A 56,246-nucleotide genomic window follows, 5' to 3' on the forward strand; every position below is an offset into this window, starting at 1 on the left:
CCACAGCGCCCCGACGGCCGCCGCCCCGCCCCCGGCGCGCGGGGAGCGGGGCGCCGTTGTGCGCCTGCGCGCCTCGCCCCGCCCCCCCAGCTCTTTCCCGCCCCGCCCCCAACGCCGGCGTGCGCGTTTTCCTTGACACGAAGTCCCCAAGGGGCGGGGGAGGGGAGCGAGGGGAGCGGGCGTCACTTCCGCTCGGCCGCCGGCGCCAATCGGCGGCGGCCCCCGCCACCCGCCCCGCCCCCTCGCGGGCCGCCGTCGCGCTCGGGGCTGCGGCGCTGAGACGCCGTAGCGGAGGGGGAGGAGGCGGGAGATGGCGGCGGCTGCTACGACGGCTCCAGCCACGACCGCGGCCGCAGCGAGCGCGGGAGCGCCCCGCACCCCGAGGCGGTCGGAGCCGCCGCCGCAGCCGCCGCGGGCCCGCTCGCAGCAGTGACCGGCCCCTGCCCCGCAGGCCCCGGCCCCCGCTGCTCGCCGCGCCCGGGCCTCGCCCCGCCCCGGCCTCTGTTCCCGCCCCTCGGCGGCGGCGGCGCTTCGCTCCCCCGCGCCGCGGCCGAGCGGCGGCTGGCGGCGACGGCTCGCCCTGCCCGCCGCTCCCGCTGAGGAGGCCACAGCCCCCTCACCTAGCCTGGCGCAGCGGCGGCGCCGAGCGCAGGGTCCCGCCGCTCTGCTCGTGATTATGCTCGGCCGGCTCCGGGCCAGCGGTCAGAGCCCTTCGTCCGGAGGTGCGGGAGCGGGGAAGCGGCGCCCCTGTTGCTGGTCGCCGGCCCGCTGAGTGCCCGCGCCCCGCGCAGGGGGAGAGCCGCAGCCATGTATTTCCTCAGCGGCTGGCCCAAGAGGCTCTCCTGTCCTCTGGAGGCCCTGGAGCGGCCGCTGCACATCCAGACGGATCCCCAGCGAGCTTTCTTCGCCGTGTTGTCCCCGTCTCAGCTGAGCATCTGGTACTGCAGAGTGAGTATCCTTCTGTTAGCCCTCAAACCCTCGTCTCCCAGCCGAAAAACCCTCCCGCCTGTAAAATGTTCCTTCGTGCCTCTTCCAGAAAGCATTGTGAAAGCTGGGACGAAATCTTACAAAGTCCTTCAGTATTTGTGAATCTCTGTTGTGAGACAGGCCTATTAAGCCAAAGTGTTTGCTGATAGCAACATACTCTCAAGGAAATATGTGAAAGCAACCTACTCGGAGTTAGCACCTGTTATTACTGAAAATGAGACTTCCAAGCAACCTTTTTTTTTTAGTTTGACTTTATATAGCATGCTAGGCTATTGCAAAGGGTGTTTGTAAAAACCTTTTTTTCTAAACGTACTTCATGTGTCTCATGGTCGTGTGTCTTGTGTTTTTTTGCACCCAAAATTGGGAATCTAGGAGTCTTCCCCAAACCTAACTGCTTATGTTTGCCATTACTTTCAAGATTCAGGCTTTATTCAAGAGTAATTAGATAACACAGAAGTTCATAAACTTGTCTTGTTATGACCCCCGTTTAAATGTTCTGCAGCCCTGAACATTAGAGTCAGCATGGAATAAAATTGAATTTGGCAGGGTTTTTCATGGAAGTTGCTGCTCTAGCAACATTAAGAGTATGCATATAGCATATTAAATACCTTGATTGAAATGGAAATTTAACCTGCTTCTCCCTTGGAGTTATTTTGGTAACAAAAAGTGTCATTTGTCAACTTGTTTAGGCATGGTCTTATGGAGCAGCTGTGATACTGACTTTAAATTTTGATGCCAGATCTTTTTAAGTGCTGCCTAAATTAGGCCCTAAATCTGTGTTTAAATATCTCTGTCTCCATCTAATTTCTAGAGTTTATCTCAGATTACAGGCAAAAACCAAAAACCTAATTTTAGAAAGTTGATATTCAGAGGTATCAAGTGACAGTCATAGCCTTAAAATCTTGTCTTAAGTTGTATTGAGATTTCATCACCTTACCTGGCTGTGTTGTGCTGCGCTCTGCATGGCTGTTCATTAGTTTCTGGGTGGGGTGCTGTTGCTGTTTTTTAACCTATACAAATATCTAATTAGGGCAGATTAGTCCAGTTGCTATGCTGTGTGAACATCATCATGTGGCCTTTGGTCTCTTAGATTCAAGATACATAGTGTAGACATACTTTTCTAGCTTTTGTCAGTTGTTAAATTACAGCTGTAGTCAGTCAACAGAGCTTAATTAAACATAAATATATAAAAGAGGGCAGGCCTATGGAATACTTCTCAAGATGTGTTGTGTTGTCTAGAATGCAGTTTCCTTTATGGTCCATCACTGAGGATCAGATACATTAACTTTCAGGTTTGGACTTGTTTTCAAATGCTATCTGTTGTATAACTGGCTAGAGGCAAAGCCTGAGCAGAATTCACTTGATGCAGAAGTCTGAGCAAACTTACAGATCATTTAAAACTTTTTTACTACATTTTAATTCCAGTATGTAGTGGGTGCTTTGGAGTAAAATGCTGACTTTGCCAGGTATGATCAGTAATTGACCTTAAACAAAAAAGTATGTTACAGTCCCTTGCCCTCTGCAGACAGTCAACCTTACCTAAACCAGGCAAGACAAAGGTTTCTGTTAATATCATCTTTTCTAAAAGAATCTTTTCTGTCATTTGTATCTATATAGCATTGTATTTTTTTTATTGAAGATGGAACTTAAAATTATGTGTTGGATTTTTCTGAAAGAAACCAAAATTTTTGAAATCTGTAATAAGCTTTCAGTTGTCAAAAGTATCTTTTTTGGAACAAGGCTAAGTGCTAGTCAGGCTTAACTAATTCAATTTCCTGAAGTAAAAAAGCCTTCAGGCTAATGTCGTTGTTAACACTTATTACTATCTGAACTATGTATGAAAAGTTCCATGTCAGAGTGAGATGAGGAGGCTGGTGAGATGGAGTTTTATATTACCTGTTTCAAGCACGGGGCATTTGAAGTATTTTCAAGCTTGCACGCTTACATTTGTTATCATGGATTTTTCGTGTGAAATGGTAGTGTCTAAAGCTCTTTCTAATCTACTGTGTGCCTAAGAACTAGTACTACGAAAATTTATCTTAGTGTGAACTGTTTTTTCAGTTTGGAAACTTAATGAAAGATTAGAGACGGGTAAATGATGTGTGTAAAAACAGCTGGAACTCAGTTGATGTTTTTGAAGCTAAAATGTGTAGACTATTTTACATGTTATTTTGTAGGGAGATATTGGATGTGTATACAAAGATTGTTAGTGATATTTATTACTGTAATGAAACAATAGTAGGTAAAATCAAGGTAGTATTTTGTATTTTGAAAATTAGGAATGTGGGACACAATACCCACTTGTACAGCCGTTGTTTAAGACCTTATGTCTTGCAGTTTTATAATTAAGTAGTTCTAATCTGTTGTAGGATCTCGATTCTTAAATGTTTCTATTGTTAGACTGAAATTTGGAAAGGGAGGGCAACTTAACAGTTGTAATCTTTGGTAACCAAAGAAGCCTTGAACTCCTACAGTTAACTTGAAAATCAGAATGTTGCTGAAAATTGGTTAAACACGCAACACATTTCCCCCGCCCCCTTAGAAGTCGCAGTTGCACAGAGATGCCATTTTATTGCATGAGATGTAGTCAGTGGTTATCTACTGTTTTAAAAATATTTTCTGTTTGTTGGCTTTCACTTTCTGAAAGAAAGCTTAACCTTATTTTCCCTCTCTATTGGTTTTAGCCTTCTTTTATGCAGCCTTCTCATTTGCCTCTATAAAGAAATTATTACAAAACCCCTGGATATAACAACGTAGACTGCTTATCTTACTGTATAAGTTGCTCTTGGGGAAAAAAAATCTGCTTTGTGGTTTTTAATGACATTGTCATGAAACTGAAGATAACTTCTTTGACAGTGTGGTGTTATTCTACAGAATCCTCCAAGTTTGATTTTGAAATTTCTTTCTGAGGCTGCAGTTCTGTTTTTGTGCATTGTCAGTGATATATCCAATTTTAGGGCTTTTTGCCTACTTACCTCCATTATGCTTTTACAGGTACTGCTCTTCGTTATGCCAGCTTGTTTTTTGCATGGCTGTGCTCTAAACTGAATTTGTAAAATTACCTATATTTTTTAAAGAGGAAAACTTTCCATTTTTTTTCCAGCTGGGTCACTTCACAGATCTGTTTCATAAAGTAACAATGTAAGCAGTTAAATTGGCATAACTTGGGTCAAAAAAAAAAAGTCTTAAAATGGATCTGCTTCTGACAGAATAATAAGGAGGAATTACAGCCTAATGGTAGGATATGATAAATGGTGGTATCTGAGGTTCTCTGATATTATAAAATAGAACTCATATATCACAGATTCAGTGGGAAAATGTTCTTTAATAGTATTTCATGAATGTGACAGGTTGAGAAGCCTGATTTATTGATGCTTGTTGCCTTGTTTCTGGTATTGGAGCTTTTGCCTGCTTTGCCTGCATTCTGTAAGTGAGGTGAATGAACTAAAATAATGCTGATGTTTTTCCTTGTCTTATTGACTAAGACATCATGCAGATTTTGCTGTATAGATAACTGTTTCATGAGAGAGACTAAGAACAGTCTACTACGACAAATTTCAGAGAGTCTTACCATCTGAAATTTTAAGTGAAGTGTCCTGGAAAGATGAACAGAATCAACAGATGTTTAAGACTGTAGGAAGTAGAAGACAGTACATACTTCCTTTGTGCAGTGTTCTCTGTTTTGTTACTTTCCCAGTCTGACAGTTGCACAAAAACAAGGGAGAAACATTTTAAAAATAGTAAGTGTTTGAGGAACCAGAAAATGTGCAGTGGTGGTTGGATTGCTAAACCCAAATGTAACTTAGCTTTGTTGAAACTCACAAGTTTACAAGTCGAGGTCATAATTTTCTTCATGTAACTCCCCATAGAGCAGTTTGAGCTGTGTAACGATTTGAAATCTGCTGATTAAGATGCCCTGTAATATCTTCTGTGTAGAAGGACCTCTGTTCCTAGTGATAGGTGAAGATGTGCCTTTGTGGACCAAGTGAACTAAGTTACTAGCTTTCTTGCAAGAAAAGTTACACTGTGTTTCAGTCTTCCTTGCTCTTTTCTGATATTTTTAAAGTGTTTCTTTTGCAGTGTTTTAGGAGAAATTTTGATTTAGATACCTTGGAAGATTCCTTGACATCAAGAGCTAATGCAGCCTGTCAGAGACAGCTTTAGAAAGCCTGTAAATATTTTTATTCTGCTTCTGTTAGGTACTTGGATGTTTGAAATGAGAAATTTCAATTCACAAGAGAAATCTTCTGAAATGTTAAAATGAGGTAATGATGCTGATTGACTAGGGAACTAAAAGTGAGGTTTCATGAGGCAGCTGTGCAATCTGAAGTGTTGTCATCTTTCTTGGGCCCAGCTGTACTTTTGTGACTCATTGTGGACTGGTGTTGACTTTTATCTCGACTCCGGTATTGTTCAGCATGCTAAACAGATAGAAAACTGTTTTGCTTTTTTCCTGCCAGGATAGGAGACTGAACTCATCAGGGGATTAGAGGAGCATTGCAGTTGGCTAACTGAAAGCAATTATTCCTTTGACAACATCAGCTGACAGCAACCACTAAGTTGGTCTGATTATCTCATGAAATATGAGCTTGAGATACTTTAGGGAGTTCTAGATAGTCACCCACAGGATTTGGTAGGCTGAGGGAAGAGGATGTAACTGAAGACGGTGGTGTGATAGATCAGTGGAGTTCCCCTGGAGATCTTGAAGACCAAAGTAGGTGGACCAAGAATAGAGTCTGATGACGCAGTTGTATATATAAATATAGTTCAGCATTTCCTTTCTTAATAGACTGTGGCAGTGACAGGAATATGTACTGTCCTTGAATATTTAATGAAAGCTCCTGGAGGTTATTGGAGTATCTGGTATGACTCTGCCAGTCAAATCCAGTTTTGTAAACTCTTGGGAGCTGAGGGTAGCTTGGCCCAACCACTTATTTTGAGGAAAGTTTCTTAATAACCTAAGAGTTTGCCAGCTTATGATTTATATCCAGCCATTGTTTTTAAACTTTCCTTTTTTTTTTTTTTGACGATCTGATATTGAATCAGACCAGACAAATGAACTTTAATTTTATGGGGAAGCATGCATGTCAGAATCCTAGACTACGGAATAATCTGTATTTATTCTGTGTGCTAAACTAGTTTGTATACAGACAAGTCTCATAACTCTTTTCATGTGCTTTCAGTGTGACAAAAGTAGCATCAATGCAAGTTACCATGTCTTGCCTCCTATCACTGTGTTTTTTCGTTACTTGTTTAACCCCTGAGATGCTAATGAGGAATTTCTTACTGATACCCAAGATGTTGATCTGAGAAGACTTTCTTTTTATATGAGCTACACAAAGACTCTGGGCCTTATGTGACCCAATGACCTACAGATAATTATAATATTAATTTCCTACTTGAGCTTTACCGTTGTCATTGCCTCTGTTGTTTGTGTTAAATCTTAATCAGTTATTAAATAGACAATACTTCAAAAAACAGTAGCAATTTTACTGTTTCTTCTATTGTAATTATATGCTTGTAGTTACATAGTTAAGGAAATAAGAGAAATACCTATTAGACTGATGGGATCATCATGTGAAATGTAAAATTGTCATGTTAATATTTGGTGGGCCTTTAAAGGTTTTTCAGTTTCTTCTGTGCTAATACCAAATAAATGACCCTTGAAAGACCTCTCAATTAATTGCATTAGGAGAAGTTGTGAATTTTAACAGTCCAATCTGTTGCACATGAAGCTATTTGCTAGTATAAGGTTTGTTTATGGTTAGATATTCTATGAATCTACTTTCTATCATGTAGAATTCTGTTTATTTCAAATTTAAGCACTTGTATCATCTCATTGCTAGTAATTCATGAGACTGACAGGCAGCAAAGCTCTGTAGTATGTTTCCTATCTTATTTGCAACATTTTTGAATAGTAGGTTAACTGAAAAATTTCAGCTGGGAGAGACTGTGATTCCCATGCACTAGATGATTCTGATACACTGAGGTTTTTTTTGAATGCTTTCACAGTAGTTTACATGAAACACGGTCTGTCCTGATTTTTTCGTGAGCTGTGTCTGTAGTGTTTGTTTGGCAGCTGCTCTGTTGATTCTAAAGTATTGGCTGCCTTTTAGACTGAATTCAAGGAATAATGTTCTTAAAATTAAACCCTAGTTTTAGGAATTTTTACCTCCATCCTATGTCTGTCTTACTGGCAAAATGGCGTTTGTCATCTGTGTTTACGTACCTTTTCTTTTTTTTCCTGGTCCTTCGTAATAAATTTTCCTCTTCCTTATGCATGTGTGCTTTTCTTACTTTCCTTCATCCAAACTTTACAGTTTATTACTGTATAAATCTATGGAGCTTCATCCTTAAAAGTTTAGCACAGGACACCTAGTGATAAATAAAGTGCAGTGTCACCAATCTTATTTGTACTGACCTTTTCGTTCCAGTTTCTCCATGCCTTGTCTTACTTAGACTGTAAGCTCATCAGTGCAGTGAGTGTTTGGTTTTATGTTGAAACTTTTGTCATTTAAAGCTGAACAGAAAGTCACTGCATTTTTTTTTTTTGAAACAAACTGCCTTCTGGTTCTGGGTGAGATTGAGTGTTGATGTCTAAAATAGTGAGTTGTTAGGGGATGAGACTATTAGGATTTTGACAGGTATCTGTGGCCCTGCAAGTTCCTGTATTGATGTTCCATTAAAAAACCCCCATGTAATACCATGTTGTCAGCTGCTAATACTGTTGTATACTCTTAGCCAATGTACTATTTTAAGAATCTTCTTCCTGGAGATAACAGCTGGGAAAAGATTGCTAGTCTTCCAGATGTTCAGTGTTTGACAGCCATAATTAAATGCAAAAAAACTCTTTGGAAAATAAATTAGTAGTAGTGAATTGGCAGCACTAAGGATGAGAATCCTTTAAGAAAGAAGAAGCCTTAAAGTTGGTGTAATTTACTTGCATTGGAAATTCAAGTTACTCTGGATTCTTATTTAAAATAAAGAGCAGGGAACAAAACATATAGCTCAGATCAGAACATGCTGTCTACATACAGCTAGGCAAAGCATTCAGACTTCTAAATGTTCTTTGGGGAAATAATTGGATTCTGTGCAACTCATTTGATATTTTAAGTATATGTATAGCTTTTTCGCAGTACATACTTAAGAATTTGAGTACGACTTGATATATCAATAACTTAACATATCCTTGCCTAAACTCTTAAGAATGTTATGGTTTTGCCATTCTTATGTAGTATAGAACTACTACTTTGTATTGTATGAAAAATGAGTACTGTTGCCTTAAAGGAACATCTAAAACCTGGAAAGAGACTGTTACTTCCTATTTTTGCTCTGTATCAATTTTCTTAACTTCAATTGTGTAGGTTATCAAGTTTAAAAAAATCAGTTTCACCAATTTCACTAGCAAGCTGAATATATGTGTGTATTTATATATATATGCATGTGCATATAAATACATGTTTTATATAAAATATGTGATGTTATATATTGTATAATATTATGCATTAATAAAATATGATGGTTATACTGAATATAATTTATACACACACATATATGTAAAAATCTCAATAGTAATTCATCTCAGTATGATCCCAAGTTTCAAATGTTTACTAGTACTGTAATTGAGTGAGTTAAGGGTAAACCTTCTGGCTTTGAAAGTCCAAGCTACAATCTGTCATGGCAGAGAATATACTTAACAGGAAAAAAAAAATTAGTTTTGACAACCATTGTCACTATCACCCAAATAACCACTCTTCTCGAGTAGCTGTCCAGGTTCATTACTCATTTTTTGGGTGGCCATAAATGTCATTGTTCCTCTCTTGCCCTTTCTCTTTCTGGATTCAGGGGAATTGAAATTTTTTTAGGGTTCATTCATTTTTACTTGCTCTCTTACTTTTAATGTCTGAAGGTGTAGATGCTCTTAGGTGTCTACTTCTCAAAATTTGTCCAGTAGTTTTCCATTTTATTTCCAGACCCATTTAACTTATTTATTAAGTCTGATATGTACACAGTTTGTCATTAACCTGTAGCAGTCAAACTATGGAATCCAGATTAAGGAAGACTCAGTTTTTCCCAATCGTATGTTCTCCCAGACAGAAACAATGACTTTACCTCTCTCTCTATACCTCGAAATTTATTAATACATCATTTTCTCTTAAGAACTTTAAACATCTCAGTTAAATCAGGCATTTACTCCTATTTGGCTACTGCTCAATCTGTAGTACTCCTGCTATTTAAAGAATGCCTGTTTAGAGCAACATTCACATCTTAGTTTAGGATTCAAGTGTCTATTCAATGTGCATCTGAATCAAGTGTGAGTAGAATGCTTGTGCTTGGAAATGTTAATATCACTTCTACTGAGGTGGTACCACTGAAATGGTGATATCACTTCTACTTTGCTGAGAGAATTAAGATGTACGGCTTGAGTATCTTGATAAATCTCTTCAGGAAAACTACTTGATATGGTTCAGTTTGTTTTGAGACTGTTCAAGTTGCTCGTGATTATCGCTTAAAGTAATTGGGGAAAATGATGTATCCCATCAGGTAGAATTAAGTTAAATAATAACAAAACTCTAGATGAGCATAACAATGCTTGTCCTAGTGTTGATGCAAAGCTGTGGCAACAGAGCTGCATCTTCAAGTATTTCTTAACTGAAAATCCAAAAGAATTCTTACTGTACAACTTTACAGCAACTAATAACAAAATGAAAATGAGTTTTAACATAGGTTGTTGAATTAGGTGTCTTTACATATGAAGCTAGCCAGCTACTGTTTTAGAAATGATGCAATTCTGTTTCAGTATTGGTCATGCAGAATAGATTTGCACTTAGGCATCTGCTGTGAATGTAGTCATAATCTGACATCGATTAAAAAAAGACATTTTTTATGCTAGAAGGGCATTGCTGAGAAGAAGCATAAAGATTTGGGAGTGAAAGCACTGTGGAAAGGGCTCTTGTGAAAAAGGAAGGCAAGGTTGAATGGTAGATAAAAAAGGGAAGGAAATCTAGTGTATTTGTGGAACCAAGAAGTTGTATCCTGTTTCTCTTTTCAATATTATTAACTATGGTGCTGGAGAACTTGTTTACTCTTTGGGGATGGCATCACTACATAGTTTGTAAGATTCTTTCCCTTTTTTCTTTCCTGCATTTTTATTTTTCTGTGAGCATCCATTCCCTCATTCTATTCGTGAGTGTCAGCTTCTGTTATGCCTGACCTTGTATGCCTTGCTCAGAGGCCATATAGTTATACCTAAATGCAAGATTTTCTCTGCAGCAGATTGTGAAATGCCAGATCTACTTTTCGTCTATTTTGGGAAGCTATTGCGAGCTTTAAGTCACAATTTGAGGGAGAGTGTTACTTATTAGTCGCACAGAAAGTCTTCAATTATTTCTTCCTTAAAAAATGGAGATGTTTAATTTTGTTCTATAAATGAATATATACATATATTTTTTACAGCTCTGGTTTTATTTGATAGATCAATTCCTGTGTTTCTGGAATCACCAGTTTCTTCAAAAGCTGTTACTCCACCATTAATCTTAACTGAAAGCTGATTTTAAGCATTGCAAAAAGGAGGGTCAATATTTTGACTGATTTGAGAGAGTATGCATGTTTCAGTTATGCCTAACTAGATTTGCTTGTGATTTTTCAATTGCTGCGTGAAGAAGTGTGAATAGGAAAAGCCATATGGAGTTCATGAAGCTGATGTGTGAAGTTTTTTTTACAGCAGAAACAAATGTAGAGATTTAAGGAAAATTCTGTGTAATAGAACATAAATACCTGCTGTTTCTCTACTGGCTAGAAAAAGGTATTGTACTAATTAGGCCATTCCTTTGCTAAAAACAGGCACTTAACAGCTTATTTCACTTGGGACAAGCAATGAAAACTCTGCCAATATATCCTCCTCTTTACAGAGGGAGTGCAGTTGTACAGTTCTTCGTACTGTTACACATCTTACATGACTCTTGATGATAAATGGGTTTAGATGTAAAATGGTGTTTTCTGTTTCTTTTGGTAGTAGCATAACAAGCTGTTCTTCTAGCTGTATTATGCTCATATGTATTATGCTTTTTATGCTGTTCACACTTCTGTGAGAAACTTGTAAAACTAGCACGTTTGTACGTCAGGATTTTTTTCTCATGTGAAATCATGCTCTTGAATTTCTTTATGTGGAAATAGATTGTATTAGTGAAATATTTATGGTTTAAACATTAGCTAGATTGGGTCCTATTGAATTAGAAATGTCTGCTTTCTAGTGAGAAAAGAGACGTCTTAAACTGCGTAAAGGAAATATGCTTATATTAATGTTAGCTCCTTTAGTCCTCAAACTTTAAGGCACAGAAGTGCCTAAGGCACAGAAGCCAATTCATAGAAGTTTTGTAGTTGCTGTGTACGCAAAACTTCCTGCCAGATTCTAAGGCGTAATAGTGCTTTTCTAATGAAGGACTAGCACAAGAACATTATAGTATGAATACAGTCATCATCTTCTATAAAAATAAGAGAATACAAAACCTGTGCTGGAGTGCATTAATGAGAGTCTAAAAAGGATTTTCTTGCCTGCTGGTGAAAAGCTTAGAGCACAGTAGAAGAGGATTGGTCTCAGAATCGTTAGTGCAGATTACCAGAACTGTACTATCACTAGATGCATGTTTTTTCTGTCTATCTAAGGCAATTAACGTGGATGTAAGCCAAGCAGTGAAATGTTGTGAATTAAAAAGATTCTGTTAAAAGTAATTATTTATTTAATATTAGATACTTGATTTAGAAATAGGTGCAAAAGCTGTTTTGAAGACACCAGCCATGAAAAAGCTGATAAAAAAGGTCTTAGCTTAAAGATTAGCTTGCTTGTTACACATTCCAGTATAAATATTTCACTGTATTTTTGATAATTCAATTTTGTGTGGCTGTAAAATTTAAGTATTAACGTACAGAATGCTGTTCACAGGATGAGAAGTTATACTATGAATTTACTAGGGCTAAGACTGCTTATGTGGTGTTAATTCAACTTCTTTGTATGTTGGGTGAAAGTACTGGATCACTTAGTTTCATACTCTCTCTTTTGAATAACTTTAACGCTGCTTTTTATTAATGGAAACGAAAATAGCTGATTCTAAATGTGATGGTGATATGCACCCACATAGTGTATGGGTAGAATTAAAAGTTTTTGATTCATTGTACCAATGTCTGCCATCTGAGCTAGTAAACAAACAAAAAATGATAGTGAGTTGTCATTGCCTGTGGCTCTAGTGATGCTTTGCCTAAAGGTCTCATGATCCTTTTCAGCAAAAGGAGTGATTGCTACTCAGTCTTTTGCTTCCAGGGACTGGAGGAATGTACGCTTTTCTGCAGAGTTGTAGCAGCAAACTCAGTACTGAAAAATTAGCACTGAAACAGGGAGAGGGTCTGTTGCAAGGATGAGGGGAAAGTTCTTTTACAAGAGGAGAAGAGCTCGACTTGTTTAATTTTGTTGAGTCCTGAGGAGATACAGTTGTCATCTAACTAATATACACATTTCTTGTGAAAGGATAGAGGGTGGCAAAGGTGGGAATACATATCTAAGCTGAAAGCTATTATAGGTCCAAGAGCAAGTGAGTACAAACTAGTCTCAAATATATTTAGGAAGGAACTTAAGAGGATGTTCCTAAGCACTGGAGCAGTGAGGAGTAGCTTTCTATTAGGATTTCTCTATTGCAGCTCTCAACTACTTTCATGAAAGGAAATAAACAACTTGGTGGTTATGATAGCAGTGTCTGGGCTTTGTGACCCAAAAGCTGTCATCCGTTCCTAGAAAGAAAGGTGCTAGTGAGGGCATCTCATAAGATCATATGCGAAGTCTTTTCATCAAACCATATATATGGCTTTGCTGAATAATTTCTGGCAACCTTCGTCTGGAGATACAAAATAGATTTCCTGATTTTTCACTTTCTGTGATGGCCCGTGTGTTTGGTAGGAGCAAACTAGATAGGATATACCAAATTCTTGCTATAGAATATTTCATCCTACTTGATTTGACAGTACTTTTATAATAAAAGTCTATTTGAGATGCTTTTCTTCATCTCAAGTATCAGTCACCCTGTCTCTAACTTGAAACTAGTTGTACACTCTGCGATGACTCCTTACTGGAAGAATGAAGTATTTTCTTTCAATGTCTTGAGTCTGAAAGATTGAGATTAGGAGTGACAGTGCCACAGGTATTCTGCATAATCTCTCTTTAAAAGCTTTGCGTGTAATGCATTGTCAAATATACACTAATAATTCGTTGAAACAGTGGTTTTTTTAATGGAAATGTGTTGTTATTGAAGAAATGCAATTACTTATAGTTGTATCACAAAATCACAAAAATCCCTTTCCTTCTAGACATAACATATAATTATTGTTGTTTTTTCTCCAGCCCAGTGTATTAATTGTAAGCTATAAGGAACATTCAAAATCAGCTTCTCAGTTTGGACCTTATAAACAAGCAGAATGGCGGCCTGACAGCACCATGATAGCTGTTTCAGTAAGTAGGATTTTCTTTATTTATATTGTGGTTAAACTATTGTAAAGAAAATTTTCTGTTACAAGTCTCCATGCAGAGACTTGCAGGCTGTATATACATTTAACTGAAACGTATCTCATGCATATATATATAATACTACCCAGTTTTTTAGGATGACTAAATGAAAATTGCTTAAGCTTTATTTTTTCCCTGAAGAATTGCAGTTCTTTGTTTTAAAACAATGTTCAGATGCACTGGCTAGAGTTGACCAAGCCATCTCATTACTTTAGTAATCTGGTCATGAAGAATAAACACAATCCTTTCTGTAGGGATTTTAAAGACAAGGCATGTGAATGAAAGAAATAGCTGAGGTGGAATTAGGTGACATAAGCATGTTTAGTCTGACAAATTGTAAGGGTTTGCAGGTCTTCCAGAAAGGTGAATCTAAAGAGGATGAAGCTATGGCTTTATTAAGTGTGGGAGTGGTATGTAATGTTGATTTAAAAAAAACCAAACAAATGAAAAAAACAATGAGGCCCTGAGAACATAGAAGCAAAGGTAGTGATCAGTGTCATAGGTGATGCATAGACTTTTACTTCTGTTAAGGGTCTGAAAGGAGTAGACGAAATCTTGTTTTACATATGGGGAAAAAAAATCTTTGGGATGATGGTCAATGGCTAGTGCTGTGCTTACAGCAGCGAGGTGAACAATTTCCACATCAGCATTTAAAAAATGAATCAGCAGAGCAAGATCCCCACAGCAAAGGTATGAGTAGTTGAGATTTTAGGAGTCAGAATGTGGAATGATGCCCTTGGTGACTGTTGGTATGTTTGAGATTAATCTTGATTTATTTAATTTAGGTATATTTCTTTTTGTAGCTTTTTAAATCAAGGCTGTTGTGTGTAAGGTTTTCTTGTGAGAAAGTGCAGAAGAGAAGAATGAAATCATTAAAATTCCTCATCAAAAGTTGGTATGTGGAATTACAAATTGAATAATAACTGCTGTATCTGTTGGTACAGTGACTTTATCTCCTAATATAAACAGTCTTTTGTACTTGAAATGATGCCTGTAGTGCCTTGTATAGTGCCCTTTAACCACACAGACATTGTTATCTTAGTGGAAAATACCTCAGATGATTTGTGAGATAGTTCCTGTCTCTACCATTGTCTTCATGACTCTATGTAAATCATCTAAACTTCCTGTGCTCCAGTTTTCTTATGTGTAATCCTGGAATAGACTTCACTGAGTGGCAGGTTTATAGTGTTCAAAATACCTAAAAGGATCTGATGAAACCACTCCTGTTAATGTCAGATTATATCTTCAGAACATAAATGCTAATACTGAACAGCAAAGGCAAAAAGAAGACTTTTGTAAGATTTATCACAAATAACTAAAGAATTCTTCTATTTTATAATGCAGCATATAATCGTATGTAAACTGTCTAAAGTAGTTCAGAAGAGATTGTTTGTTATATTGAATTAATTTGTGTAATATGTTATCTCTGTGGTGCTGGCATCTATTTGCTCAAGAGACCTTACGTTTCAGCTGAGAATCAGACTAGCTTTAGTTTCCGCTGGTTAAGTTATTTAGTGTTAGTTTACTTAGTGTTATTTAGCTTAGTGTTCTTTATGGCAGGTGATGTTGGAATCTAAATGTCCATATCTTAAAGTCTGAGTTCGTAAACTTAAGTTTCACAAACTAAAATTCAGAATGGTCAAGTGGTTGTCAAAGGACTGAATTTCATGAGGTTACTGATATCCTTCAAGTTTCTCATGCTTACATAGCATCTCCTATGTGTAATTATATATTCAAACATGTTATGTTTGCTTGAACACCACCTTTCTTTAGTTTTTTTGTTATAGAGAGAAAGGCAGCTTTGGAGGCTTAAGGAGGAAGATGGTCTTAAGTGATGCTTTTCTCCCCAAATAAAAGATGTAGTGAACTTTCTTTCCTAGAGAATAAATATTTTCTCCCTTTTTTGTGACTTGGATCTGTGAACTTGAACTAGATCGAAGTGCTTCAATGTAGAAAAGTATATAAGAGATCTGAATCCTTCCGCTGCTTCAGTCAGTCTTTTAATAGTCTACTCTTCTGCATCGATCCCCATAGCTAAATTGGAGTGTTATTAAACATCATAGCATATGAGAAACGATATAGTGAAATTGGCTCTGAGGCAATTGATGGTTACACTTCAATCTGTAAGAAGATGCCATGTTGATGACAATCTGAGATGGGAGTGATCAGGGAACAGGTGACACTGATGCTAACTTTAGTGAGTTTCCTTGTCAGGCAGACATTTCTAAAGCCATGTAGAAACCCAGCTGAATGAATATGATCAGTTTGCAGCAAGTGCATGGTAGAATACTTTTACAATTCACATGACTATTCATGGAATTTGAGGCTCTGCTTAGAAACAAACCTGTGACAATAGCAACTTCTACTTTGGATAGAGTTCAGAAAGGCCTTTGTATCTTAATATCAGTATAAAGATACTTCACAGTATTGTTTTACTTCTCCTTCCAGTATAAGATAACTTACAGGTTCAATATTTAATGATGTAATGGAAAATACCTGTAAAGGTGTTAGAAATGAGTGTATGTTTCTTTACTATGTAGTACCTGAACATTATTTTACTGCATAGGGAAAAGCTTCCACTTATTTTCAGGCTGTCTCAAGATCAACACTATTGTACCTATTTCATTCTTGCACAAGAAACATATTTGCTTTGAATGAGAATTATGTTTTCTTAAATACATTCCTGGACCTTGTTTGAAGCTGAAACACTAAATTTCTTTCATTATAAAGCAATAGGTTTGAGTAGGGGGGAAAAATGTCTCCCCACCCCCCAAACTGCTGAACTAACCTAACAAGAGTGTTTCCCTGTATTGGAAGAAAGGGAAACCAACCCTACAAAGCAACTTGAAACCATTCATTTCACTGCTGCTTGTCTTCATAGTGCTTTGAGTGCATGCCCAACACCTATTAAAATGTTTGGACAGAAACGCTATTGAACTGGATTGCATTTGCCAATTTATCTGAAGGATAAGCTCATGCTTTTAAAAACTAGTATCTCCTAATTTTGGACAACTAACCTTATTGGTCACTTGGCTGTCCTGTATTTATACAAATGCTGGGTGAGCTTCTAGTCCTGACTGGAACATCTGATAACTAAGTGATTGGTATTTGTTCTCCAGTTAGTGTTATAATTTGAAGTCACTATTCCAGAATAACAGAATATGACTTGGGCTTGAATTATGAAAATTTTTCCAGACACAGACAGGTTTTTAAAGGTGTTGTGGTACCTAATGATACTGGGTGATGTTGGGATTTTTTTAAAGCCTACTGGGGTAACTAACACTGAGAGTCAGTGCCTTGCTGCTGTGCACTCTGTGGTGTCTGTCAGTGTTTGAATTTGCTCTGAATGCCTGATATACTTTATTAGATGCCTTTTGTATTAACTCTCTCTTTTAGTGGAAATTAGGTATCTACGTTTTTGACTATCTGAGGTAGCTGTCTATTTTTATGTATTTAAATCAACGTAAATCAGAATAAAATCTCCTCTGGGCACATACATTTAACTGTTTTTCCTGTTTTCTCCCTACTGAGTAATCTGTACAGTGGATTTTAAAGAGTAGTATGGATTTTATCAACAATGAATTTCAAGGGACAGGTTTTTAATATATCTGAAACTGATATGAGTGTATGTTTGTCTGCAATGAATGAGACTCATACAGAAATCACAAGTCTGTATAAATTTTATATACCAAGATAGATTAGATATATATTTTATCAGTGTTTCTGTTTCAGACTGCAAATGGATACATCTTATTTTTTGAAATTCCATCAGCAAGAGACAAGTATCTTTATGAGCCTATGTATCCCAAGTAAGTATTTAAATTTTTCTTTGCTTCCCTACAATATAGAAAGTATGACTAGCCAAGTCTTAAGTGGATTTCATGATTAGAAAAAAACTGTTCTTTCAAAGTAGGTTTTAAGACTTGATGGATATGTGAAGTATCATTCTTCTGAGTTAAAGTCAGTTCAGAGGAGAACTTGAGTCTAATTGGTGTGCTGTGCACTGGTAAGATTCCTTAACTCCCCTTTGTCAGCAGCAAAATCTCTCAACAGCAGCGTTATAATGGCCTTATTTTGTAACTGATATAAGGCAATCTGTTTAATTCATGTATTCAGGCTTTAATAGTTGCTTTTGAGTAGCTCAGTTGAATAAACCATGTTTCTTAAGAACTGATAGGGTGAAATCCTTTTTATAGATTCCTCTCCTCACCCCAACTTTTTGGTAATTTAGAGACTTTTAAGACAAGTTGGGAAGAAATTCTAAATATTTTTGAAAGAATATGAAATATCTTCAGTAAAAAGTATAGGTATTTTAACTGTATCGTGTTATGTTGACATGATCATCTTATTTTCCTTATTGTGAACCAGAGAATACTTTTTATTTTTTTAAATGTGGCTGTACATTGAAGGTATTTCTGATTGGCTTTTAATAGAATTTGGCAAAATTATAAATTGCTTATGAGAGAAATTAAAACCTTAAGGGGTGTGTTCATGTGTGTGTGTCTATGTTTAGGCAGAATCTGTAATCATTGTTTGAATCAAATTTGTCCAGGGCAATAGTAAAACACTTATTTCTCATTGGCTAGAAACTACTTTTTTAAATATATCTGAAACTTGACATTTGAAACCATGATGTGGCTTGTTTCAGGCGAATTCTGAAAAATAAAGCATAATACCAAGAAGCCAGCAAGAATTTCACTGGGCAGTTAAGAATTCATATCCGAGCCCTTGTTTTAGGGATGCAGTTTTTCTTTTTTCAAGTGTTAGCCATTCAAAATTGTATTTGAATATTTTTTGAATTTTTTGTCTGAAATACATGAGATCTCATGTTAAGTAAATTTTTTGTCCTGTAAACCAGAAGCTAAATTATATACCTGCAATATTGTGATAATGCTAGTCAATTTAATTTTAAGTTCTTTTTAGTATTCTTAAAACAAAATAAAGTAGAGTGGATGGAGTGATGTTTCCAAGTGGACAGCTGTGAGTGTTACTGGATAACGTATGATGTCATGTAAGAGCAGAACATTCCTGTTTTAAACCGTAACTGTTAAACCATGAACACTGAAAAATTGAATGCTCATGAAGACCTGGATTTTTTTCAATCACGTAATTCTGTTACAAGTGCTTTTAAGGAAAAATGACTTGGCAGGTATTAAATGATTTCCAAATGCATTTCTGCTTTATTAAGTAGAAGATTATGTGCACATGTGCGTCATTATCATTATGCATCTTTTTGCCTCTGAAATAGCCCTCAAAGCTCTGGAATTAAGTGGAATTTAATTAATTAATTGGAAAGCATAATACAACAATACCAATGACTTGCCTCTTGTGAGACCCGAACAGCATCCTTCAAACTGACTTTTTATGTCTAACTTGCTGCCTTTAAAAAAATAAATAAATAAAAAGAGAGAGAGGGAGCAGAGAAGCATAACCTGCTAAAAACCTGTTGAAGTGAATAACAGGATAGTTTATCTTCAGCTGTACGTAATATACAAGACTAAACAGGAATTGATGGTATGTTACTCTTGTTCTGTTAGGATTGTATTTTTAATTGTTCTTTTATTTGTAAAATCTGAAAATATATGGAAATATGTATAAAATTGCAGTAAGGGTTAAAACAGGCTAACTTGTTTTCAGTTTGCATGTAGGAGGCTTTAAAAATAAACTTTCATCAAACGGTGAGTAATTGGTCCACCTTTATAGAAAATATTGATTGATTTGTGTTGTCAAGCTACAGGCTTATATTATGAAAGATGTCTTTCTGTTAGCTGGGCTTTATGTTGAAGGGTGAGGATTTAGAGATATTTATGTAGCCCAAAAGGATAATAATGCTAATTCAGTGGCTATATAAGAGAAGGTGTTTGTCCCTAGGGTGGTTATGATAGGTTGCTCACAATCTCCTAACACTAGTGCATATGCTTAAGAAGATAAATGATCTCACTGAACTTATTGGCATTGCTTGTTGGCCTATATTTAGCCCTCAAGTTTGCAAACTTGCACAAAATTACTACTATTTGGCTTGTGTTAGATCACAAGAAAGATACAAACCTAATAGGATTTGTCTGTGAATTAATTGGATTAACCTCAAATTATTCTACAAGCTATTATGATTGCATGAAGTTTTTTTTAGGCTGCAGGGCTCTGACTGCAGACAATTTCATTAATTCAGCTTTATAGTTTTTCCTTTAAGGATCAAATATTAAAACAAAACCAAATAAAAACTCCCAAATCCTAGATCTGAAACTTGAACTTTCTTCTGGGATGTGTTTATTTTCCAAAGAGGGAGTACTTGGATTTTATTTCTAGTGGACTGAACAATATTGTAGGAATTTGGTTAACTTTGAGACCACTGAAAATCAGTGAGTGGCCTCATACTTGGTTTAATATTGTGCTTGAAAGGAGTCGTATTACTGTGTTCTCCCACTGTAGCAGCATGTTCTTGGCCTCTTTCTGCATGTTGGCAATAGTGACCGTGCAGCTGTGCCTTGAGTCAAATCAGGCTGCTGATCTGATGGTGAAACTAAACAGGCTCCTTTTCCTTCTCCCTCTTTGCAAGTGTCAAATGAGCAGATTCTTAAGCTTATGAGTGATAGGGGAGGCAAGGAGAGAAAAGAAACAAGTGGCAGGACCTCCCTCTCCTTCCGTGGCATACAAAGGACAGTTCTACGTATTATGGCTGGCTAGTGTCATATTTTAAAGTGGCTTTCTGTGTTATGGAAGAAGTCTTCTAAACTCTTGCTTCTAAAGATGTGAAGCTTTTGGTATATTGCATGGTTTCAACTTCTGAGGGTTTTCTGTCCTTTTATTATCAATATGATACTGGGCAGTGTCTCACAAGCTTTTGGAGACGAGTCAGTATAAGCAATGAAATGGATGGACAACAGGTTTCAATTGTGGGTGTACGCACCTTGTGTGTCTGAGGTAGAAGAGGATTTTTGGCTACAACTCTTCTCTTTGACCACTGCAGCACACCAGAAGATTAAGAGATACTGTAGAATATCTTCACTTTTTTTTGCCTAATGGACACACTTGTGGCAGTGTTTCTAAATGTTCTGACTCTTTCTAGGTTTCAAAAATTCTGAACAGCTTCAAGTTTTGCTTAATGGTGATGCTATGTCCCTGTCTACTAATTTCTTGTAATTTTTTTTGTCTCAGAAAAACAATTAAGCTGCATGGGAGGTTGTGAGAAGTATTAGGAACGCTTTGGCTGATTATAACTATATATGCATTACAGCATGTCTGTTGGAGGTTGGAGGACTTCTCTCCCCTGCTATTGTTTGTGTAGAAACAGGTAGAATTGGAGACTAGGAAAACTGATTTCCTGTTCAAAAAATGCTCATTAGGCATGACTTCCTGCTTTTCACAACAACCTATTGTAATGATCTTTATATTCTGAAATCCATTGTTTTAATGGAAGTGCTGGGCATAAAGATTAACAAAGCTTGCTGCTGGAGCCCACAAAACCTTTTTCATTTGTTTTATCAATATCTGAGGGCATAGCTTTTATGAAACTGAGGCTGCATGAAATACTTTAAGATGACTGAATGAGAAGCTTTTTTTAAATATGTATAAGCATCTTATGTCTTTTGAGGCTTGTGATCAGTTTCAAATGTACTAAAGTAGATAGGGTGAACGTTAAGGAACTGTTCAGTATTATGCACATAAAATGTAAAGTAAGAATAATGTGGTAAAATTAATGCTTGTATCATAAGAACAGTATTCTGCCATCAACTTGGAATATGTTTCCAAAGAAGAAAGGAAGCTTTTGGGATGTCTCCTGGAGCTGCTTGATAACTTTTTTGTCAAATTGTAATATTTTAGGAAAGTTATTAATGGAGGAAATATTTTTGTCTATGTCGTAATTTAGCTAGGAATTGCTAGTCCATTCTTGGAGTTGAGTGCTCAGTGAAAAACCTAACCTATCCTGCTTAATTTGTTAGAATAAAATCAGGGAAAAAAGTAGTAATTGGCTTTCAGATTGAGCCAGAATATTCTGCATTTTTTTTCCAGCTCTTAGAAACTTTGTTCCAGTTCAGAGCAGACTTGGAACAGTTTCACTGTTGGCCACTAGCCCACATTCTGAGATACTTTTCCTTAAGTGAACATAAACAGAGAGTCCTGCTTCAGTTAATTCAGTCTGTTTTTACCACCATATTAAAAACAAAACAAAAAAAGCAAAATTAAAATATGAAGAAATATATGTATGGTGAGATAGCCCCTAACTCTACACAGTATAAAAGTGGTATATATGCATGCAAATTTGTAACTTCATAAGCTGTGGCAAGGTATGACAGTATTTTTCTGGAAATGTTCCCAAAGGAATTTGTACAGATATTCCTCTGTTTCACAGTGATGAGATCTATAGCACCCTTACAGTAGAGGCTTCTCTGTACTGTAAGCACCTATGCAAGGGCAACTGATTAGGTGTACAGTTAATTAACATATTAAAGCATTTTTGTTGGGGATTGTATTTAGACTAAACTTTAACAGTGTGTTTTTTCCAGTAAGTTGTTTTTGGCATTGGTCAGATGTATATGTAAAACGAGATTAGTTATAAAATTTTTGTTAATCATTATGGTGCTTTACTAGCCCATTATGTGGTTTCAGGATATTTAGTATTTCATCAAGAGATCTTTGAAACCGGAATATAATAGTTTGGTAAACAATTTAACTTTTAAAAATGAATAGTTGATTAGTATGCTAGCTAATTATTTCTATCCTCAAACCACATAAAGCTATTGTTATTCAGATGTATACCCTTTGTTAGGAAAAACTGTGCTAAGAATCACTTTTTAAAACTCTTACCCATTCTGGAGCTTTTATAATTGGTTCCGTAGGCTCTCTTTTAGTTAAATTTTTGATTGTCCAGCTGTTGCAATTCTGGGTTTGTAGGGATATATATATATAGAGAGAGAGAGAGAGACAGAGAGAGAGAGATACTAGATATCTATATATCTGGATTATGCATGCCACATTTCTTCTGATGGCTGGTTACAGTATCTGGTGGGAGATGCAGGTTTAGGAGACAGAAGACGCTATCTATGAAAGCACAGCTCATGGAGCAAGTTGTTCTACTTGTGTCAAAATTGTTCATAAAGTATTATTATTGAAGGATTATGCATTTAGAGATGACAATGCAGTCCATTTAAATCTGGCTTACAAAAAAGTAATAGCTGTACAGACAATACACTAACTGAAGTCTTGGCACGAACCCTTGAACAATTAATAATCATTGTCTAATTGTGTTAATACAATAATAATCAATGTTGCTCATTTTCTGCTGTTGCGACTTCAGGGGGAGCAACCCATGTGACTAATTCATGGTATAAATTCATTTGTAAATGTTGTTTGCCCTCTCTTTCTCATGTCATATGCAAAGCTCCTAATAGCACAAACATCAAGCTGCTTTTTGCCAAAAGCACTATTGAAGGAACCATTTCAGCAGCAACAATTGTGAACTTTATAGTGCCAAAGTGGTATAAAAATATTTAGTCTTGTTGATTTCACTTATTTGTTCCAAAGCTACTTCCTAAGCAACTGGTCTGGAGTGGGGTTTTTTTGTGTATTTTTCAGTAAAATGTCACCATTACTTTTCCGGCAGCTGTGATTTGACTTGTGGGAACTGATGCTATTGGCTTGGATTTTTTTATTATATCTGATATTTAGACACATTGACTTTTTTTGGAAACATAACATTTGTTGACCATGAGAGCATCTATGAACTTCTCTAAACTATTATCCAGCCATAACTGTAATCATGGTTTTAAAATTATGTAATATGCAGATATTCTAGGATTTCTTTTGGGTATGGACCCATAACTAATAATTTTATTATGTGTTGCCTTCTGCCCAGCCTTCATGATGTAAGTTTAAGTGCCTTCTTTTGTCTACTGAAACCTTTGTTTGGTATGATACACTATAATCCCACATACTTAAGGTCCTGTTTCCTCTTTTTGTAGGGAAGATCATGTTCAATTTCTCAGGTACTTTAATCTCTGAAAGTAGAAAATACTGTATTCATCACATACCTTTGTGCTGCCACGCTTTTGATAGTAATTAGGCTCTTGGCTACATCCTGATGGTAAAGCCATAAACTGATACCAGAACAATCTGGCAGTTTCAGAAACATCAAACAAAATCATTAAACAGCTTCTTGTATTACTCTGATTACTCCAGGTAGTAAAGTGGAAACTTATATCTATATTTGTTATCTCTACCTCCAAATACAGAGCCCCACCAGTAAACAGGAAAAAAAAGTGAACCTTGTTTTGAAAAACTGGAAACTTCTTTAGAACAGTCAGACTAAAAAAAGTGTTGTGTTGTTCTTGGTCACAAATTAAAGAAGTCCATAAGTACATCCTTTACTGATCAGCTTCTAAAGCAGTACTGTCTGGCTCTTCCAGTGAGAGGTTTGAACCCTATGCCTTTCCCTGGCTGTGGAGCACTGTGGGCCAGGGTGGCTTGCTAGTAACAACAGGAGTTAAATTAAATGAATTTATGTTTATAAATTAAAAAAAATCTTTTATCTTAATTTCTGCCTGTTTAGGGAAACAAACTCTTCTAGGTCGAAAAACACAAATCTGATTGGGTTTGAAGGAAATAACATATATTTCCATAGGAAGAAAAGGATAAACTCAGACATTAGAAGACTTCAGATATGTGTGATACATATTTTCCAGCCAATTTTAATAGAGAAGACATCTGTATGGTACTTTGAAGGACAATTCAGGGAACTCTATAAATGTCGTAATCATTGATGAATTGAAAGAAAGTATTGGAAGTATTCCTGTTTCTGCTGGAATTAACATTCTTTCTAAATATTTCTTGGTTGCTTCTAGCAGTGACTAGGTGTGGTGGTGATGTTTCTGAGCAAATTTTGCGGATCATACCGTATCATTTAACCACTGCTTATGCAGTGGAAGACGTAAGTGCAGCGCTGTGCTGCTGGAACACCCAGCTTGCTTGCGTACTGTGTTCTCCCTGGACCTCCCCAAACAACAAAGTCCAAAAAATGCTTCCCTATTTCTCCTTCACCCATCAGATTCAGGGGAGGCTGGCTGACTATAATTTTGCATAGTGCTTTCGCTTTTTTATAGTTAGGGTACCTAATTTTTTTTTAAATACTGTTCTCAGTTTTCTCATACTTGTGTCTTGCATCTTTGAGCTTATGTTTTTTTCTTTTAACAGAATCAAAGTCCTAGAGAGCCAGTTATTCCCCTTCTAAATAAAACAAATTATGGTTTCATGCGGGAATTTTAGAAATTCACCTTTACATGAGTTTCTCTTTCCTTTTGGGGAAATAAGTGCTAGAACTGAACAGCTGGAGAGGGGTCAATATAGGAAAAGCTTAGAAAATCAGAGTTTTGGAAAGGAAGGCATAGAATTGTATACCATTTTTCTTAAACCTTATTTAAAAGATAATTCATAAGATTCAGTTACGTAGATTTTCAGCCTTTGCAAGGCATTTTCTTAAACCATATAGGGCTCTGTTTTTTGTGAATAAGCACATCATCTATGACATGTGAAACAGAGAACAGAGAATGAACCTTGTGATTAAGAACTCCACCTAAATGGACAGTTTAAGAAAATCTGAAACTTCCCTTAAAAACTTGCATTTTACCATTAAAAATACTCTGACATACCTCTTTTTTTTTCTTGTTTGGGATGTTTTTAGATCAGACATGCAGTGGGAAGTTTTTCTGAATTCTGAGTGTTAAGAAACTTTTTTGAACTTTTAGTTACATCAGCAGATAAGGCTAATATCTTTAAAATTAATGAATAAAATACCTGAACATGGAATTTTGCTGTGTACAGGCCTTCAGTTATTCATGTAAATTAACGCCGGAACTCCGAAAACAAAAGACCAGACAATAGACCTTTGAATCTTTGACTTATAATTTTATCTCCATTCTTTAAACCAGAAACTCATTCACTTCATGAAGGTGTTTTTACATGTGTATTGAAATGCAGGTAGAATTGAAATAGTACTGCTTGTTTCACACATTAAGTTTAGTCTTTGCAGTGTGCTCATTCCTTTCAATTCTTGTGCAAAGCTGAGTTACTTAAAATTTGGATCCAAGTGTAGCAGATGCTGATGTGGCAACACAGACCAAACATCCTTTCCTGTTTCTATCAACAGTACACGTTCTTGGTTGAAAGGTCAAAGTAACTTGTAGCTGACTAATGAAAATGTGGACCATTTGTGAACATGGTGTAGTTTTGATTGCCTCTGCCAATAGTAAGTTTCTTTTGATAAGGAGACTTTATCATCATCATAGCGAATGTATTGAAATACTGACAATCTGAATTTTTATTGTGAAAATAATGCCTCCAAGGAAAAAATATACCCTGCAACTGGTAATAAATTAGCTGAAATTAGCAAGTACAGTTGAAAATACTCTTGCATACTTTTTTAAAAAAACACCTTTGATTTTAAAATCAAACAAACAAACCCCTGCCCACATGGAGACTGTAGTTTCTCTTCCAGCAAAAGATGTCTTTTGAACTGTATGTTCCTATTCTGGCTTTATACTTTGTACTCTTTAGAAATGCTGTATTTTTACTTGGTTGTATACCTCAGTCAGTTATAAGAACCATATTGTATGTTGTGTTATGTACACATAACAGTAACATTTATACTAACATAACTAATATTTATTCAACCATTTTCCTTCAATTTTAGTTGCTATAGTTGATTCAGTTATACCACTGCTTCTAGCCTTGATAACCTGTAGACATTTTGTCTTGCTTGGGAGTATATTATTATCTACAGCTTCCATTTTATTTCACCTCCTTTACCCTTTAAGCTCATCCCATGCTACTGGACCAAAGAAGCATCTATGCATCCATAGCCTGAAAGCTGTGTCTCCAAACACCTTTTGAGGGGCAGAAGGAGCGGCAGTAGTATTTTTCTGCCCCCTTCTCCTTCCCCTAGGGTGATGGATTGCAGATAATGACATGGAAATCTGAAGGAATTAATCCTGTGTAGTATAGCTTTTTGTTCAGTATGAAATCCTTGACTCTAAAAGGTGCCAGGCCAAATCAGGTGGATTTGTCCTCATGGACGTCAAGAAATGCAGTTTCATTTACAATTTAAGAAAAAACAATGTTATTCTTAACTAGTCAGCTTTTCTTATTATATCTCAGTCCTCCTGTCACTCCCTGATAGCTAGTCTCCATAAAAGCCTGTCTTTTGCCAAGCTGGCTGCATTTTGTAATTAATTCGCTTTTGAAATGCAAAACAAGCATTTAATAATTTTATGTTTATATGAATGTAATATTTATGGGCCGTAGATTAACTAACCTTACATTAATTGTTCTCATTTTAACTAAAATCCTCATGGTCACCATGGTTTTGTTCTGGAAAGACGTTCTAGCTCCTTCTGCTAACTCTAGCGTATCAAATGGGTCACTGTGGTCTTGTCTTAGCTAGCAAATATCTTTATCTTTGCTGTGTAAAAGGTGTGGTTTCCATCAGGGAACAATTGATATGAATTATGTCTTGCTATAAAATAATAATGGAGTTAAAGTACTGTCCTATAAACAGATCAGTCAAGGCAGGAAGGAGATTGAGGTATCCTTGTGATGTCAAACTTACCTAAAACTGTAGCTGCCCTAGTCTCTGCTCTATCTTAAGCAATTGCTTTGGCTGTTGTGCTGTAAAATAAAGTTTTGTCAGTTGGAATCCAGGTAATGATGACATGAATTTGTGTACATATCTATTGTTACTGATGAAGCTAGACCAGATTTAACTCTAATTTGTCTACAATGCCTTTTTCATGCAAATCTAGCTTTGCTGATTGGTGTAGTGCTGTGTTCTGCACTGGATGACATGATATTTCAGTACTTATGATTGTAAGTCACTTTTCTAAAAATATTATTGTTAAACAAGCCTCTGATAACCTAGACATTTATGGAATTATTTGGTGATGCTGTACTGAGGTTTAAATAATTGTATTTTATGAGAGAATGGCATGTGAAATTTAAAATGAGGGAAATATAAATTGGAAGCTTTCTGCATCTCAAAGTTGATGTGGTTGATGATGTGTTTAGAGGAAGAAGATCCATGGCTGGCCATGTCTTTTCTTTTCATAGGTCTTAAGTTTATTGTTAATGAGGAAATATTCACTTGGATTACTGTAATAAGTGTCTACCTGTTGGGATATGTGTGCAGATTTAATAGTATAAACAATCTTGCAAAAGGAACTGAAGGCACATAAATAGTCTAAAATATCTGTAGTGCGTTTTGGCAGACTGTGAATTGGAGATGTTCTCTGTTTATCTTCATGAGAAGTGGAATCACTACATTTCTAAAATTGATTAAATGTGTGGAGAATTGAGAATTTGTGGTATACATTTCCTATTGTTTTCTTTCCTGTGTGAGTCAATAGCTGTTACTTCTTTTGAGACACATCTTGTTTCAGTTTTAATACTTCCCTTTTCTTTTAGAGGAAGCCCACATGTGAAGGGGACCCCACATTATAAGGAAGAACAATGTGCTCCTTCATTAAATCTAGAAATGAAGAAAGTGCTGGACTTGCAAGCATCTATCACAAGGTGTGCTCACTAATCATATGCTAAGACTTTTTCTGCTTATAGCACACGCTTATTAAAAAGGTAAACAGAAAGCCAAAGGAAAAAACCTTCTAGTAACTCTAAGAAGGTAAAAATGTAAATTGCTGTTGGGGAAGTAGTATATAGAAAGTAGGCATTATTTTTTTTCTTGACTTGTCTATACTGATATTTTTGGCTTTAGAGGTGTATATTGCACTTACTTTCAGTAATGTGTGTGTGGCTTCTGACTCAATATGTGAATTAAGGATTTTGTGAACACATGTACATTAGAGCAAAACTATGGACAGAATTCCAGCACCTCACCTGCCATCTGCTTAGGTTTACCAGTTTGTTTTAGGGTAATGTTCTGTTCAAATTTTTTGTGGTGAATGCCTTCCCTGTAAATAAACGTTTAATGTGCTGAATGAGCATGAACGAAAAGTTGATGAACCTGTATAGGATTGGGAGGTTGTGGGGTGGGGGAAAGAGAACAAACTGCAGTTTGGGAACAGGCCCCATAGAGAAAAGGGGTGTTGGAAGAAATGCAGTAAATAATGAGAAGATGCTGGTTGTTATTTGCATGCAAATAGATCAGCAGTGTTTTGAATTTTTGAGATCTTTTGGGAAGGACTACAGGAGAAACCCCTTAATAAGCTTAGACTGTAGGTTAGAAAGTGTTTTGAAATTCTTTATAGCAAGGCAATATTGTTAATCTTCTAGGATGGGTGAATAATTGATTGTTAGTAGCAATGTATTATGTTTAGTAAAAATAAATAAATAAATAAAATGACCTTTAGCAGTTCATATACCGGTTAATTACTGTAACAATACAGACCTATTCACAAACTCTGATTCTCGAGGGAGAAGAAGCGTACCCACCCACACCCGTATTTTATGAGCTTGGTACCTTTACTGTCTAGAGGGCTTCTGCACTTAGTTCATAACTTATTTCATGTAATTTGCTGATATAGCTGCTTAAACAAAGTGCAGCAATGTAGTGGTTGTTTACATTAGTTGATATTTCTGTGATATTGATTTAAGCTGCAAATTTTTAGAGAATGACAAATGCATTTGTTAGTTTGCAGTCTATGTTAGAGGATCTACTTGTTGCTACTGCTGATGGATTTCTCCATCTTATTCACTGGGATGGCATGACCAATGGAAGGAAGGCCATCAACCTATGTACAGTCCCATTTTCTGTGGACCTGCAGTCTTCTAGAGGTAGGGGTTTTTTATTTGTTTGTTTTAACTTACGATGATTGAAATTGGAGAAATACCCTCTAATTTAAACATGATGTTGTCTTTTCTCAAGCAGAGAAGAGAATAATGTCTCTTTTATAAATGTGGATAAATTGCCTGTTGAAATTAATTATTGCTCTGAAGTAATAAGTAAAGAACTGAAATCTCTGTTGGCTTGTGGTGTCACTGTGTTGATATATCTTAAAATTATTAATGTTTTCTCAGCAGGTTCATTTTTAGGCTTTGAAGATGTCCACATCAGGGATATGGAGTACTGTGCCACACTTGATGGGTTTGCTGTTGTTTTTAATGATGGAAGAGTTGGTTTCATTACACCAATGTCAAGTAGATTCACTGCGGAGGTATAATTCCTTTAATGTTTTTGGTGCACGTTCTGCAATTAAGGGTTTTTTTTACCTGCTCTCTATATCTCAGTTGGCTTACCACTTTAATTGAGCTGATCTAAAAATAAATGTAAAAAGTACCAACTGCTTAAGAGGTAACATGAGAGCAATACTGGATTTTGTACCATAATTTGAACTAGATTGTTTCATGGCTAGTAGTTGGCTCCATGGGAGAGCATGGTTGGAAGTAGATTTGACCTTTAATTTTATATCACCTCAGAACCTCATTACAGTTCTGAAGTTGTGTTCCTGTCACTGCAACTGACTTCCCATTGCTAGTTACAAGAGGAGGTAATAAGAGGTAGATTCTCCAGGTACAGAGTATCATATGTACTATTTCTAGCTTTCAGCTGTAACTAGGTCCACCTCTTCTCATAGTGACATATCTCAGAATTTGTTTTAAAGGAATCTTTTCCAAGCCATATGTTCTGTTTCCTAAAACTAAGCTTCCAACTGTACTAAATTTTATCATTAGAGTTCTTTGTTTTAATTACAGAAAAGGTAGAAGGATTTTTGTAGTCATACCTAAACTCCTGATTTGCTTTGGCTATTTAGAGCTCTGATAATCAAAATCCAGGTTGTGTAAATTGTTCCATTGTTCCCAACAAAAACTAGGGAAAGATGTCCGTCTGTAGGGAGACTACTTATCTGAGCCATGTCAGTTAATACTGAAATTTGCAATAGAAATAGAATTTCAGATGGAAGTGCAATCTACCTTAATATTGAAACAAAAGATAGTATAAAAATTTTGATTCGATATTGCTACATTAATATGCCGTGCGGTTTAAATATTGCCTTGATTTTTGGTCTTTAAAATACAACTATGCTTCTTGCTGTAGATGCACATACTGTAAGGAAAAATGCTTAGGTGATGAAGGTCGTCTGGCAGATCCAGATTATGGTATCTATACCATCTATACCTCTGCCTCTGTAAATGTGACTGGAAACCTGTAGCGGATGGACAAACTTGTCCAATAAACTGCTGTCACACTCATGGAGGAGAAGGGTTGTTGTCATGATTTTGTGGAATTTTTGATTGTTATCCCCCAAATAGGCAGCTGGATTGCAATGTAGAAAGGTTGGATCACTGTGCAAACACTTTTGTGTGTGTGTGTGTGTGTGTGTGTGTATATATGTATACTATATATATAGGTCATTTGTTTTTGACCGTGTCTATCAGATTGGTCTAACTGGGAGCATCTTGGTCTTGGTACTGTAAAGCTCCATTTCTTAGACAGCTTTGAGCTTTGGTTGAGTGATTGCTGAATTTTGTTAAAAGTACATGGATAGAAGCTGACTATCATGATTAAAAGTACTGTTTAACTTAAAAATTGTGCCACTTTTTTCTTTGCAGCAGCTCCATGGTGTATGGGCACAAGATGTGACTGATGGAACTTGTGTGGCAGTAAATAACAAATACAGACTAATGGCATTTGGATGTGCCAAGTAAGTTTTGTAAGGCAAATTGAATGGGGGAGTTCGTTGTGTTTTTGTTTTTTTATATAAAGCATAAGTACTAGTTTCTGCTTACAAAGTTGTGTTGCAGACAATTTTAAAGATAAAAATTATCAGTCTTGCTGGAGGTGTTATAATCAACCTTGTCACAAAGGTTGGAGGAGGGAAGAGAAGAAATGACTGCCTCGTTGTGATAAAGCTGGAATTGATGCTTGTTTTTTCAGCTGTGGAAAATAAAAGTAGCTGGGTTGGGAATGTGCTGCTGTCCCAGTTAATCTCAACGCAAGACTGTAAAAATCAATTTTAAGCAGTTGATTATGCTCATATTGAACAAGAAATAGCAACACTTTGCACCCAACTGTGAAGTGTTGATTTGGTTGAGAAGAATGTTGCCTATTTGAATAACTGGAAATATCTATAAATTAAAAAGTTAGGAAAGTGCTTTAATTCTGGTGTTTGCTTTATTGTTCTTTAAAGACAGTTCCTCCTATATAATACTGTTTTAGAAGGGCTAGAGTGTACCTTTTTTAGAGCATTTTGTAAGAACTTAGTCTCCTGGGTGGTTTAGTCTTCAACTATTTTCCTAGGTATTCCAGGTTGTAGTAATAACACTGTATTTTAATGTTTGCCTTTGAAACAAAAAATGGTTACTATAATTCATTGATCTTAGTATGCACTAGTGCACTTTAGATAAAACTTCAGCACATACAATCCATGTAATGGACACAGTATTTAGTCATGGAGTTGGAAGCCATATAGATACTTGGGGGTGTGTGTGTGTGTGTGTTTTCAGCAAAGGAAATACTCTCAGTGCTTTGGTTACTTTGTAACCAATGTAAGGTGGTTTTGAGTTCCCAGAGGCATTCTGGAAAACCATTTTTTAAATGCTTTCTGAAGTGCTTTAAAGTTACTTGCCACAGTGCCTCTGTTCAAGATAAATTTAGTATTATACAGTAGCAGACACATGTATAAATGTTACAGTGTGGGGTTGTTTTCTCCCCATTTTTAGAAGGGAAAGTTAGTAGTTATAAAAGTACTTGGCCTTGACCAGAAGTTACTCTTGCCAGAAAACTGTTATGGACAGATTCTCTTTTTAAATTATTTTTATTAAATTGTGTATATGAATGGAGCATTTCTGAGAATGGGAAAGCCACTTTTAAACAATAAATAACAGCTGCTTTTAAAAAAAACTATTGATATCAGTTAGAAATCCAAATACTCTTGTAGCTTAAAGCATGTGTAATCTCTTCCAGCGGCTCTGTACAAGTTTATACAATAGATGTCACCACTGGAGCCATGCAGTTTTCTCATAAATTGGAGCTGACACCAAAACAATATCCTGGTGAGCTAATTCTGTTGCTAGAATTTTTCCAGCTGTTTTTCAGGTGTTAAAGAATATTTCTATTCCTTGATGGTTAAGAATTAGTTGTTGCTTGAATTACCATTGATGGTGTTAGTGTTTTTCCTCCTCCTCTTTCTTCCTTGGTTATTAATAGAAAACGAGATGATTTTTCCATTACTTACCTGAGAAAATGAGAGATTATTGTCAAAACTGGAAATGGGTGTATGGATGTGGGAATTAACTTAAAACAGTTTTCACGCAGTTGTCATGCTTTCTGTAATTCTGTAGAAAATCATGTAGGGTCCAAAACTGCAGAAAAAAGTCGAAGAAGCCACCAGTGTTCTGGCTGAATTGAAACTCAGTAGAATTTTTCATGTAGTAGTGATAAGTACTGTGGGCTTGAGAGTGGAAACATATGACTGGATAAATCATGTCCTCAATTGAACGCTTGTACCTGTTATAAATGGGATATTTTGCAGTTTTGCTAAGTGCCAAAGGAAGAGAATCCCCCCCCCACCCCCGTAGGGATCATCTTACCAGACTAGTAGTTACATGGTTGTGCCATAGGACAGTGTATTTCTGGCCTGTTTTTATAAATTTTTAGCTTCCCATGAAGCTGACCATATCTTTTAAAAAAAAAAAATGTGAATTCTTTATTTTCTGCTTACTCATTTTTAGATGGTTAGATGCAGCAAAGTAGTAAACTGGAAAATAATTTTTATGCTATTTTTTTTAATATGACAAAAGTAATAGAGGTAGTTTAGACGTCTTTCATATGGTAATTTATCGTCTGCTTTTAAACAGATATTTGGAATAAAACAGGACCTGTTAAACTTATCAGATGGTCACCTGATAGCTGTGTTGTTATGGTGACCTGGGAATGTGGAGGTTTATCCTTATGGAGTGTTTTTGGTGCTCAACTTATCTGTACTTTAGGAGGTGATTTTGCGTGAGTATCTTTCACTAAAAATTATAAAATGTTTTATTAGAACATTCTATTTTTCTAATAAAAGCATTTAATTAGAAGATAATTAGCTGAGTTAGAGGGTTTCTTCTCATTGCGTTATCACTTCTTAGATATCAGAGTCATTCAATGATAATTAGGAGAGGATCATTTGAATATAAGTGGTATATTATCTTTTTGTAGTGGTCTTTTTGGACAGCAAAGTAAATGACCTAAAGGCGGGCTTTTCCAGGAAAATAGTATTAAAATTCCTCTAAATATAATATACTTGCTGAAAATGTACTAGCATTCAGAAATCACAAATCAGAAATGTTATGCTAGACAACTGGCAATTGCTTTGCCTTTAGACAGTGACACGGATCAAACAGGCTTTACAGCTGAAGGTGAGGATAGCAATAGAACCCTATGGTAATACGACAATAGGAGGATACTTTATTTTGATGCAGTTGCTCCAAACTCAAACTTGTTCTGTTTTTAAGGTATCGGTCTGATGGAACCAAAAAAGACCCTCTAAAGATCAGTTCTATGGTAAATATGAATGTAAAAATACTGTAACAGGATGGCTGTTAATTTTTTTGTATTATTTTTAATAGAGCAGATTTTCAAAAAAGCAGGCTTTCTTCAGCTGTACTTACATTTAATAAGCAAGATGCCTTAACTATACTTCCTAACACAAGTATTGTATTGAGGAAAGAGGGAGTATGGGATAGCTGCCTGATCATGAAGTATGCATGCTAAGCCTTTTCTTGACTTTGTTTTAATATTAGAGTGAACATTTTTTATCTTCCTTGATCTCAATTTCAGAGTACCATGGGACACAAAACTACACTGATTGTAAATTTACTCATTTTCCTAAAATTACTAGCCTGCCCTTGCCTGTTAAACTAATTTAAATCACAGTATGGACTCATGAGAAACTTAACTGCTATTGTTTTAATACAAACAAATTAAGAAATCTTGCTGATCTATCAAATCAGTAGATGTTGTTAAGTGTAATGTTTAATGATCTTCAAGGTCTCTCTCACAAACCATGGTGCCTTTTGAATAATTCTTCCAAAAACAAACAAAAAGCCCCTTGATTTTGTTTCATATAGCCTTGCTGCTATCAAGATTCATAACTTTGAACATGCACACAATTGGAAAAATACATTTGCAAGAAAAAAAACTTAATTGAAATTTTGATACCATTGAAGTTAATGAACCACAACCATTGTCATTATTGGGATCAGGATTTTATACCTGATCTGTGTGTGTGTGTTTTGGCTTTTTTGTTAGTTGTTTAAGCCAGCAAACTAAACAGTCTTCATAACTTAAGTGGACTTCTTACAGAATTACTTTTCATTTAACAAACCTTTTATATATATATATAAATAAGTTAGACTCTTACCATTCTTAGTGGATTTTATTGCTTAGAGGCACTTAATGATGCGTATGATGATATATTTCAGAGCAGCAAATGTGTCATTTTCTCCCAGTCCTGTACCTATCGTAAGATCAATTGCAGTAAGTTTCTGTAGCTCTTATTTTCTGAGAAGCTGTAGTAACTTTTTTTTGACATTCAGAGCTGGGGTTCAGAAGGGTACCACCTGTGGGTGATTGATGGAAATTGTTCTCAAAACACAAAGCCTGAAAGAGATGTGAAGCATGACGGTCACCAATTTGGTATTCTGCAGTTTCAGTTCATCAAGAGTGCCCTGACTGTTAATCCTTGTATGGTAAGTTTTTATTGATAAATATCTTTATTTTAGAGTATTTCTAGTTTGCAGGTGACTTCTGAGTTATTCTCTTATCACTTTTTAAGTCTATTTTTGAATCATGAAATTGGTTTTAAAAAAGCAAGGCCAATCTATTATGAAGCCTTTAAAATGCTACTTTGAAAATACTGCTGTGTAATACTTTAACATAAAACGTATAATTTAATACATCAGTGCCTAGTGATACAAAGATTGAAAACTGCCTTGATTCCTGTTTTTCAAGTCATTTAAGTTGAACTTGTTAATGCAATGATCTTGTGGCTTACTTCTTGTTTTCTGCACTTTTTGTTGTTTTGTTTTTTAATGTAGAGTAACCAGGAGCAAGTCCTCCTTCAAGGAGAAGATCGCTTGTACTTGAACTGTGGAGATGCAACACAGGCCCAGAGTCCCAGAAATACTTCAGTGCACTCTGAACACAAGCTTACCAGGGAAAGAGGCCCATTTTCAGATGGCAGTTTAGATTCTCAGGGTTTAAGCACTTTATTAGGACACAGGCATTGGCATGTTGTACAGGTAATTCTCACTGGTTGCCCTCATGTGTTCTGCACATGCTAGAGCTTAGGGGGCTGGAGTTTGCACCTGTTATTATCAGTCTTTAACATACCCTTTTTGTTTCGTATGAGATCTTTGGTGTTCCTTATTTCCTCTTGGTTTTCCCCAGCTTTTTCTTACTGCCTAAGGATAAAGGAATGTTGGCCGTCTCAGCCTTCTGACTGTGAATTTGCATCCTAGCCAATAAAAAGAATCAAAAAGTCTTTTGACACTTTGTAGAGTGGTTAAATTCCCTTCCTGTGTTTTGAAATGCAGCATAGGTACAACATGCAGGAAGTCATAAAGGGATTTGTTCTGTTTATGCAGATTGCTTTAAGCATATTCAACTGCTGGATACAGCCTTAGGACTTTCATTGTATCTTCAAGCACTCTGAGATGGCGTCTATTTAAGTAAATAATTAAAACTTCGCAGTATCAAGCCTGGGAAAAAGAAGCTGTTTCTAGGAGTATTAATGACCAAGATCCTATTTTCTCTGTAATATAGAGGACAAATTAAATAACTTTTAATCTGTAATTCTAGTTTGTCTTCTTCCACACTTGAATTAAGGATCTTCTAAAAACCTAGGTTCAGAAAAATTATACTAGGATTTTGTTTTTCACATAGTGCATAGGTCAGTGTTATTAAACCACATTTCACACTAGGCTGGAAAGTTGGAATTGTTGGAAACTGTTGAATTTCTACTCAGCTGTCCAGATAGTTGTCCTGTCTTCTGAAAATAAGATAGGAGAAGAAAGTCCTCATCCTGTGTAGGAAGAAAACAAACACAGCTGAAGTATTTGTGAGGAGTGATATACCTGTGAGAACAGCTTAATGGTTTGGTAATGAGGGCACTTGCCTGCCTTTTATCAGACTGAGGGCTGAAGCTTGGTCCTGGATTTGTATTATCCTAGGTGACATGAAAAATCCAGGATCAAGGTTTAGTTTGACACATCCCAGGCAATGCCCTCATCACAAGGCTCATGGCCATGCTGGTGTGTGTTTCTGCCTGGATTAGAAATTTCACCCTAACACTGAAAAGTCCTTCCTGCCTACTGGGTTTATGAAAACTGGTACATTCCTGTGAAAAGTTCTCATGGAGCAGAAGTTTCTAGTGGGGGGCAAGAAGGTGTGCTAATCTGACTATTAATCCATAGTGCAGCATTAGCCATCTTGTATTCTTAATGCTTTTCTGTGTTTCTTGTATTAAAAACAGCCTAACACTTGCTGTTCTGTAATGTTATGGGGGGAGGGGAGAGAAAGTACTTGTATTTAAAGAAGAAACCACAATACAAAAAACTTGTAAGTCGGTGATTTGCAAAACGGTGGATATTGTACAAATGCTGTTAAAACATTCTGACTAATCACAACTCTAATGGATTTTGATATAGTTATTTGTTTGTTTTTGGTTTTTTAGATTCACAGTACATATCTAGAGAGCAACTGGCCTATAAGGGTGAGTTATTTTAAGAATATGTTGTTGCTTCATTACAAGTATTAGGTGCTTAGGGTTCTGTTCTTTAGAATCTGTTTTTTAGGGCTGCATCTCTAGCAGATGAGATCACTCTATTAAATTACAGAAAGAAAAATGTATATTGGGCAGGATAGTAGGAAACATGAAGATACTTCACAGATTTTTAACTCTAATATTATATCGCTTGTACTGACGTGCTTGCATAGGATATACAGTTCAAATTTCTGTACTGAGGTTCTGTTTTTTTATTTGAATAGTTTTCAGCCATTGACAAGCTGGGGCAGAATGTAGCTGTTGTTGGCAAGTGTGGTTTTGCACATTATTCTTTACTCACCAAAAAATGGAAGCTGTTTGGAAACGTTACCCAGGTAAGGGGTTATTGAACTTTGTCTAGGTATGCTGGAGCGATTCTACTTGTTGAAATTAAATTTTTAAGAAAATGAAAATATCTTTTTCAAATAAACAACTTGAAGACAGACTTGGGATTAGGGACGCTGGTTTTCCATGTCTTTTCCATAGAATGGATGGAGCACGTCTCCTGGCTTTGACATAATAATATGTATCCGATTACCAGCAGTTTCCAAACCTAGTGTCTAAGGTCAGATTCCTACTCCGATATGTCTTATTTAAGACCTGTGAGAGGCCTAGCTTTGGATGCCAAGCTTGTAAACTTCATGAGTAGCAAAAAATTAATTTGAGACTGTCCAGGTCAGGGATGGCAGTAGATTGATGAACTGTAGAGCTGTGTTTTGTAGGATGGAGCTTATTCTTCACATACTGTTCATCAGCTGTTGGTTATTTTTAAACAAGAACAATTTCATATACCTTGATTAGATTGTCTTGCCACTATCAGTAAAGCTTATGGAGATCACGTCTGGCTTTCAGAAATTGCCCACAGAATGCGTGTGTGTGTGTGTGTGTGTGTGTGTGCGCGCGTGTGCTTGTGTGTGTGTATATATATTTATATATACAGATAGTCTGTCATTTGTTTGCCCTGTTTTTTTTCCTTTATTTTAAGGAGCAAAATATGATGGTAACAGGTGGCTTAGCGTGGTGGAATGATTTCATTGTTCTTGCATGTTATAATTTAAATGATCATCAGGAAGAGGTGAGTTATTTTTTTTCTTCTGAATAAATAAATCATAATGTTTTGTATCAGATATATTCTAAACTAATGTTATAAACATGAAAAACATGATAAGGTGGCTTTGGTCACATTCAAAAATTCTTGTTTAATGTGTAACTAATTCCTTGCAGAAAAGTTTATTATTCTTAGTAAAAGTAATTTTCTGCTGACTACCATGAATCTGCTCATTGTTCTGAAAGCTCTGACATTTTTGAATGCTAGCACAAAGGCTATTTTAAGGTTTCCAGTTATGGTATTTTGGGAGAATTTTGTAAGATTTCCAAATAAGGAAGGCATAAGAACTTGGATTAATTTTTGTTTTTTTTAAAACTAGGGAATGAAACTTCTTCCATTCTTACACACTTCAGAACAGGCAATACTGTTCTTTAACCACTTTTGATGCATTTGTGTAATATTATGCATAAAGCATTTGTTAAAATAAACACAGCAATGTTTCTTGCTAGGAATCGTTGACAGCCATTCCATAGAAATGTGAATAATTGAATATTGAAGTACTGTACTTAGTGAATGGAATCTGTACTCAAATTACTAATTTTCCTTTTAGCTGAGAATTTACCTGCGAACGTCTAATCTTGACAATGCATTTGCACACATCACCAAAGTGCAAGCAGACACGTTACTACTCAGTGTCTTCCGGGACATTGTAATATTGTTCAGAGCGGATTGTTCAATTTGCCTTTATAGTATTGAGAGAAGGCCTGAAGGGTGAGTATCAATGAACTGGTTTTAATACAATTGTTTTAATGCTTTTGCTGTAATGTACTTCTAAATGTGTCCTCAGAGTCAGTAAATTCTCTTGATAATGTAAAATCCTGTGATAACTTGTTGAATCAGATTTTTAAAATATGGTATAAGAATGGCAAGTGTCGTCTGTATGTATAAGCACTAGTTCATGAATGCTGTCACTTGCATGCGTGCAAATACCCAGATTAGGTGTAGAGGTAATGACTGAGATGAGCACGTTACAAGCTGTGTCTGTACAAGTGCTGCATTGGGGTGCTTTGGAAAACTTAGCTTGTTCTAGCTGTGGGAACTTGGACAGTTATTGTAAACATAAGAAGAAAAAGACATTGAAAGACACCCATATGTTTGAATATTTTTAAAATGAAAAATGTTGCAAACGTGAAAAATAGGAATTGTTGGGGAATTGTGGAGAATATAAAGATAGAAAAAAGTTTGGCCTGCAATGTGTTTGTGGGGAACTATTTTGGGGCAAAAGAAATAGCAGCACAAGATCCGGATGCTTACAGATGGCTAAGACTGATGAATGGAGGGAGGAGATAAAGACTCAGACAGTTTTTGAAGGGCCCAGTTAGATAATGATCTTCAGTATTGTAGCTTGGTTTTAGCAAGAAGGGACATGTTTTAGCAGAAAGCAAGCTGTTGACTAACTTTAAAGGAAAATATTTTCAATGCCTTTTCAAAAAAAACCCCCAAAAAAACAAAAACAGAAAACCCAAACCCTAAAATTGAAGGATGACTTGTTATGAAGTATCTAGTGTTTCCTTCTGTGTACTTATAACTTGATTCCCCTAAATTATCAAGATATAGTAACTCAGCTTAGTTAGATTTGTCTGGTAAATTTATGTAGTGTTGATGTGTAAGCCTGCAGGATTCCTGCTTAAAAGGAAAATCATTTTCATCTGTGGAGTAAATTATTTGCTAAGGCTAACTTGGTTATTTTCAATGTTTGCTGTGAGATACTAATTTTACTATTTAAAACTCGCTAAACAAAGTTATCTTTTCTTTCAGTCTTAACCCTACTGCCAGTATCCAGATTCTCCAAGAAGTATCCATGTCTCGATATATTCCTCATCCTTTTCTTGTAGTGTCTGTTACATTGACATCAGTGAGGACAGAGACTGGCATCAGCTTGAAGATGCCTCAGCAGGTACAAGTACTGCAGTGCTCAAAATTTAAAAGAATTGGTGTCAGCCCTGGATTTGGTTAGCTCTTAAAGGTTATCTGATATTTCATAACGTAGTGGTTCTTCTGTGTGGTAACAAGCAGAACGTGCTTTTTCTAGTACTTATTACATACGCTTTTTCTATGTAAACTAAAGAAAAAAATCCAGACTGTTATTTCTATTTCATATGCTCTCCTGTCATTTTGTAAAACTTGTAAAACCAAATCTCAAAGGACAAATTAAACTTCACTATGCCAAAGGGTACGTTTCTCTATTGCATATTAAATGCTGAACCTAAGAGCTATGCATGGCACCAGGAGGCATCTTTGCAGCAATAGGCCAACCAAAGAATAAACAACAAAAAGTTTGGGGAGGGAAGGGGAAGAAGCACATGACCCTGTAAGTACCTTCTACTCCATTTTCTGGTACACCAAAGTAAAATAAACTGAGATAAAATGGCCAGTCTCACTAGTTCTGTCAGGAGACAGGCCAAGCAATGACCGAAGCCTGCAAATAAAGCCCTGTGAACTCTGGGAAATGATTCAGGCTTCTGAAAAGCACAGTGCAAAAACCTTATTTTTTGTAGTCTGTTGTGTAAATTAATTAGGGCAGGCTTAACTATTTGAGTAGCTGCCCTATGAAACATATTTTCTCCTCTGTTTCTGAGTGATTCATGGCACAGAGAGCGGATACCTTAGGATAGTTCTGAAATTGTGGTATCTGTGAGGTAGGTCCATAGACATGCCAGAGAGAGTACTTTCCTTTATATACTGAAGCCACTGCACTCCAGTGGCACAAATGTAAAGTCTGAAGGTTTGCAGTTGCTTCCTTTAGTTTGTTCCAGTTTAGTGTCCCGTAGTGCTGAACACGTCCTGAGGCTTCTGTGTGATCTTAGATAAGGGCATAAAAGGGAGCATGCAGGCAGACCAGAGTCTGTTTTGCTGTCAGACAGCATCCTTATGTCTGAACTACCTGACCTGTGGCATTTCCTGATTTTTGAGGAAAAAGCTACTGAACTTCTAAACTTTTACACTACTGAACTTTAAACTTTTAAAATTACTATTAATATTTAAGTTTAACTTCAGATTGAACAAATGCTATCCCTTTTCTTTCCAACTAGGAGCCCATAATTTTCAAACTTTGTCTATCCTGCAACTGATTGCTTTTGTAGTGAAAAGATTTAAGATATGTGTTCAGTCTATGCCAAACTAGTGTTTGATTTTTATCTTTTACCTCTTGCTTGGTAAGTCCTGGTAAAGACAGAGGTTTTCAGAGGATGGTTAAGTAGTATCAGACTTAAGAGCCAGGCTCCCAAAAAGAAATGCTGGTCAAGCCACTATTTACATAGTACATTTATGCAAATGATGCCTGAGATTGGCACTAAAAGTTCCCACCAGTCAGAAGACAAGCATTAATATCAGGGTTGACTATAAGATTGCACTGGAACCACTGAATGCATCAAGACTTCAGACAGTTAAAGCAGTGTGCCCAACTTAGGGGAATGTGACAGCCTTTTTGGTGGTGTTACCCATTAGTGACCTCAATCCCTGATGTTACAAACCCACACACACGATCCTTATACACCCATATATCTAGATACACACCTACTATCCTTACATATTAAAACTGAACTTCATGCACAGCATAGTATTAACTCAAATAAATTGACTTTAAAATTGACATGAAACAGTTCTGAAATATGTCCTTAAAAACAATACTTTGCTTCCTTGATATACCCAAGTAAAAATATTTTTCTCTAGCTGCAGCTTCTAAAAGTTCGAGATACTGTGCAAGTGCATAGCTAAATTCTTTCTGGCTCTTGTGTTAGTGTCTGCAGTCTGATGCTGGCAGTTATAGCCTTACTGGTATCACATTATATAAAGCTTTATTTTTCTGGAAATGCTGGTGGCTTGTCCGTGCCAATAGGGATAGTTGGGAAAAGCTCCTCTTAAGTTGTGAGCAAGATTAAGTGAACATGTGGAATGAGTCTGGTCAACAAAAAAACCTACAATACTTACCATTTTGCTCAAGAACTACGTAAATGACTCTATCTGAGTTCTTTTGAGTACTTCTGCACAGAATTGGGTTTTGAGAGTCTTCTCTTATTTGGACGGGGAAGTTGCAGAATCCACGTTGGCAGAAAGGCTACTCAAAGTTTAAAAAAACACAGACAAAACCTTCTTTTAAGGGATGTGGGCCGAGACATGCTTGGAAAGACAAGAGTAAAACTTAAAAGTTTTGGGAGTTCACACATGATTCCTTCTCTCCAAAACTGTGATAATTTCTCTGCTGTTACTCCAATTGAAATAATAGCGTTGTTAGCATAATGGCATTATTTCATTTCCATTTCTGGAACTTACTAAGTCACTATTAATGATTATTATTATTATAATATTATAATTATAACCTTTATAAATTCAGTTTTGCAGCTTAGATTGTGTGAGCCTGCATCTATATATATATATGTATATGTATATAACCAGCTATTTCAGGTTTTATATAAAACATTTTCTAAACTAGGGCATTATGCAATTCAGATTTAGAACTGTCTGGGAAAGGGTTTCCATATACATAATGAAACATCTGTTATGCTTAACGGTCAGCAGGTATGAACAGAGCTCTGAGCTACATCGTGTTTATGAAGGGGTAGTTGTTGACTTTAAGGTGGTGGCTGCTAAGAAGCTGTGGTGTTGCAAGTTAATGCAGCAGCTTATTTTGCTGTAACTTGTCAGCTCCTAGTGCAAAGCAGCCAAGGAAGACAATGCCTGGAGTTCTCAGACATGCCCTGTTTACATATGCTACTTCTAGCAAGTAAAACTGTTAAGGAACGCATTGGGTAGCGTCTTGCCTGAGAAGCAGAAGCTGAGGGCTCTGAGCTGGTCACCTTTCTAAACAGAATCTGCCTTGGAAGGTAACTAAGCGTGCAGTAGCTTGTAAATCCTGGACACCAATTATGAGCTGCCTTTGCAGGGGCAGCACAGTTAATTTGCTCTTTTGTATTCTGAGTTTGCATTTGTAGCTATGGGTAAAACAATGCTTTCAGAGAGATTAAATAAATAATTTACGTAACATTTCACGCTCTCTCTCTCTCGCTCTTTTTTTTTTTTTTTTTTTTTTTTTTTTTTTTTTTATTAATTCTTAGGCCTGTGAGGCTGAAAGCATTATGCTAAACTTAGCTGGACAGCTCATCATGTTGCAAAGGGATCGATCTGGCCCCCAGATACGAGAGAAGGATAATAATCCTAACCAAAGGAAGCATGTAAGTATATGCATGTGGGACGTTGTATACAGTTTCAGAGATGTCAGCGACTTGTCAAGTTGTGGAAGGCAGTAGTCTAAGCACAAAGAGAAGACATATATAATGCTATGTGGTGTCTACACTTAAAGGTTTAATTGACAGCTGGAAATAAAGCACTACCTCTGAATCCTCTAAGAATCTCTCAGAAGTAATTCCTTAATTGTGTGAAAGTCCAACTAAAGAAGTACCTACTACTTGTATTTACTAATAGTATTTACTACTTGTAGTGAAAGAGGAGTCTTAAGCATCAAGGTCTGGTACAAAAGATATGCTGTATTGGTAGGAAATATTTAGTCTATTGCAAAAACTGTTCTATATGTTTATGGAATGTTGTCATTTTCAGAGAATACATCTATAAATTTTCTAAAAATAATAGAAATCAGTGACGGAACTTGTCTTAATTTTTTATGCTGATGAACAGCACTTCTGTTATATCGAACAAATGCTTTGGGAAAGTGAATACTGAAAAGTTTAGATGAAGAGCTGTTTACAATTCAATCAAATATTTGTAAATTTTGTCTTTGTAGTAATTTTATCAATTCTAGGTTGAACTCTTGGGCTAAGTGAAGAAGCAGAGAGTAAACTTTTTTGTTTTTCTCCCTTATCCTCATCCCTCTGGCTTCCTCATACCAGGTGGTAAAAAATGAAATAACTTTTTTAAGTCAATGTAAGTGATCAGCGTTGTTTTCCCAGGTGCTAGGGTGCAGTTAAACTTAAGAGAGAAACAGCTTTGTTTCTTCTTTTAGAATATAGTGTGTTCTGCAGAGAGAGGAACTCTCAGCTGAAGGAGGAGTTCTTGTGAGCAGAAAAATAAAAGGAATAATGAGTTTTGATAAATGTTCTTTTTCTTTCTGTTTTGTAGCTGCCTTTCTGTGCTCCAGTTGTTCTCGCCCAGTCTGTTGAAAATGTCTGGACTACTTGCAGGGTCAACAAGCAGAAACGCCACTTACTGGAGGCTCTCTGGCTCAGCTGTGGTGGGGCAGGCATGAAAGTTTGGCTTCCCCTGTTTCCTAGAGATCATCGAAAACCACATTCCTTTCTGTCAAGACGGATCATGCTGCCTTTCCACATCAACATATACCCACTGGCTGTTTTGTTTGAAGATGCCTTGGTTCTTGGTGCTGTTAATGACACTGTGCTCTATGACTGTTTATACACTCAAACCAGTGCTAGAGAACACTTAGAGGTCCTCTTTCCTTTCTCCATTGTTGAGAGAACCTCTCAGATCTACCTCCATCACATTTTACGCCAGCTTTTGGTTAGGAACCTCGGTGAGCAAGCCTTGCTTTTGGCCCACTCCTGTGCCACGTTACCATACTTTCCTCACGTACTAGAACTGATGCTTCATGAAGTGCTGGAAGAAGAAGCTACCTCGCGGGAACCCATTCCCGACCCTCTGCTTCCCACTGTGGCGAAGTTCATTACAGAGTTCCCCCTCTTCCTGCAGACTGTTGTTCATTGTGCTAGGAAGACAGAATATGCCCTGTGGAATTACCTTTTCGCTGCTGTTGGAAACCCGAAGGACTTATTTGAGGAGTGTTTAATGGCCCAGGACTTAGACACAGCTGCCTCTTACCTTATTATCCTTCAGGTAATGCTACTGTATGTATTGCAAAAGGGAGGTGATATTTAGCAATGCTGTGTTATTTAAAAATGATTGTCGTATGAAACATATGCATGTTTTCTGCTGAGATTATGCTCAGTTGTGGAGAGGGGAATATGAAGAAATTTTAATAGTTAATTTAGTGTCATAAAAATGAAAGCATCAAATCTGCCTCTAGCATCTGGTGATATTATGTAACGTGAAGTGGCTTGGCTTCTTAAAAATATTTTTTGTTGCTGGATGGAGAAAGCAAATGTCTTAAGAATTATATTTTGTTACTTGCAGAATATGGAAGTTCCAGCAGTTAGTAGACAGCATGCTACTCTCCTGTTTAACACTGCTTTAGAGCAGGGAAAGTGGGATCTTTGTCGTCATATGATCAGATTTCTTAAAGCCATTGGGTCTGGAGAAACAGAGACACCCCCAGCTACACCAACAACTCAGGTTTGTGATGACAGTAGTAAATACTGTGCATCAAACCATGTCTGACTGTTCTTCCCCCTACCGTTACGGAGCGTGCTTACTCAGCTGACTGCACATTTGGGTTTTCTTGGTTTTAGGAACCTAGTTCAAGTAGTGGCTTTGAGTTCTTCAGACATCGCAGCATTAGTTTATCCCAATCAGCAGAGAATCTCCATAACAAATTCAACCTGACAAAAACGCTGAGCATGCCCTCTGGCCCATCTGGGAAAAGGTAACTGGTAGTGTCTGTCCTCTTCTTCCCCACTTCGTTAGGTACTGTACTAGCTCTCACCAGTTTCTGTTATAGAAAAATATTGTATGATAGATTTGTCCTCCACATTGTTTTGCATTAGTCTTTTTCAATCTCTTTTAATGCCCATGCCTCTCCTATATTCTTGACAGAATATGTTCCCACACATGTAAATATGTATGTGTACATACACATGCATACGTGTATATTTTTGTGTGTGTCTATACATATACATGGATTGCTGACCAAAAGCTTCTGAAGCCACTGGATGCATGTGTAGTAATTTAAATATCTAGTGAGACCATATGCCTCATATTTGAAGATTCTGTTTTGCTGAAAAATGTCTGTCTTGCAGGGTTTATAATACTGCAACACCATAACGTGCATTGCACAATGGTACCCTGCATGTCTTGATCCAGCAATGTGCTGCCAAGTCATAAGGGAGATGAGGGAAATCCATACCTGTGGGTATGGATTATGTAGGTATACTGCTATATACTGAATTCATACTGAGTAGTATGAATTTCTACTTTACATCAAGCACTGAGGTAGAAATTTATTACTGTCTTAGTTTTTTTCTCATACAAGACTTCCAAAACAGTCTTTAGTACAAATTGTGGAAAATTGCTAAATAAAAACACTCCAGAGTGTGATATATTAGGGTTTTGAAAGAAAGTGTCTCAGACTAATGCTTGCCTTGTTCTTTAAACCTGGTTTCTAAGAAATTACTTTGCAATGGAACCTCTTTTTTTCTTTTTCTGCCTTTCTGTCCTTTTTTCTTGTGGGTAATGTTTTAATACTCTATGGATACTGCTGCCATTGTAGCTCCTTTCCCTTGTTTCACTTGCCCATTGTCACATGGGATCTTTTAGAGAAAGTAAGCACCAAGAGATGGTGGAAACTGCTTTTGCTGGTATAGAGAAAGCTTTCACTGTTACACTGTTCACTTTCTGTCATGTCCTTGTGGCCAACAGTCCTTTTGATTCAGTTTTGTCAGTCTTAATGTTACTGTTCGGTGGTTTGTCCATAGGTGGAGTAAAGACAGTGACTGTGCTGAGAACATGTACATTGATATGATGCTCTGGCGACATGCTCGGCGTCTGCTAGAAGAAATCAAGTTGAAAGACCTTGGCTGCTTTGCTGTGCAGTTAGGTTTTGAGCTGATCGGCTGGCTGTGTAAGGAGCGAGCCAGAGCTGCCCGCGTGGAGGATTTTGTGATTGCTTTGAAGAAGCTACACAAGGACTTCCTCTGGCCTTTTCCCATCATACCGGCTTCCTCTGTTAATTCACCCTTCAAGAATGGAAAGTACAAGACAGGTGCTGTAACATCTGAGTTGATTTGAACTAGATTTCTCTTCTGCAATCTTGTACCCATCAGTCTGAATCTCTCCTTCCTCAGTTCAACCAAGCAAAGAACAGGCTGAGGCTTAGCACCTGCACAGCCTTCTTGCACTGGGTGTGTTTTATGAAGGAGTTCTGTTCAGCACAGAGCTCATCTCTTCTATAGTCCTGTTATGCTATTGTTTCTGTTAAGGTTTCATGCTTTCTCAGGTGCAGATACTTGGTTGATCTTGGATATTGGTCCTTGTTGTAAATTCTGCTACAAAAAATTACTCATAACAGTGTTCTTATATAGTATCCTCATCTTTAGATGAGGATTTGATTAACTCTTTAAAAGTTCAGTGGTTTTAATCTTTGAAATTTGCTAACTGTCTGGTAAAAGGTTAGAATTTTCAGAACTTGATGTAAACTGCATTGTATCTCTTAATATAGTAGTTTACCTTCCTAGAGCAAAGTTGATGCTAGCTGCCAAGTCTTCCTTCTGGTAGTTGTAATAGCTTATTAGCTGATGTTTCTTTTATGCCAGTACCTACATAAAAAAGCTGATCAGAGTTCTTGAAATAGCTAAACTTGCTTTTGGTCATTTCTCAACAAACTAATTGAATGTTAAATACAACTTTTAGCTTCCAGAAATGCCTTTCCTTTTTGGTGGTTACATGACTTGGCCTTCAGTGGGGTTTTGGTTGTTTTTTGTTTTTAGCTATGGGGGAACAGCTGTTAAAATCTCAGTCTGCAGACACCTTTTTAAACATGGAAATGGAAACAGGGGTTTCAAACACACCTCGGAGTCGCAGCTGGCTTGGCGCTATCAACTCCTCTCAGAGGGAGATTGACACAGTTTCATCCCATGGACCCCACATGCAAGATGCGTTCCTTTCCCCTTTGCTGAGTAAAGGTAAGTCACTCTACTTTCTCTATGGCTATTGGAAAAATGCTCCTGGAAGTAAACATTTGTATTCTGATATTTGCATGTCTCTGCTGTGTTAGTGCTTCTCAGCCATGGATACCATAATGCCAAGGGCCAGAAAGACATTAGGCAAGTGTGCTGAAACTTCCACAACAGAAACATATGCCCATGCCATGTATCTATGAGTCCTTTAAGTAAAAGATGAAGTTTATATTTGCTGAAGTTCCTCTCTGTGGAGTTAACTTGAAATTTAATACATTTACAGGCAGGCTTGGGAGAGTTCTACATTTTTTATCTTTGTTCTTGCAAGATGCAGTGTATCTCATTTCTGTTCTATAATCTGCCATTGCAAACAGCATGATGGACATCTCTTTAGCCTTTGCTAGTTTCCATGTGTATTTTCTCCAGGCTGCATGGGTACTTTTTTCCTCTAGTTAGCAGTAAACTTTGTGGAAAACTTTATTATCATTCAGTAATAGGGAAAGAAACAGTTATTAGGTTAATATTTTTTTAGACTTGTGAATGGACTGTTTATAAGCGTGTCAGAACTAGACACAAAGTATATAGGCGATTAGATAAAAACCTGTAACTAAAACTTCTCTCTAACAGGAAGTGTTTTGATGCATGAATTTTGTGCTCTTGGATTTCTTTAGAAAGGAACATTACCTACATTTTTGAATACTTTGAGGAAGTTGAGGAAATTATAGACTTACAGATTTTTTTTTCTCCCATGGATTTGTTTAATCAGTCTTGTGAAAAAACAAATATATCATCAACTCACAGAAAACAGGAAAATCATATTTGCTGTGCATCTTTCCTGACCATAGTCATAGACAAGATGTTTTAGTCTGACCATTCATGTTTTTGGAAGTGTTGTTCTAGCCTTCAGGACAAGATGCAGTAAAAAAACAAACCAACCATCCAAAAAAACCCCAATGTGATCTACATCAAGTGATTTCTGTTTTAGTAGGGGAAAGACGTAAGTGCCTTCTGTGGGAAGTACGATCTCCCCAGGGTAGTAGGGCCTTCTCAGAATCACAGCACTTGGAGGTGGAACTCGCCAGGTTAAAAGGTTTTAAAAATTGAAGGAAGAGTCAGGTTCTGCCTCTCTGCATGGGGAGTGCCTCACTGTATTTTCACTCCTGTTTCTTGTGTTTATTATCTCTGGAGACAGAGTTAGGTTTCAATATCCTTGTTATTTAATCTTCACAAAAACAGTATAGATGGGATTTCTCTTTTCATTGCAGTGTCCTGTACTACAGTCTGCCACTTAGTGCTGTTTCTACAAACAGATAACAGATTTTTTTCTATGCTGAATTAAGACCGTTGAGTTCAAAGGACTTTATGCATTTTGAAGTAGTTTACATAAAAAATTAAATAAATTCATAAAAATTAAAACATTGCCAACTGAATTCATGATAATTTCAGAAACAAATCCTGCAGTGATATTTATGGGCAAGAAGTTAATAAAATAACTTGCTAACTTCCTAAGCATTTTCCACAGAAAAGATGCATCTATTTTAACATGGAAACTATTCTGGAGGGTAGGTGCCTTCATGACGTATCACCATAATGGTTGTAGCTTTGCTCTTACTGTTCATGAGAAAATTCTGCAGCTGTATCTACTCTTCATGTTTTTCCTAGAAACACTCTTGTCTACTCCTTTATTAATTAGCATAGGTAAATGTTTTCATTACTGATCATTCAGAATCTTCAAGGTTTTGTATGAAGAAGAAAATTTACCATTGTATCCGAATTTTTAACAAAGTGGTTTAAGACTAAGCAATATCTTTAAATAGACTGCAACCCTTTCTACAGACCTAGTTTTAGGATTATAGTACATAAAAGGCTCTCACTATGATCTCTTAAAATGATTACTAGCATAGCTTTAGGACCTCTTACCCATTTTATTCTTCAGAATTGTTTTTATTTTGATACAAAAAGTACAGTACTCCTGGAAATGACTCAGCATTAAAGATATCAGTATACTGTGTCAATAGGAATGGTTAACTGGAATGGACAGTATGCCTCAAGTAACTTTGTAGGAATTACTGTGATATACAGCAAAAAACATTACTGGGTAATTTGTTAATTTCTATAGGAAGTAGTTCAAGAATAGCCTTATTAAACTAAGTAGTTTCCTTTTCCCTTATTCTTCTGAGTGTTTTTGATAGGTGATGAATGCAGCATCGGTTCAGCAACAGACCTGACTGAAACAAGTTCTATGGTGGATGGTGACTGGACCATGGTGGATGAAAACTTCTCCGGTATAAGTTTAACTCAGTCAGAGCTTGAACATATCTCTCTCGAACTGGCTAGTAAAGGGCCACACAAGTCACAGGTCCAACTCCGGTAAGTTATGTAATCTTTGCATTTGAAACTTAAAATGACATATCTGTTCTTGGAATCCAGCATTAGGAAGAAGCAGCACTGTCTACAGAATCACACACTGTGCTTTTATCTTTGGAGTGAAAAAAAATGAAATAAGTAGACTTTTTTCTTTTAGGTACTTGCTGCATATCTTCACGGAAGCAGGATGTCTGGACTGGTGTATTATCATAGGCCTTATCCTCAGAGAATCTTCAGTAATCAATCAGGTTTTCAGTATAATGCAGTCCTCCGATATTGATGGAGAAATCTGTCGTAATATAAAGACTGGCCTACATGCTGTTGACAAATGGGCTTCCACAGATTGGTAAGTTATTTTCCACTTTCATTTCTGTTCCAGTTGTAGCTACTTAGTTACTTCGAAATAAATTCTGAGTTCTCTCAGCCCTAGTTCAAACAACTTAAGCATTTTTGCAAGAAATTTCATGATGGTCTAATGAGAAAAGAATATATATTGTATTTTTTCCATATTTAAAAATAAAGACCCAGTTTCTGTACAGGAGGATGATAGAAACTGTTCCTTTGTTAGACATTTCCCAGGAAATATTGCATGTCAGGCATTTGACAGAAGTACTATTTTTAATTCACTAAGTGTTCTATATCCCTTACTTCCTAGCCCTGGGTACAAGCCATTTCTAAATATCATCAAACCACAGATCCAGAAACTAAGTGAAATAACAGAAGAGCAAGTGCAGCCTGAAGCTTTCCAGCCAGTGAATCCTTCTAAGGTTATAGAACAAGCAAATCCCAGAGCTGAGGAAAGCAGGACTTCATCTAGCCATTGCACTAATCCTCAGAGTGATGCTGGGAACAGCAGTGTAAGCAGGCATGAGGAGGACAAGTCTAGGACAGAGGATGAGGATTCATTCCAAGAAGGCAGTTATGACTGCACTGTGTCTTAAATGGAAGATGATGACTTCTCAAACATCAGGTGTGGAAGGAAGCAAACCAGCTTTTAGACATGCTTCCATGAACTTTGGAACTTTTTTAAATATATATTTCAATCTTTGAAATCTGCTGTGGGGATAATACAACTAAGAAGCAGTTTCATTTAATAGTTTCAAAAGAAGGCAAGATTTCTTTTTGCAAGCTTCAGACTCCGGCTTTCAATTGTTAAGTGTTGAGAGACGGTGAATGCATATGTAGACAGCTTCAGCAAATATTCATCAGCTCCTCTGCATCAAAAACATATGTTCTGGAGAACCTTCTTCCTTAGTACCTCCTGCTCGAGTATAAAAGGGAAAAGAGGAGGTTAAATTTAATGTTGTTATCCTTCCCAGCTTGCCCATTTTCCTTATAAATTGCAAATACATAGAAACTAGACAGAAAGCTGCTTGACTGCCTAAAAGAAAAATAAGTCTGATCAATGCAGTTCAGATTGTGGTTTGATATCAGTAAGGTTTCATATTAAAAGAGTGTAAAATATATTGTATGTTTTTGTGAATACTCATATAAATATTCATGGTTGTACCATATTTGAAGGTACCTATATGTATTGTGCATGTTTCTGGATTACTAGTAAAGTCAGAGCAAAGTTGCACTTCCTTCTGGATGAGGCATACTTTCCTGACCTAGCAGTGACATAAGGTGGCTCATCTTTCTCTACTGCCACTTACAGGTCCTATAGTTGGTCTTAGGGGATTGCTAAAAAGTTATTTATTTCATTTGTAAATTCTTTTCTGAAAAATGGACTTTTTTAGTGTAAATACTCATTTATCATGTACTCTTGCTACTAAAGTTCAGTTAAACAGCTCATACTTAAACATTTTTCAAACATTTTATAATCTGTATTCTTGCAACTAAGACTTTATTTTAACTTTCAAACAATGTTAAGGAAAGCTGGCTGCAAAACTCTTGCTTTGAGGTACTTATTTTTTCTAGCTACTGTCTCTATGTAATAACTACCTGTAACAGTATTAATTTGGGTATTAGCTTGTTTGTACTGTGCAATCTGAACAAAAATGCAACATTGCTCATTTTATACAAAATAATAAACTAGTTTATTTTTATAACATCACTTGATTACTGACATGGACCAAACTAGTCATCAGAAGGTAGTTCCAGCATCTGTCACTTTTCTAGTGTATTGCTAAATACAAATCCATTTAAATTCTGAAAATTAAGAGCTTTCATAATTAAGTTGAAATAAATGATGGTTTTGTTTACTTGTCTATTTCCTTTGCAGACAGGATTAAGTGCTTTAAAATGTACAAATATGAAAGTATTGCTTTAGAATGGCTTTACTAAGCCAATAAAACCAGTACAAGTGCAATAATGGTGTTACCTGGCAAGCTGGAGATTAGTGGATGCAACTTGAATTTCCACTTGAAGAGCTGAAACTCTTAGACATAAGTTATAGCAAAGAAATCCAGTTCAAGTCCCAGCATTGTTTAGTCTGCATTGTAGCTACTGGTTACAGATGTCTATCATACTGGTAAAAGAAACTTTCTTCCAAATTAAGATTTACAAGCCTCTTGTGAACTAACTTTAAAATCTATTGTTTTTGGGGATATTTAGAAAGCTATTTTTAAAGAAAAACCTGCATAATCTATAAGTTTTCATGTTAAATCAAATAAAAACTGTGCTTCAAGTTAGTATTCTTCTGTGATTCTGTGGTAATGTGGTATACTAATAAGCAAAGCCCTTTTTTATGCTTTCAATTTTTGGATATGTACAAGTGAATGCATACATTAGCTCATATACTAACATTATCTTGCTATGTGCTACTGTTGTTTGACAGAGTTCTTTTAAATCTTTAGTTGTGAAGTTTTAGAAGCTTGTATTTCTATCGTAGTAGTTATTTCTATGCAAAACTTATGTGCTAATTTTGTATTTCAGTTCCACTGCTGTTACATGTGTAATTAAAAAAAAATGAATTTATTCAACTTTACTCAAAGTTACTCCTGTGGAAAATAACTATTTCTGACCTCAACTCATTAATAGGAAGTTACCAGAATTTAAGCAGGTGTCCCAGGGAAACTAAACTTCTACAATAAATACCAGATAAAAGTTGTTTTAGGGTGCAGCATCATAGCCATAAAGCCTAATTGTTGTATGGAATCAAGACATCAAGCTTTTAAGTAAAGGGGGAAAAAAAAACCCCACACAACCCTATTACCCTGTAGTGCATCTTTGAAGTTAAGTTCATCTACTGTTTTGAAGAGAGGCCTGAGCACCTGCAAATATGAGCTCTTACCTCAATGTAAATAGAGAAGAAACTGCCTATTTAGAAGAAACATCTTGAAGGTTAACATTCACTGTTTCTCTCTTCACAATGGACTAGCTGCCCTAGTTCTTGCCAGTTTGGCCTACTAATGGTGTGTAAAGATGACTGTGGTTTCAACCTAATTCTTTACTAACATATCACACTAAGAAGTTTCCTTGATCTTGTTCTCGTCTTATACCAATTTAACTGCCTCTAAAAGCAAAACAACAGTGCTGGGTTGCTTGCTCCTTACCTAAAAATCATTTTGCACAAAGTGTACTTGCAGAGCTCATTGAATCAAATCATGTTTCTGAAGAAATGTCTGATCATCATCAGTCAAAGTAAGTTTTTTCTTATTAATGTGTTTTAGACAGTCACAAAACAAATTTAAACAGTTGTTTTTAGAACTTAAGTGGCTACAAGTTGAGATCTACTGTGAAAGTACTTAAATGGACATTGTGGAAAAGATCTGCTTTATTATAAAGCAAGGGGGGAAAGTAGTCTGTCTACAGATAAAATGAAATAATAAAGAAAGACAAATCACTGGGTGAGGGAGGTAAGCTGGCTACAGTCAAACAAAAGGAGAACACCAAAAAAAGACCACTGACTACTTAATGCATTGAAGCAGCTTCCTCTGTCTTGAAGCTGAAGGATAGTGAAGGATTTGAGTGAGTAAGCAGATGAATATCAGCTTACAGTGAAGGCCAAGAGTAATAGCAAAGCTTAAACATAGAAAAGGGAGGAAATGACCATGTATTTACCTTCTGTTTTTTTGTGGCTATACTTCTATTATCTACTTTCAGAAATGAGGTTGAAAACTGCAGAAACCTTGTGATGGGTGATTCAAAAAGAGCACACCAACTCCTCTGCCCCATTCCTACATGGCAGGACTTGATCCTCAAAAAAAGAAGGTTGTGCTGGCAACTTGAACGTAATGCAAGTATGCAAGTATCTATATGGAAACCAATCTGAGCAGAGAGAGGAACAGCAAAGAAGAATCATTATATATGACCACACCAAACGTATGGGGGTGAGGAGAGAGGAAGCCAGTTCAGGCCCAGTCCTGTGGTTGCAAGTGATCTGTTTGCTCAGAAAACAGCAGGGGCAAACTGGAAACAAAAAAAAACCCTACCCAACCCTCCAGGTATTTAATTCACCTGTCCAGCCTACAACTAGGAGATGAAGAAAAAAAGTGCCAGGTCAAAGCTCTGCAGTACATGTAATTTTCTTTTTTCCAAGCAGCTTTCTCATACTTCTGTGTAGACAAAATGAGTTGCAGACCTCTGAAAGAAAGGTAAGATTCAGTCAGAGTCCCTCTGAGTCCTGCTCCTCTGCCTGTCACATGCTCCTTGAAGTCAGTACACTCAAGGAGTTCCCTACCCAAAAAAAAAAGTAAAAAAACCAACCCACCCACAACCAAGGATTTTATTAACACTCAGATCTGTAAACACAGTTTCTTTGAAATTCAGCAGTGGCTGCTAATGCTTGGTGCCCTGCTTGAACTTCATAGCTACTACCGAGTAGTTTTTCCCTCAGAGTTAGCCTATACTTCCTCCTCAGGCTTCAGCTTTTTCCTTGGCCTGTTCTCAAGGTGCTAAGCATTCTGGTTTTTGGGTTGATAGGGTGTCCCTCATGACACTAGTTTCATGATCTGGTGCAGATGCTGCACCCTGATACTATCAAGAAGGCATAAAGCAGCACTACCCTGTGCTGCATTTCAGTCTGACAGAATTCTAAAGCACTGTTGCGTAACAGAACCTCTTCTACAGTGACTCTGGAACGCCTGGCCCTAGAGGGCTAATTTGTCCTGAGATGGGAGCAAGTTTTCACGAAGACGGAGAAGCAACATCCTCCCTTTGACATACAAGTTACACTGAAGCAACGTTATTGTCGCTATTCACACACACTTGTCGTAGAACTTAATACCTTTTTAACCAACCCTCACTAGTAGTGCCTATCAGCTTCCAAGATGAGTCATCCAGATAGTGGTAGGCTCCTTCTAGATGATTATCAAGCATCTGATTAGATTCAGCCTTCAAGGAAAAAAAAAAAAAGATACTGAACAGCATTACCACAGGGAAACCCTTCCTCAGCTCATATGCTCATACACCATATGGTACAATAAAAGCACTGCTTGTTCTATCTTGTCCATTTCATTAGTGTTTTTTCCAGTAAGTTTCTAACCAACTTAGATTCAGTGCAGACGCTAAAAATGGGCCTTGCTAACACAGAACAGCACCACTTAGCACCAGTCATTTTGTGTATGATAGGTGCAACAAACAGGAGGAAGTTTTAGCTATATCTGTCTCACCCCTTTCTTTCTTCAAATGCATACTACTCCTTGATGGGCAACCTGAAAGTACAGTACATAATTAGAACATGCTTCCTTTGCAACCACATGCTTAAGTTGATACAATGCTTATTGCTGAAGCTTCCCCCCCCCCCCCTTTTTGCAAAAGAGTTGTATAGATTCTCCAAGTTAACATAT

General features: G+C 36.8%; 1 protein-coding gene across 4 annotated transcripts; it reads left to right on the plus strand.

Annotated features, from left to right (window-relative positions):
- The first annotated feature begins 223 nt into the window (after window positions 1–223).
- RIC1 (RIC1 homolog, RAB6A GEF complex partner 1) lies at window positions 224–53,443 on the plus strand. Of its 4 annotated transcripts, none has more exons than XM_026097463.2 (26): window positions 224–948; window positions 13,376–13,483; window positions 17,270–17,346; window positions 27,986–28,093; window positions 29,169–29,311; window positions 29,555–29,691; window positions 31,088–31,179; window positions 32,442–32,530; window positions 33,335–33,479; window positions 33,974–34,022; window positions 35,057–35,209; window positions 35,558–35,761; window positions 37,195–37,233; window positions 37,509–37,619; window positions 38,270–38,359; window positions 38,943–39,103; window positions 40,151–40,289; window positions 43,447–43,563; window positions 44,465–45,193; window positions 45,491–45,649; window positions 45,766–45,899; window positions 46,948–47,234; window positions 47,959–48,153; window positions 50,328–50,517; window positions 50,672–50,860; window positions 51,170–53,443. In XM_026097463.2, exons 1-26 carry the CDS (start codon window positions 808–810, stop codon window positions 51,453–51,455), a joined length of 4,272 nt encoding a protein of 1,423 aa, XP_025953248.2. In that variant the 5' UTR covers window positions 224–807; the 3' UTR covers window positions 51,456–53,443. The 4 variants fall into 4 exon arrangements, with proteins under 4 accessions (XP_025953248.2, XP_025953251.2, XP_025953250.2 ...); XM_026097466.2 differs by having other exon boundaries at window positions 50,340–50,517; XM_026097465.2 differs by having other exon boundaries at window positions 31,091–31,179.
- The last annotated feature ends 2,803 nt before the right edge of the window (window positions 53,444–56,246 follow it).

This window comes from Dromaius novaehollandiae, chromosome Z (assembly GCF_036370855.1).
Source record: "Dromaius novaehollandiae isolate bDroNov1 chromosome Z, bDroNov1.hap1, whole genome shotgun sequence".
Taxonomy (NCBI): Eukaryota; Metazoa; Chordata; class Aves; order Casuariiformes; family Dromaiidae; genus Dromaius; species Dromaius novaehollandiae.

Coding starts and splice junctions, on each gene's coding strand:
- RIC1 (XM_026097463.2), top strand. CDS start 808: ATGTATTTCCTCAGCGGCTGGCCCAAGAGGCTCTCCTGTCCTCTGGAG. Junction 949..13,375: donor TGAGCATCTGGTACTGCAGA/GTGAGTATCCTT, acceptor TTTTTTCTCCAG/CCCAGTGTATTAATTGTAAG. Junction 50,861..51,169: donor AAATGGGCTTCCACAGATTG/GTAAGTTATTTT, acceptor CTTACTTCCTAG/CCCTGGGTACAAGCCATTTC.